The 58,685-nt window shown below is 44.6% G+C and overlaps 3 protein-coding genes across 3 annotated transcripts; 1 reads left to right on the top strand and 2 right to left on the bottom strand.

Moving 5' to 3' along the window:
* Positions 1-12,032: 12,032 nt before the first annotated feature.
* On the bottom strand, positions 12,033-12,215 carry T265_09942 (hypothetical protein; the record flags this gene model as incomplete). The annotated part of the gene is made up of 1 exon (XM_009176170.1): positions 12,033-12,215. One exon carries the CDS (start codon positions 12,213-12,215, stop codon positions 12,033-12,035), a length of 183 nt encoding a protein of 60 aa, XP_009174434.1.
* T265_15006 (hypothetical protein) lies at positions 12,195-51,125 on the top strand (the record flags this gene model as incomplete). Its single annotated transcript, XM_009176168.1, has 12 exons — positions 12,195-12,270; positions 12,303-12,533; positions 12,573-12,698; positions 12,732-12,950; positions 21,341-21,762; positions 23,678-23,884; positions 25,491-25,739; positions 31,520-31,674; positions 32,910-33,151; positions 41,888-42,175; positions 45,860-46,380; positions 50,536-51,125. Coding segments are annotated over 12 exons (3,324 nt in total), but the record flags the coding sequence as incomplete, so codon positions are not given.
* On the bottom strand, positions 34,718-36,383 carry T265_09941 (hypothetical protein; the record flags this gene model as incomplete). The annotated part of the gene is made up of 2 exons (XM_009176169.1): positions 34,718-35,012; positions 36,367-36,383. The coding sequence occupies 2 exons, from the start codon at positions 36,381-36,383 to the stop codon at positions 34,718-34,720; spliced, it is 312 nt and encodes a 103-aa protein (XP_009174433.1).
* Positions 51,126-58,685: the final 7,560 nt, after the last annotated feature.

The following is a 58,685-nucleotide window of genomic DNA, read 5'->3' as shown; positions in this document are numbered from 1 at the left end:
CCCGTGGTGCTTCGTCCGTGGTAGCTGCAATGGGGGAAGAGAGAAAGGGAGGGGCACGTATAAGGTCATATGAGATACGGGCAAACAGATACATTCGAGTTTCAAATGCGTTACACTGCACCTTCACGAGTATGAGCGCTGTCCTCAGTGCTCAGAAGGAGTGTTCGTGCCGGGTGTACTGATCTCAAAAGTATGGCTGACAGGTGGGGGATAGGAGGATGTAGACGGCTGGGTGCCCGGAAGGGGTGAAGGGTAGGGCTTCAACTGATTGTAATGGGCACCCTGTACATCCATATGTGGCTTAGAAGGGTCACGAATGACATAGGTGTTGTTTGGCCTCTTAATAACGATAACATAAAGTCCCCGCCACATGTGATGGAATTTTGCGGGCGCACCCGGTGGTGGTTTCGGCCAATGTAGAAGCACAAAGTCGCCTACTCCGTACAGAGGTCCGCGTGTTTTGCGGTCTTACACAGTTTTCTGGTGTTGCTGTGCGTGTCCGATGTTTTCACTGGCGGTTTGTGGTGCCGCGGATAGGCGTTCTCGGAGTGACCGGGCGTATTCGTTACTGCCAACCAGGTCTGCAGGAACCACAGGCGTGTCTGCATCCGAAGGTAGTCAGAGATCTCAACCGAGTTGTAAAAATGCCGGTGCATAACCTGTCGACTCGTGTGTAGCTGCTCGATAGGCCAGCATACATAGCGGAATGTGTTCGTCCCACCGTTCCCCTTTGTAACGATCCACGAGGGTGGTGAGTATTTTCTTTATGGTTCTGTTGGTGCGTTCCACCAGGCCGTTCCCCTCTGGGTGGCACGGTGTTGTCCTCTTTTTATGGATCCCTAGGAATGCACATATTTCCCGCAGCAATTGACTCTCAAAGGCTGGGCCCTGATCAGAGTGGAGAATGACTGGTACCCCATAGCGTGATACTCACTCAGCTATTATCACTGACGCGATCGTACGGGCATCTTGTTGCTTCACAGGCACAGCTTCACACCATTCAGTTAAGTAGTCGGCCATGACAACAATGAAACGGTTACCTTTTCTGGTCCAATGATATCAACACCCACTCGGTGGTTCGGAGCTTGTGCGGGGACTGGTTGGAGTGGTGCTCGGGGGGTTATAGCGAGGGCATTTGTTGTCGCACACACTGAGCAATGTCGGTAAGACTCCGCAACGTCGTGGTGTAGTAGGAAGCACAAATAACGCCGTTTAATGTCCGCTTCAGTTTTCTTCTGTCCGGCGTGTCCCAAATCTCGGTGGACTGCTGAGATGGTCTGCTGGACGCAACTACGTGGGACAAAAACACGAGGCTGGCCATCCCGACTATCCACAAGGTGGAGCACTCGGGATATAATCCGTAGTTGCTCCCATCGTGACCACAAACTCCGTGCTGCCGATGATCTCGAGGCCATCAGGCGCCCAGAAGGTTTGGAGTTACCCTGCAGCTGGAGGCGGTAAATCTCGCCAATATCTGTGTCCCTCGATTGCTCTTCTTCCCAGTTTATTCGATTAGGCGCCAGCAGTACATTAACAGACTCTAGTTCCTGGACTGGCCTTCGGGATAAGGCGCCGGCGTTCGAATGTCTGGGGGCCGGGCGATGGACGCAAGTGAAATCATACTCTTGAATCGGCTCTTGCCAACGTGCAACTTGATCGTCGGGGTCGCGGAAACTCTGTAACCATTGTAGTGAGTGGCGGTTTGTCCGAACAAGGAAGTGCCTGCCAAGCAAGTGGGGCCGGAAGTGGTGGAGAAAGTACACCAGGGCAAGCATTTCACGTCGGGTGGTGCAGTAAATACGTTCACGTTCATCTAGGACGCGGCTACCATATGCGATAACGACTTCTCGGTCACCAACACGTTGAGACAGTACAGCACCAATTGCCATTTCGCTAGCATCTGTATCTAAAACAAACTTTCCTGCATCAGGTGAAAAATCCGGGTATGCCAAAATAGATGGGGATATTAGTGCTTGCTTAAGACGGCTGAAGGCTTCATCACACACTACGGTCCACAAAAATTTCCTATCCTTTTGGGTAAGCCTGTGAAGTGGTGCACTGACGGCTGCAAATCTTTTGATAAATCTCCGGTAGTATGATGCCAGACCGAGGAAACTACGTAACACACGGACATTTGTCGGTGTCCGCCACTCAGTGATGTGTGTTCTTATTCGGGTCCGTTTGGACCCCATAGGAAGACAAAATATGGCCCAAGAGCAATACTTCACGTTGTAAAAGCTTAAATTTCTCGGTGCGGAGAGTTAGGCCAGCTCCGTTGAGGCGACATAGGACCTCTTGCAGTCGACTGTTGTGTTCGCTCGTTGTCCGTCCGTGGACAATGATGTCGTCCAGGTAGATCAGGCAACATCTAGGGACCAGCCCTGCCAAAACCGTCTCCATAAGCCGCTGAAATGTTGCTGGTGCGTTTGCAAGTCCGAATGGCATTGTTTCGAATTCATAGAGTCCTGATGGAATTATAAAGGCTGTTTTCGGTCGGTCTAGGGGTGCGACTTCTGCTTGCCAGTAACCCGAAGCCAAGTCTAGCTTTGAGAACCACTTTGCCCCTACCACCGCATCGATTGTGTCGTCCACTCGTGGTAGGGGAAAGGAGTCGCGCGTGGTTATATCATTTAGTCCCCTATAGTCAACTCACATGCGTAAACTCCCGTCATTCTTTTTTGCAAGTACAATGGGGGAAGCCCATGGGGATGATGACGGCCGGATGACCCTGTCGTCTAACATCTCATGAATCATGGCGTCCAGTTTGGCGCGGCAGTGAATGGGAATTCTGCGAGGGGTTTGATATATAGGGTGGTGGTGTCCAGTATCGATAGTATGTTGAAGGACATAGGTACTGCCCAGTTTTGACCTGTAGGTGTCAAACGAAGTGGTGAATTCATTTGATAGTTCCATTAGGCCGTGCTTCGCCTCCCGGGGGGGCAGGGCTACAGTCAACTAAGGGCTGCGTCCAAAGATTGCTGTGTTGTACAGACGACAGGAAGGCAGGGTTTGGTTGGCAGGGGTTGTCGAACATGATTTGTCCGCTGCTGAAATCGATAGAAGCCTTGTTCTTCTTTGAAAAGTCCATCCCAAGGATGGCTTCCCATGTCACCGGGGCGCAATGAAACTGGTGGTGCGTGCGCACTTGCCCGATGCCGACAGAAAGTAAAGCTGTTCCCGCTGTTTGGAGCGGTGTACCATTCGCTGTTATTAAATTCGCGCTGACTGACGACTGACGACTACGTGGCCAAAATTTCCGTGCACCGACTACGGAGCACGAAGCGCCCGTGTCCATCAAGAACCGGACTGGGCGTTTGTCTAGGTAACCGGAGATTGTGAGTGGTGACGTAGAACGGGAAATATGAGAGATGATAGGTACCGAATTACAAAAAGTGAGACTCGCCGGTGGGACGGATTGGGGGGTTATGACCGCAACGCTGGGCTCTTTTCCCGAAACGGCGGCAGTAGGGGCAGTTCGTCCGGCTTCCCGGCCGGTTGTCCCCGTTACCAGGTGATAGCTGACGGGGACGGGGAGCGGCGGTTATCTTGACGGCGTGGAGTTGTGGTTCCAACTCTGACGTTGCCTCATAGCTGCGGGCGAGTTGGATTGCACCACGTATATTATCCGGAGAACGACGGATAAGTTGTGCCTTCAGGCCAGGGTGAGTTACCCCCAGGATAAACTGTTGTAGTAACTCAGCCTCGACCCTTGTTCTGTCTTCTAGCGGGTAAATTTTTGTTGAGAGATCCCCAAAAGCTGGTCCACGGACTCGCCAGGTAATTGCTTTCGCTCCCTGAACCTCTCCAACTGGAGCAGAGTTGGCTGCCTGATGTTGAAGAGGTCGTCCAAGGTCGCCCACAGAGTGGCTGGTGGTGCTTCGATTGGGGTACCAGTTGACAGTAGTTGTCGTGCTGCCGAGTCGTCAAGTAGACTGAGCAGATACTGCCCGTACTGGGAAACTGGTACTGCTTTGAGGTAGGAACGGGCTCTAAAAGACCACAGGGTAAAATCATCACCGGGGCGGAAGACATTGGGCGGACGCAGGGTGGGGACGTTTCGGTCGGGAGAAATAGGGGAGATCGATGATTTCTGCGCACGTGGTACGACGGGAGGTTCAAACTCGTCTTTCTGATCCCTTTCTTCTTCTTATTTATTATTTTTGATCCCACCACTGTCACCAGTGTAGCGTGGGACGTCAGGAGGTCAGCGGCATTCAACGCTCGAGAGGATGTGGCGACGGCACACGTCAGTTCTGAAATGTGCATATATACGGACTGGTATTATTGGAACCACACGGTATACACAGCACACATGCACACAGGTCGGGTGGAACAAGGGAGAAGACCGGAGTGTGGTAACGGCACACGCTTATTGAACCGAAACCGAAACCGGAAGCGGGGGTGTACAGGGTCGGGTCAAGGTCAGTTAGGGAGTGTACAAGCGGGATACTCTTCCCTGTCCAGGGCCCGTGGTGCTTCGTCCGTGGTAGCTGCAATGGGGGAAGAGAGAAAGGGAGGGGCACGTATAAGGTCATATGAGATACGGGCAAACAGATACATTCGAGTTTCAAATGCGTTACAGTGTTATTATTCAAATTTCCCAGTTTATGGATTTGTTCAGGTGAGCAAACGTTCAATTTCAGTAATATATTGCCCATAATTGATTACCCAATGCGATGAGAAATCACGAGTTGCGGAAAATGGGGACTCGCTCACAATGGGCGGGACTTTCAGATAGTTTCGAAGCCGGAATAATTCATGGAATATCCCGGAATCTCCATGGCCCTTATGGATGCAAATTATGCGGATGTGCCACTCCTGTAGATAATTATTTCCCACGAGATAAAAGCGCGGAATCCGCATTCATTATTGCCGGAAATGTCGTACAAGCTTTTCTTTAAACAGCTTAATTTTCCACCATAGCTTGCTCACTATTTCAGGTAGACAATGGCGTTGATCACCTAGCCACAGAACCTAGTCGATCATAGTATCTGCCACGATAGAATCCAACAACGTGTCACCTACACAACACATCAGGTCGATACTCCAGGCGGTATTTGTGTATACCCCGAGTGGTAAGGATATTGTTGAATTCATCGGCCAAAAGCAACCGCACTTCACCCAACGTCGTTCCATACTTCAGCAGAGCCCTGCAGGTGCCCAAATTCTCTTCGGTTAGCCATCGACTAACTGGAAGCCGATCGTACCCTATAGTTGTTTCCAAGACTGCTAGGTGATTCATTTGCCTCCTTAAACAAAACCTCACAGAAAGTCGGTGCTTCGCGTACTGTTTGTTATTAAAAAACACGCTCTGCTCACTATCTTCTTGTGATTCCTTGAATTTCCTTTGGTTCTGCAGGTTACCTGCTGAATTCGTAGTGAACCCATTCGTAACGCAAGACAGTGTTGGTGCCTCGACTACTGGATGAACGCACAAATGTCACATAGTTATTTTTTATGTATTGATTTCAGGCCTTCTTAGACTCCGTAAAGAATGAGAAAGACATAGCCTCGAATTTCTCAACAAACGCGTTTAGAACTGCCTCCAAAGCCATAGCACAGCAGATTCAAGGTCGAATGCGCGCCAACAATTTCGAAAGGAACTCTTGTCGAAAGGAATCGTAAAAATGACGGAAGGTTGATGTAATTTTTAGTCTGAGCACATTGGCAAAAGATAGGAAATTTTGGGTAAAAGTACTATTTCACTGGGCAGGGTTTTACAGAAAATAGCACGTGCGTCCAAGGTGCGGCTTAATCCACAGAGCGTCCAGTTACTTCCGAAGGCTACTCACTGGAAGTAATTCAAAATTAATAGAGCCAAAACAGTTGTGTTCTCGAAGTAGCGAATTGTACGAGGGAGATGGTCCAACGCGGGTGCACGTTTAGGAACATGTTTTTGGAAGTTTTTTACCCAACTGAGCAAATTTTAAAGTTCACCAAAAACTGCTGTTTCACACTTGATCACCGGTTCAAGAGACAAGGCGCAGAAACCATCCTTAGTCTATCTTTATGTTTTGCGATGGTCTTCAATTGGGCACTATAATCTACAGCTTCAATTGCACCAAGAAGACTGGTAGAATAACGCGTTATGCGTTATAATCGTCGGACGCAACAGGTTGGATCAGGCGGTTCACAGAACTTCCCTAAAATATTTTTGGAGCCCGTCTTGCGCTCGTTATGATAACAGAAGTAGCCTTGACGCGCCTTGCATTGTCGATAAGAATACGCACTTTTTTGAATTGTCTTTATTCTCTGATACGCATATCGAGTCGAAGGATAATGCGGCGCTTTAAAATATCTGCATCTGAACTACAAGCATCTTGGTGAATACCTCTCGTACCTCATAAAACCCAACGGCGTTGTCGGAAAGCAGGGCCTAACGCGGATTACCATACACCTTTTTTCTTACATCGGCCAATTGTCGTGACGATCAGGCGCACCCCTATGTGCGGCGCTGCTTGAGGCCTCAAACATGGTAGATTAATGCAAGGACCATTGACAGCCCTTCTATATCTTAACTGTATGCGTTGCGGCTTACCTTAGCTACTTGTACATAGTGCACGTACCTATGCACGTAACTTTTTAGAAGGATTCAACTCCTCATGACAGCCCAATCCAGCGGCAAACGACGGTCCTCCATACACATTTGTGATCCAAAGCATCCGACCGTACATCAAAACTTCTACATCTCAGACATACACATCATGTTGAAAGGTGTTCTCTATTTCTCCTGATATTCCCCTAATGTTGGTGAGTGATCGCATATTGTTGGCATGGCTCTGAAAAGCCAGATAGAATGTGTTGGTAATGGACTCCATATGTTCCTTCTGTTCGCCTTCAAGTATTTGGTTGAAAATCGTTTGCAAAATCACCGAAAAATATTTTCTGTGATCGATATGACCACTTTATTCAGATTAATATAACATTGTTAAAGCCGTCCGTCTCTAGCTCGATTCGACTGCTCATTATGTTCCGGCTTTAAAAAATGCTTCTCTGTTGAGAAGGGGGTAGGATCGCCTCTGCTGGCTTTAGGCATATATAAATATGCAGTTGTGTCCGATCGATCGGATGTGGCTGAAGCGTTTGGCTGTCTAGCCAGGTGACAATTTACGACCCCGTTCTGTAACGTTCTGTCATTTCCCGGCACCGAAAGCGGGTAACCGAGACTGATCTGAGCCTACATGTGCTCACGAAAAGCTGTATCTTCGGGGCGGAATACAGTACATCCGCGTTTCAATCCTCTGGAAGTTTTCCTAGTCGGCTAAACTATAATTGTGTTGTGCACCAAAATCCGTCAGCAAGACGAAGATCATTAAAGAACTCCAGCTGTCTCCTGAAATCGTATTCAGCTTCAATGAAGTTGCGGCCTTTGTTAGCGTACAGAGCCTTTCTCCAGAAGACCACAACGTGCTTATGCTTGTTGATTGTATTATTATTATGGCAACACTTATCCGTAGAGCACAGATGTGTGTTCGATTCTCTTCTGTGATTCTTTTTGCAAATAGGAGGATTCTTCATTTAGTTGTACCCTTAATGTGCACCCTCGCATTGTCCTAAACAAAAACCGCCCTTCAAACTTGTGATAGTGCCCCATTCTGGTCGGAACACCCAGCCTTGCTCATCTGCCGCTCCTATAGACAAGCGTCCAATTACTCTAAAAACCCTAGTTTGATCGGAGGAAATATTGACATGATTATTCTAGCATTGGTTGGAAGCCCCAAAGTCTACACAGGTGGCTGCGGTCATGCACCAGTTTGTTTGAGCGTACTCAATGTGTAACTCCATCGCGGAATTTATAGCATCCATGACTTCTGGTTGCCTTGGTTTAGTTCGTAACCAGCAGATGCTATATGTCCGCTCAAATGCAAGAGCATGCAGCTGTTGCGACAGGCACTGTAAAAAGTTTTTATCGTTGCAGCAGCCACACCTCAGGCAACCAAGGGAATTCGAGAGCTGGGAAATCGTGTGGGGGTTAGGTGTCGGAGCAAAAATGCCTTCAGAGAGCTCATTAAACCAGGAAAACTGATGTACAGGTTGAGTTGGGTATCGTTCAAAAAAGATCTAATTAGAACTAATCTGTTCCACGGAAAAACGCGTCTAAAGACCGTTCAGTGTATGAAAACATACACAATGCCGAAATTTCAGGCGGTCCACACTAGACCGTCCCACCTTGGCGTGTGGCTGACTTTCAGTTGGTGGATAGAAGGCGTAAATCGTCGTGCTTTCCAGGTCCAGTGGGGCTCCAGATGGTGTCGGTGAACGCTTGCGTCTTGTAAAGAGCCAAAAATTCAGCTGATGTGGCCCGTAGACAGCCTTCTTGCATCTTTCTTTGGGGCTGGTGCCACAGCCTTGGTGTACGGGGCTTCCGGAATGTCAACCGGTCCTCTTGATCAGTAATGAGCCTGAACTCACAGAGCCCTTCATTACTCAAGCTCAGAGAAACTTTTCTTCGCTGTCTAGCTTTCAAGTACTCCGGAAAGCCAAGGTATCTTAGCCTCGAGACAAACTACTAACTATCCTTTCGAATGCAAAACCGGGTCGAATGAAGTCATTTTCTGGGAAGATGAGGGGGTCTATGGATTGTGTGGTGGAAACTATGATGCCGAGATCCCATCCGCTTAGAGCAGCGCATTATCGACTGACCATCAATTTAAGTGCCACATTGACGTCTCGGCATCAGACCACTTGGGGTGCTTGAACTTCCGGAGACCCTCTACAGACCTAACCGCCGTACACTACCATGGTGCAAGTACGTGCGCTGGCGTGTCGAGGGTTCTGTCCTGGTTATACAGACAGATTGTGTGATCCATCTGGGTGGCAAAACACGAGCAGTGCCTTGGTACCTTGACCAGGTGACTACGTGGTCAAAGGCCACCGTGATTAACTCCCCATTTGCCCTAAGGAAGTGCAACGCCCGAGCTCTATAAACCCTAAGTGCCTTTGTGCAGCACTTTTTTTGTCCAACTGTTGGGTCGCGGCAAAGTCCTTCTTATATTAAAGCAAACCCTGCACCAAGTATGTATTTGAACTACCGTAGAACATACTTTTTGGATGCAGAGTGCCTAACAGCAACTTCTGGAAACAGAAATAGAATGTAATCCCTCCGACTATAGTATAAGTGGACAGGGCTTAGCGTATCACCGTTTAATATACTGAAATTGTAGTAGCAACTGTGTAATGAGACAGCTCAAGTTCTAGGCTGTAATAGACATGGCTTCTGTGGGTTGAAAGTTCTCAGAGTAAGCATCTTTTCGTGGAGCCGCGGAGACCCGTAATGGCTCCGTCATTACTGTTTCACATCAGCTGGACCCTGTTGATTCCCTTTTGTTCAACAGGATGGTGCAAGCGAATGGATTAAAAACTTGTAAACTAAAAACCACCGGTATCGTGTTCACTCAGCTCGTTACCGGTGTGCCAGAGCGAAATCGTCTGAGCCTCGCCGGTCGGAGTGTTGGTTAGCAGCTTGAAGCTGGAGGTACAAAAGAAAAGGGCCAGATTATCACACTTACGTGCCCTATTGGTCTCTCTCGTCCACATTAGTGCCATTTATCAAGGTAAAATGTGCGGGAGTTGAAGAGGCGTATATGTGAGTGATAACTTAAGAACAATTAGAATCACAATTGTCCATTATCGGTTCCCAGCGGGGAATTCAAAGAGCTATTTAAAGTATGTGTGATAGCGTTCCTCCCTATTACTTGATATAATCAACCGCGGACTCAATATATAATTAAAATGAATGAATTTTATGAGCTCGAATGTCGATTCATCCCGTGAAGCAACGGTGGATAGCTGTCATTTCGCTTTTGCGTTCCCACTAGTCGTTAGTAATATGACTTACACCCGTTTATTATGGCGCCATTTTGTTACCTTGCCGCATATTCCCCTCGTTTCGCTTCTACTTAAGGTAGGCTATTCTTTAGTGACTGATATCAATGTTTTGTTGTCCGTCCGTAAATGGTTGCAGATTCTACCTATTTTCGATTGAACCCAGAGCTCCCCGACAGGAAGGCAACATGCTGTTCATCGCACCAAACAGAAAGGGCAATTTTTGTATTACATATATAACCCAACTGCCCGATAGGCGTTGGCGCGATTTGTTTTAGGCGAACCTAACCATGCAATCCTATTTGTTACGTAAAGCGGGCTGCCACATCGCGCCGTCAACCAAAGACAATCCCTTACCTTCTGAACGTTTTGATTGATTTTTGCGCCGTTATCTTTATGTACAGTTAACCCACATTTACACTGTCTGTATTTGTACATTTCTATATCGCTTGGTGCTTACTTGCGTTTGCTCCCACAAATCCCTACTGTTTCGCCGGCTATTTCTGCTCTGGCTGATTGCACCATCATTGATTGTAATTTTGCTTGATTATTGATGCTCACTTACCCGTTTGCATATGGAACCAGTTCCTGACGGTGCTCAATACACCATCTGCTGCCATCGTTCATCTGTTCTTATTGTATGCTGGATACGAACTGCTTATAATGAGAGGGCAGGAAATCGTCCTGTGAGTTCTTTAGCTACCCGGATCGCACACTGAACCTACCTTCATGGTAGATTCAGTTAATTACACCGAAGGCGACTTTGGATGAGGGCTACGTGGCGCACATAGTTTTCACAAACGATGCAATGTTAAGATACTTCAGGGCAGGCAAGTTAGGGTATGGGTCACTGCGGCTGCCAATCCCGCACTTTGTGCCCGCACGATTTTGACTGTATCTCAGGGTGTTCGTATACTTGGCGCTTCCTAATGTCCTTGCTTCCAAATTCAACTTAACTGAAGTCACCTTTACCGTCCTTCGCCACATATAAAGATAATGATCTAGGTATGTCTGTTTACATAAGTCCCAATACCCCGATGTGCCTTCGGCTCTTCGAAAAACGAGATTTTCTAACCATATATTGGAAAGACTACATTCAGCTAAACTGTTTGCGAAATGCTGGACACGCTATTAATTGTGGCAGTTTTGGGTACCCCTTATTAATCCACCATATCTTGGGACAAACTTGTGAAACGTACCCTGGGGCATATCGATCTTACTTGAAACATAATTTGAATATGTATTGTACACTTTTGTTACGGTTTATTTAAGCTAGCTGCGTGGTTTGTTTGGTTTTTGTTTTCAGCACTGCCTCCGACCGCGGCGCGACCGAGCCATCCAGATCTTTCCCTATTATGGAGTGGAACAAGAATCCCCACGTTAATTTTTGTCTTTAAGCTCCCTCATTCCCGCCTCTCCAGAACGACGTTGGATTATATCATTCATCACGCCACGCATGCCTGCCTATAAATCCTGAAGACTATGTGGTCGTCTGTTTTACTTTTGCATAAACCCTCCAAATCACTGCTAATCATCCAACATATCCATCTGGTCCAGTATAACAAGCAACTCAAGAAGTTTGACGAAAAACCGCTAGAAAAACGTGATATTTTTACGGCTTTCTTTGTTCGATCACTGATGTCTTCTGAATATTTCTTCACGGGAGCCACAGTGGCCTCATTAATGGCTTTTCTATACCTGTAGAATTTTCCATCCCATTCTGTTCACCATACAATTAACGGATAACTGCCACGGGCAACCATTTTAATTTTATTTTCATACGTTCATGACGCCGAGGTGAAGTTTTTTATTCTTACGAACTGTATCTTTGTACAAGTGACCCCCAGAATCATAAGTGCCAGCCTCCCGCATAAAACTTACGAGCGCTTAGTTGATAAGGCCAGTCGTGCTCTAACTTGAATCCTCGTGATGTTTTATCCCTCTCTCTTTGTCCCTCCGTAGCAGCTAGCCATGTTCTTCATTAGATTGCTTCCTATTCCTTTGCAGGTTCGAATGCCCATGAATCAAAGCGTACTCCCTTGTAGATTTTTGCTCCCATTACCGTGAGCCTGATGAAATCCTCCTTGAACGGTGGAGATGAACTACTTTATATCAAACTGTTTGCACGAGGTTGATAACCTACGGTACAAACGGACACAAATCTTCGTGTCATGGTCATCCCACTGTTACCCCCCCAACTTAGCCAATTAAACTAATAAGTCTACCGTAATTGGCTCCGGTCGTAGGTCATACACTACCGCGCGAAATGAATCGCCTCGTTTGTCGGCGGGTGGTATCCCTTTGGCATTGTTCGACGTTGTAGATCCAGACTCTTCGTACGCCGCCGTCATATTGAATACATCCGTGAGATGCCAATCAAAAGGGGCCATGTTGCACCACAAAATACGTATATCGTCACCCTAATTCGGAGCTTTGATCCTCAAAGTAGGTTTTGAATCAAGTTGTCTCAGTTCCAGGCAACAATTTCCTGGCGGCAAACGCGATGTTTCCGACAAAGCCAATTATTTATTGCAGCGATGGTCTTTGCCACCTTTTGGGTTTCACGAAGGCGGAGCTTATGCTAAAATCGGCTGTCTTGACCATCCTTCATGGTGTGGAAACCACTACCACTTCCGTTGAGTCTTTGTGTACCGCCCTTCAAGAAACTAATGAAACAGAAATTCCCATTCGCTTATATTCTAAAGCTGGTGAGTCCCACAGCCTGCGGCGAATATTCCCATGACCAGGTTGTCCAATCCCTTGTAGGGTTGCTGTGACGCCCGTCAGAGATGAGACCGGACAATTACCACTGTATATACTCTTCTTTCGCCGTGATGAAGGCGGGGCTCCAACTTTTGACACTTTTACCAAAAGTATGTTGTCAGTTTTTTAACCGCTTACCCCAGGGTCGAGCCTGCGTGCTCGTTTTCAGCTGAAGCCGTTCCGTTCCAACCGTGGTTCAAAGGATCTCCCTAAAAGACCACGCAATACTGGACCGGAGTGTAGGCTCTTTTCTTACTTTACACCTATCACTTCGCAAGGTTCATTGTTAGTGGAGAACTTGTCAGGCCACCAGGGACAATACTGTGGCTCCTCTGGTTACCAAGCCGATCCAGAATCTATCGGTGAGTCTTTTCATATATTCTTGCGTTGCAACTAAGCTGGAGACTGCAGAAGATGCAAATAATGGTCTTTGTCTTTCGCATAAACATTCTGGCATGTTCACGAAAAAGCAAGTTGGTTAATATCATCTGGGATACCGTCCCTAGATTGATATCCATCTGATGGTGTAAACTGCAGGGAAGACAAATGGAAACAAGACTTGAAAAGTAACAGCTATGGACAGATGGTGGCGGGGCAGGTGTTTTATGAATTTGGCCAGCGTAAACGTGTTTAACTGGATGCTGTGTGACTGGATCAGACGACGCAACATGCTTTTGACAGTATGGTGCTTGATATTCGTAGTTGATCTCCGTGTTGTCAAATAACGCCGCTACATCTGTGTTGACAGGTTATGTTGATACGTAGCAGATCACGTGACTGGCATAAGTATTGCGTGCAATGACCAACTACTTGGTCGTTTTATTGCACCTTCCAGTATTCCGGATTGCCCTGTTCTGCGCTCCGCATAGTTTCCTGAAAAACAGTAAGGAAAAGAATGGACAACCATAAAGTCAGAAAGATTTAGGCTAAGCCCGTTCTAATGTGGCAGTTGATCGTAGATCTAGTCATTTTGTCTGCTTGGAGCTCAGTGACCTATTAACAAGATCCTGAAAACGAATACATCCGGAATTTGTTTTTCAGTATACTTGTTTTCCTCCACCATAATGACTGCATTCTTTAACCAGGCAATCATTTGCGATAGTTTATATTCTGTAATTTTGAACCACTTCAGCAGACCCTTACTACATTGTCAAGCTTGGTGGTTACTTAGGATGTACACTGATTCTCCTTATAAGCTCCCCCCATGAGATGCGATTGTCAACCCAGGGCACTTCAGTATGGATTGAATTTGATGTGTTTTGGGATACCATCGTTAGACCTCCATGCCGGGCCCTTCTGGTTGTTCGGGAACTTCGGTGTCCTCTATATGAGGCGAAAAGTCCAAAACCTTTGTAACTTTCCGGCATCGGTTTCATATTGGACCACTCATGTTGCACACATGTGTGCTGCAGAGTCAACTGTGGATCTTAAAACCTGTTAAATAATTGTGCCTGACTAGTGCTCCATTGGAAGACCACTCAAAATATGTTCTAAGTGATCATGTATCCGGAACGTCATCGGTCCACCAGTATGTGCTGTTCACGTAGAAATTTCGTATCATAGGCACTCGAGAAAAGAATCTCTCTGTTTTACGGTCATATCTTAATGAGGGATGAAGACTCATCTGTATGTGACCCCCGTTAGATCGCATACGTTCGATAACTGGGTGTTCGCGAAAAATTTGAAAGTCGAGGTAGTTTTCAATGCTAATCCAAACCATTTTTGGTTATCGTTGAGTAATGTGGAGGTGGTTTTGCTGGCGATGTCACTTACTTTTTTGTCGTTAACACCCTTAATGTTTGTTATAGTCCGGCTCTATATTTCCTTTCTTCTTCTGTTCAGTTACTTTTATCATGAAACTCCAAAGAAGTCCATTTGGCTGTACAAAAGTCATTCGCTAACGCTTTGCATTGGTGTTGGGTGATGATAGTGACACCTGTGTACGAATTCCGGGTTTTACCCCTTAAGCGCCTTTCAGTTGCGATACTTCTTGAAGTTTCCGTGCTATGTTAGATTCCTCAGCGTTAATTGCACATCAGCACCGCTATTTGATTAATCCCGGGACATTAGTAGCCACGATACTAAATGTGTGGTCAGTATCGGGTGGCGGGAATCAGTTAGCATTCGTTCCTCACAGGTGTCGTCTGATGATATGACTAGTGGTCACCCGATCGAACAAGTTAATCATCATCATCATCATCACGATCATGATCATCATCACCATCATCATCGACAGCATGACATCAGTGTTCAACACCTATGCTTCACTGATAAGAGAAGTTGAACAGTTCAGTAATTCGTCACTGTTTTCGCCTTTCACAGAGATTCCTCTGCTAGCATGCACGACGTCTGGATTTTTGACACATTTGTCCTGAAAGTGGTGGCCAAGGTATTCAGTCTGTGGAGCCGGACTTCTTTCAAGGTGTTTTACTGGAGGTAGTTGAGTCAGTTTCGAGGGATGGAACAAAGGTGCATTCACTTTACTGTCCCTACTTTTGCGGAAGTTTCAGTAGCTACTTGTCCAACATGAGGCGCTTTGGTTTTCAGTTTATTCACTTCCAAATAGAGTAATCATCCAGCCTTGGTGAGTCCAAAGCGGATATCCTTATTGATTAGACCAGTCATAATGCTGGTTTATGTTGAGGATGATGACGCTGACTTGGGTAGACTCACTTGCCTTGTGTCTGCGAACAATACACCTGGATTCGAACCATAACTGCATTCTTATATGCAGATGGATGGTTTGTAATGGTATTGTATATCCATGTATATGAGAATATCTGTGCAATTAAGTGCGTCAGTCACAATAAGCAGCTGCCTCCAGGCGTCCTTACGATCCTGCTGCTTCTGCGTGATGTGTTGTACAGTTCTGCGTTGTACAGCCCAACAATATTATTGAGATCAAGGCGATGTTTCTTTTATTAGCTCGCAACTCATCTCCCACACAAATACCAGTTTTGGAGGTTCATTCCGGTTACACTAAGAATGGTGCTTCTTATAATTTGGTGTAGAGACTTTTGTGCAGGTAGATAGTTTCTACATTGCAAGTGTCATAAGCCAGGTCTAGAATAATACGTCATTAGCTTCGGCGATTTATTGTGTTTTTAACCTGTCATTTAAATTGAAGCACTAGTATTCGGCCGTACTACCGTCAACAGGGTCCGCTCAAGGGCTCAGGACAGCTCAGCGAATATGACACGAGACCAGTGACCGGAAAGTTCGTGGTTCGAACCAAATCCGGGATTCCCAATTACTGCTGTCTGGGCTTGAAAAACCAGACGGAAGTTGTCATTATGTTTCCTTTTGATAGCTCGGTATCTATGCACCAAAATGGTGCGACAGCTGAACCACTACTCTAATTACACCTTCAAGACTAAGCAGCCCCCAGCCCAGATCGTTGGGGCCGTTCTTCTTGGGCTGCTGTAATTTTTAGGCTTTGGGGTGGAGTCTCTCAGCTTAGACCACTTGACCCTGGTACATCTACACATCAATGGTGGCTTTAACTTGGGTTCTGAAGTTGAGGTATTTTCGATTCTCATTCTCTTGTTATTCAGCTATGGCCGTTCATGTGAGAATATGACGTCCGTCTTAGCCTGTCTACGTATATGCCATCGGGCTGTATTCATTTTATGCTCATTTATTAGTTTGCATTGCTCAGGATCCACCTTCTGCTTGTACAAGGGTATTCCAGACTAGAACTGAGTGGAGCAGTGGCAATTATTAAGGTGTAATCTATAGCTGTTGAGCCCACTGTCTCGTCTTCAGAGTGAAACCCCGCCGACGACCTCATTAACAGCATAAGCTGTCGAGGCAGTCCAAGTCAAGTAAAGGTTTATTTACCATAAGGTGAATTTTCAGTCTACTAATTTGCAACAGTATCGCGGCGAAGAAGCATAAGGGTTTCGAACAAAAGGTGGTGATGAATATTACGTTTATTTGTTTGTTTCTTTCAGTTGTAGCACGCTTTCGGTGCCTAGCTACCTTGCCACCCGATGGAGGCACGATGACCGAGGGGTTGCGGAAACCAACCAAGGAGCATCTGAAATGCAGAGGTTGGGTTCGAACCACGGGCCTTCCGGTTACTAAGTTGGTCCCCTTAAGCATGATCTGGGAACTTTCGGTCCTAGCTACCTTGCCACCCGATGGAGGCACGATGACCGAGGGGTTGCGGAAACCTACAAAGGAGCATCTGAAATGCAGAGGTTGGGTTCGAACCACGGGCCTTCCGGTTACTAAGTTGGTCCCCTTAAGCATGATCTGGGAATCGATGTAACAAAACCCCAATTCAGTTAAGCTGTAAGCAATAAGCTTTCGAGTTGGAAAGTATGCCTACCTTAAAAGTCCCACAAATGTATTGCGTAAAAAACAGATCAAATGGACACAACGCCTCCCAACTGAACGTGATAAATGCCAGGTTTTACTGAGGACAAGGCCGTGACTTTTCGGTATCTCACTGTGCTTTCCTATGGCAGTCAGTTATCCTTACGTTAACGTCTTATGGTCTGGTAAGCAGATGTTTTAAATGTTAGCAAAGGGTTGGTTATCAGTTATTTCAAGTGCCCATTACCATCTGGATTCAATTTTCCGCGAACGGCCTACAAACATTTAATTTTCCTCATGTATAAGCAAGGTAGCTTTTCACGGTTTTTCGCCTTTTACAACCTGGGGTTGTTCTGAAGATATCCCGATGGAAAACTAAGAATATCTTTTAATAATTCTCAGTATACATCGGCAAGGGTGGTCTGAAGGTATCCTAGTGTTGAGTTAATGTTTACCAACAGGGCGTCCGGACATTGAATTCAAACTTCCATTTCATTTCGATATACTTATAAGCAGATTAATGATTCCCAGCGAAATGGTTTGGAATTACTATCATGACACCTTCAGTACTGTATAGGATGACACAGAAAAGGCAGCGTGCTATCGGACAAATTAAACGGGAAAATGTTATGCAGTTCAAAGTGAGACAGAATGCTCAACAGCAAACCCGGAAATGAATGTAAATAAATCGAGTCGTAAAAACAGATAACATAGAAAAACAGTTAATATAGAGTAGATTTTGTATAAAATAGGATAGTTCAATCTTGAAACTTGAACAGTCACCGGAAGGGTAATGAATTAATCTGGGGAGTAGGGGGACATGAATAACTACGTCATGTAGTTAACAATGTGGATGTCCTAACATAAGAAGGGCTAGTATTTATGTCCCCACTGAAGAGTGTGGTGGAAATTACTCTGAAGCGGGCTTTTCATCATTAATTGTCTTCTACTCATCATCATCATCAAAGACGGCAACATCAGTGTTGGCACTGATGCATCACTGCTGTACAACCATAAGGTTCGTCTAGTTATATATATATATATAATGTTTGGTGATAAATAGAACCATCATAACTGCTCTGCTTTTCCACGTCATTAGAGCCGAAAACAAAAACTTATGTACTAGCTTGTCTGATGTTTTTGTGACCAACTGGCTGATTCTTTTCACTGAAGGCGAATTTGTAACCCCATAACTGTTAGCCGAACACCCCATGTACATGATAACAATTTCCGTGGTCTCACAAAATTAACCGTGTTCTGCAGTCGCTTGCGCTCAAATTTATTCGTTTTGATTTTCTTTGATCTGTTACCGTACCAAAAGATTTTCCTCATAAGCGGAAACATTTGTTTTGGGATGGAGTCAGTCTTTTAATGTGCCCCATAGACCCCAATAAAAAATGAGGTTAGTCGATGTCTGCAAACGTAAAATATGGGTGAACAATGAATGCTTGTGATGAAAGCACTTTTGCCGACAGAAAACAGGTGTACAATGATGCCCTTTGGTAGAACAGTTGTGGCTCAACTGTTACTTCCTGGTCTTTTCACCAGATTCCCGCTTGATGTTGGATTGTGTGGATTGTTAAAGGCGTGTTTGCGTTGAAGTTACTTGAGTGGAACTACATGTAGACATTTTTTCTGAATGCATTATGCGAAATGGGGCGGATGCTTTTGGTGTTAGGTAACGACCGCCTTATACTCAGATGTTTGCAGGGAGTTGGGCGTTCAGGGCGTTGAAAAAGTGTTATGAAATTAAGCGTTTGATTCTAACGTTGTGTTTTGGCCCACAAAAGCGACAAAAAGTTGCATGAAGTTACAACGCTGGCATTTAGCTAGTTTGTAGTCTGTGGCGGTGAATGGTCCGGCGAATCGATGTGCCAGTTCGCCAGCAGGTTGACAACTGCTGGCTGTATGAAACCGGTCAACAGTGGTCAACAGTCGGGAAATATAAACCATGGGATCACCTGCAAGATCTGTGTACACCTTTTTCATAAAGGAAACTACTCACAAGGTTGCTGAAAACTCTTCGACAGCTCACAACCGGTTTCGCCCTTCTTGGGGCTCATCAGGTAGGCGCAGTCCCCGAGTTTCCGTCAACCTTATGTTCTACTTGAACCCAAATTGGGCTGTTTTCGAGAAATACACTCATTTGCAAATCAATTTGATTTTCACGAGAGACTTAACTGAATCTCTCGTTTATGATATTAGTAGTTTCCTTCATGAAAATATCTGCGATATCTCGAATGTTGTGCCAACTGAATCATGAGGCGGGCTGTGTGCAGCACATTCAGTTGTAGAATATCATAAACGAGAGATTCAGTTGAGTCTCTCGTGAAAACGAAATTGATTTGCAAATGAGTGTATCTCTGTACGCCCATTTTATGAGTCCCACTAATAGCGAAAGGTCTGTCGTGACAGTTCCGCGGTAACCGACAATTTGTACACACTAAGATTCACAACATTTGACAGAAGTTTCATGGACCAGCTAAAATTGTTTCATCTGATTGGATCGTCCTTCTGTGTGGCACAACTGCATTTTTTCACCTTTCAGAACCGCTTAGAATCTCTGCTTCGATGTTGATTGTTTTTGCTGCTGATGCTCGACAAAACGCTATTTACGGAGTTGGTTTGTGGTTTCGCATGCGTAAATTTCCCAGACATGCCATTTGAGAGCCTCTTTATTGGTATCCGTATCACACTTCCTTACTCTAAATTAATGTTCTCCTCTTAATGCATACGGACGAAAAGTCACTGGTTTATTTTTACGTTAGTCGAGCTGTATGCTTCATTTTGGGTTAGGTATTGCAATTTCTATCCCTCTGCCTTAACAGAATATGACAGGGCTGCTTGCATATGGAATGGAGGATATGCTACATTGTACTGAAACGTACTGAAAACACAAAACCAGTGGCATTGCACATTCTGGGAGCATGCCAACCAACCGCATACCGCATCCTAATTTTTAGGTGAATGCAAACATCAGCATTTCTAGGGCAGTTTGAAACTATTCAACTGAGCGACTGGGAACACTACAGAGCTGCCAATTTTTGAACAGCTCATCCCCATAATATATACCATTCTAACAGCCAGGTGGTCCTACCTTTTTGAAGGTTAAAGGAAGCAGCCATCTTTCGTTACTTTCGCGCAAGAGAAACCTGATTGACAGTCATCTCACCTGAACAACCGATTGAATTAGTGTTCGTAAGTGGTGTATCCACATCGGACGTCTTAGCGCGTGGTTCATCCGTCACCAGCTGTTATGCTAATCCAGAACATATATGGTTACTGCTAATCGACTGGTGAGTGCGTTCTCTTGTGGACGGAGGGACGTCCCAAATCATGGCTACCAGGCATGGCCCTTTCGGCCAACAAAATGTTCAGGTATTTATGGTCACATCGTAATCTTGAGGAAAAAACATCATAGAGATGGGAATTTTGGCCTCATTGGACATACATAAAACTGTCGAATTCCCTAGAGCGGGTTCACTCACTTTTTATGGACTGATAAGCAAAGAAACGAATATTTTGGACAGTATGTAGCAGCCCAAAACGATACTTCAGGTGAGGGCAGAATGAGGCTTATAAACTAGTGTTTCTTTAGAATGTTTCCCATGGGAATCTTTTTAACCGTGTGTTGTGTGCGGAGATAGGATTTTGTAGCTAGTTTTTTGGTATCACAGCTGAATGAACTGCTGTGGAAAGAAAATAAAGTGGAAAAAACAAAATTGATTCTGTACGTTCTTCCACCCTCCAGAGAGAGCGTGAGCACTTACGGAAAAAGACCATTTTTAGCGTTTCTCCAAGGAAGAAAATGCTATAAGGACTCACTGCTTAACTGTTTTTGATTCCGCATCGTTGGTGCGGATCCGCGAGGGCATGCTACAACATTCATTGTAGTCTTAATTTTTTGCTCAACAACTGGAGTTGATTGATTTGCCATTCTCTCGATGCATATTGGTGAGATTCCTGTCTAGTTCATGAGTTTGGATCAATTCACAGAGGTTCATTTCGCTGAAGTAAGTCTATCAACAATTCACCTCGTGGTCACCTGATCCGATTCACTGTTCCCACATCAGCTCATTGTCTGGTCTCCGCTTTTGACAAAAAAAACAGCAGACGCTGCCTTAGACAGTCTAACAGGCGTCATTGGTGGGATAGCCCACCGTCTGCGGAAAAAAATCCGTGGCTTTCTAGCTGCTGATATTAACGTCTTTAAGAGGCTTTGCAATTTTCTTCCCACGACTGGTTGTATACTAGCTTCAGCAGACGCGCCTTAGACAGTCTAACAGGCGTCATTGGTGGGATAGCCCACCGTCTGCGGAAAAAAATCCGTGGCTTTCTAGCTGCTGATATTAACGTCTTTAAGAGGCTTTGCAATTTTCTTCCCACGACTGGTTGTATACTAGCTTACTGCTATTGATCATCTGGGTTGCAGAAGTGTCCGATAATCTGGCTGATGTACCATCCAGTTCAGTCGAAGGAAGTTCCACAGATAGTTCCGGAGAAAAACCTGCTCCACAACACGATGCGAAATCAGGCGTTCTACGACAGGCTACAAAGCGCCCACTTTCTCTACTTACCTCACATAAACCGAAGGCTCCGGACTCGAGATCAGAGCATGATATCTCTCCACGCCAGGCCACACAAACGGGAGACTGTTCACCAACAAGACGTCGACCAGCGACCTGGTATCATTCCCGAGCCGGCAGTGCAGACTCTCTGGTTATAAACCACTCGTCGGGCGCTCAGAAACGCACTGGGGCTTATGGAAATTTGGCCGAATCAGAAGCATTGCGTCTGGTATTAAGTAGTCATCCTGAACCTACCAAGGCATCTGTGACCGAAAAATTTGCACAGGTAAGTCTCCACCTTATTCTGGATAAATGGGACTGAAAGATACATACGTGGAGTTTTAGACAGTTTTTTCTGCGCCATGAATCGTTTTTCAGTTTCCATGTGCAATAATTCATGAGTTGAGTAATCCTCAGTCTGCACAGAACGAGCGTTCAGCTGTCTGAACTGGTACCTTGATCGCTTCATTCATGCATGTGGCCACATAACCCAAGTAAATCCATTCCTGCCGGTTGGTGATAATATTTCCGTGGAATGGCAGCAGAATTGCCCGTCCCAGCGAGTTCGAGATATCTTGGCAGTTAAGACGCAAAACCACGACGCGAAGGATCCGTAGTTCGGACTCAACCCTTGCTTTTCGATTCCTCCTGTCTGGACTTTCGCAACGGGGTAGTATTTTAGCATGTGTGCATCCTTCGAGTTGCCCGGCAGCTGCGAGTTGGAAGGATGCCATTGCTCAGTGATCACTATTATTTATTTCCCAGCGAATATTATGCAGTCATACAGTAATTACATCTGTCCTTTCCTAGAAGGGATATTCCACATAATATGGGGAACGGCTGGTACCACCATTATCGACAGCGCAGCATCAGTGTTCAGCACTGGTGGCTCTGCCTTATCGTGAATGAAAGAATAAAATTGGATGGGGAAGGGAATTAGTACTGGGATACCAAAATCACTCCGAGGTGCCTACACCTTCAGAAACTCATTCAAACAGTCTGGATAGAGACTGGCAAGGCCATTGATAACGTTATCAGCTATGTCTCTAGTCATACACAGAAGGGATCTTGCTGACCCGGTCTGTCCAATGTGCACAGTCAGATAGAAGCATAGATGAAAATCAGTCAATCAGTCCTTTTCGTTTGCATCAATAACCATCCAGTGACCGTATTTCCAGCAAGTATTGTGTTCATCTGCATCCGGGGTTTCCGGATTAGCCCTAGGATGTTGTTTGGAGTATTTAAGTGATATACAGTGCAGTCGCCCTTTCTAACTGTAACTTTTTAATATCCTTCCCTTCTCTCTGCGGTTGTTGTGCCTCAGCTGGGTACGCGCAACTCCTCGCCCGAGAGAGACGTCTCTTTAGCAATCGATGAGGAAAGCGCGTTGTTTTTATCGTTCAGTTGCGTGTTCAGGCAGGAAATAAAAACGAAAACGGTAGCGATATGCTGAGTTTCCATTCATATTGTGAACATAGTCCCATGAGGTTTCTCGTAAATGATTCTGACATAAATACTGAATGAAAACAGCTGATTTTTCGAAGGTAACGGAGATGTGCTCGTTGGTTTCTTTTACTGGGAAACTCTAAGGAATTAGCCGTCTCCGACGACACAAAACTCCTAAAAAATTTGACTGGGTTGTTTCTAGTCATTTGAAACACCGAAATCTTGCACTTATCAATCAGGTGTGCTTTTTGGAAGAACTCAAGCCTCAGGGGACCTATAAATTTGGTAATGTGGTGAAATATTGGTAGCTCGGGTGAGTTTGTTTATTATAGGTCGTTGATCAGATGGCTGTTGATCTGTTCGCCGAGCCTGGCAATTGGCTTGCAAACGTTTCGTCACCATACGAGGAGACATCATCAGTGCGCAGTTGGTGATGTGCGCGCTGATGATGTCTCCTCGTATGGTGACGAAACGTTTGCAAGCCAATTGCCAGGCTCGGCGAACAGATCAACAGCCATCTGATCAACGACCTATAAACTTATTGAAACATAGCATCCGGGGTCTGTATCCACGAAACTGTCTTAGCGTCATACGGGTGGTACGAATATTGCGTCTAACGTTTCTTTTTTTTAATGTCCATCACCAACTGAACTCGTTTGGTGAGCAATCGACCGATTTGAGTGATTATTCAAAAGATGGCTCCTTATTTCTTCGTTTATTTTACATGCTGATCTACTTCGCTTTTCTGCTTTCAGTTTCTATCCATGGATGAAGACTTGCACGTGGAACACCGGTTTCAATCTCCCCATATGCATAAGTTCACTCTGAAGCACTATAGCATGTTCAAAGCTATCTGGGATTGGATAATACTGGTTATGATCATCTATACAGCGATAGCCACCCCGTTTGTAACAGTTTTTCTGACGAACAAGTACTCGAACAAGTATTCACAAATCACATCGGTAGGTAGTGTTGTGTTATCATTCCCACCAGTTTGTCAGACTTGTTTACATCAACTCTATCGGACCTCATGCGCTTTATTTTTCTGACGGTGGTTTTTATGTATATGTGTGTAGTTCTCTTCTCATTGTGTAGAGGTTAGGACATCCTCAACTCCATTTTTCTGGACCAAACAACATTTGCTGCACCTCAGTGAAACGGTTAACTCTGCTTTAGGTTTTGATGGCCAGTGGACAGATGAATAAAAGGAAAATGTGCCGATATGCACTCTTCCTACCATAAAAGGCAGGCAACTCTATAATTGATTTCCATGGGTAGTATGAACAGACTTCTAGAGAATTCTCCGGGCATTGTAAAATCTCTACGGGTAGACGAGGACGTGAACTCTGGTGCTTGGCGCTTGAATCCTGTGCAAAATATGGCTTCAAGTCTGTGGTTTTTAAGTAGCCTTGTCCTAATTTACAGTTCTTTCCCTGTTCCACTATGCGATCAGTTAAGATTGATGATGATGCCAATGATGATAATAATGTTCACACGAAATTTTTTCGGACTGTGATTATTTTTCACTTATTACTGAAGAAACTAGGTAAACCATATAGGGCTATGGGTTTTGTACTGTTAGTGATCAGAACACTCGGACAGGCGGTTTTCCCTTTTATCGAGGTTTGTGTGACGCAAGTTCAGTTACTGTGCAGCTGTAACTGCACAGCTGTTTCAGTGTGTACGAATGAGGCGGAAAGTGGTCATTTGTAGTCAGTTGGTGCGTTTGTGTTTTCTAACATTGCCTAGGCATCAGCATGTAGTGTCGGTCTCTCCGCACGTTGCTTTTATGATCCAATTAAGGCAAACCAGCTGTTCACCTTGTTGATTTGCATCGAATGGTGAATGTTCACCGAACAATGGCTTCATTGTGAGACTTTTCTGCGAAGATACCCGCAATATGGTGATAATTTCGAAGGATGAGATGAGTGGCGGTTTTTTAAGTACGTGTTACGATGCTTCTCCATTACACCTCAAACAGTGTTTTGTCGTCTGCACACGGATTTTGGATCATAATAAAGTTGGATTTCAAGTAGCTTCGTGGTTGTACGATATTTTTTACCAATCATCATCATTGTCAGCTGTAATAATCGCGTACTTGTCGTATGGTGGTTGTGACTGTCACAGTTTCGTTCACCGATGATTCGGGGAGGTGGGATAGGTAGCTGCGCATTGGATGCGGGAGCTGTGTTGGAAGGTTTTTCGTTCCTTCGCATTTTTTCCCAAATGAGCAATTTCCAAGTCTGATGAACAATTTTCGTTCGACGCCGACAAAAATCTGTTGGGGTTACGTGTGCACTTTATGCCATTGACTTGTCGGAACGAACTGAAGTGCATTCGTTTTGAGGAACGAATATGTGCAAGTTAACCCCTGAAGTAAAGGTGTTCTTATTAGATTATTATTCCCACCTCCTAACTGTTAGTTAGATGTGAGAAAATTCCGGTGTTTGACCGCAACGACCTGGCTGCAATCAAGTATTTTCGTTTTACTAGAGCAGCTAGACTCCCTTAACTCTGATGTGTAGGTCTGCTTTGCTGTATTAGATATGCCTTTCGTACATTTTTCAGTCTCGAATGAATCAGACGACAGAAAAGACTGATGCGGACAATTTCCACCTGCTTGGAATTGAAATCCTGGTGGACATTATGTTCCTTGTGGATATTCTGATCAATTTCCGTACAACCTATGTGAACAAAAACGACGAGGTTGTGTCCCATCCCAGACGCATTGCTACGCATTATTTGAAGGGTTGGTTCTTCGTTGATTTGGTCGCGGCTATACCATTCGATCTGGTATTCATCAATCTCAAGGATAAAGTAAGTGCGTTTGGTTGCCCCCTTGGTGTTTTGGTAATTGACTTCTTTTTTTCTGTCGACTAGTTTCCGAATCTACGGTTGTGAGGTATTTCTAATCGGTGGTTCCTGCTGTTTTCGTCTGCGAACCATTGCAGAAGAATTCGCCTGTTCCTCCCGAATGCTCACTCTCGGAACAAGTCGAATGCAATGCCCTTGTCCTATTTTTTGCACAATGGGGGGAACGCGATTCATTAAGTAGAAGAGACGAATATTAAAAAAAAGCGAGTTTGTCCCGGCCCTCTAGTGTTTACTGCTAGGGGTAGGGATACTGCAAGATCAGATCGAGAAATAGGAATGTTCGACACATTTGTGTTGACGCCAGTTCAACTCGGCTGTGAGAAGTGGCATAGTTCCCCGCAGTCTTGAGAAAGTTACGAGACTGTGTAGGTGGTTTCACTAGAATGTAAATCATTAGCTGGCCCCACGCAATGGCGGCAGTAATTGGACGTAATCAGACAGTCAGGGGTGCTCGTGTGTACAGTCAACACCTACGCATTACCTACTCACACTTATGTCTTAGTGTTCGGTAGTTCGGGGAATCGATTTTTCGCTTCCAAATAAGTACAGCGGGCGTTTCCGCAAAGATCACCCCAACACACCTTCCATCTGCTTTTGGGTGCGTGCGTGCGGTACCGCAAGGTCATTATTAACTGATCAATAAGTCCATACGTCAAGATTCCGTGACTTTCTCCTACTGTTTCTGGCAGATCGGTTTAACTTAGCCACATTGTGACCTGATTTTATTGGCTTAGCACACCAGCCATAGGGGATGTTAAAGATATGTTGGTCAGCTTTTACGAGTAAATTCTTACAAACAATTGACTCAGCTGCACATTAATCCTCAGTTGTTCATTGGAACAACCCTTGGGAATGTGAACTATGGCTTGAATGGAATTGTGGCTGACTAACCAGCCCAAAGTCTCATCACGTTCACATTATGGTATACTCACTGGAGGTTGAACTTCATTGGAATATCAGTTATCTCTGTTGTCCCTATGTTGCCTGCTTGTCACATCCATATTATAAAATAATGTAATGTTTTGTTTTTGTTACCCTATATGTGAATTCAAAAAAGTAAATGTGCAAGTAAAACCTTCAGTTCGAAACGATCTGGTTAAAATGTACCCTAGCGAGGTTTTTCGATATGCGAATTTGGAATGTGGAGCATTACTGTGTGGTATAACCGCCTGAATTTGATATTTTTTGTTTTCATTCTTTCCTGACTAATTCTGGACTGCCGTTGCTCCGAACTTGCGTGCTGAAGATTATTGATAGTTTCATACTGAACGTCAATCACGCAAAATGTAAATACGACTGTAATCCTGTTTTAGGATGACTTCTATGTTTTTCTATACATAACTCGCTGTCCACATTCTGGATTTGTACATTATTTTCTGATGGTTTTTTTATCCTCTGAGCGGAGCCAAAAGGCACAGTTCAGCTGTTTCGTCCAGCTAATGCTCGTGGCCCAACGGTTGATTTTTCAAACGTCTAGCTGGGAGTTCGAGTCTCCCTAGAGTTTCATTAAGTTCCTTCCGTTGGGTGCTTCCTAATAAGGATGAAACAACCGTGTAATGCCCTCGGCTTTTCAGTGAATTTCAGCGTGTTTACAAAGGTGCGAATCGCCAAGGGCCTCAAACTAGAATTGGTAGCTGATCCGAGACATGAATGAACAAGTGCCAGCCAACACGTTGTCCGTTCACTTTGCGAGACTATAACGGATCAGTTAATGAAGATATTCAGGGAGTGTAGTCAAAGGAATCATCATTAGAATCTCCCGTACCCATTTTTAAGTACTTGGTTTATTCATACAAATGGTAGTGTCGTTGATGTTGGTCACTTGCTCAAGAGAATCATTCTTTTGCATCCAGTAGTGTGAAGAACATTCTGGTTGTAAATTTCGTCGACGTTTTATACTATCTTCCTGTGGAAAGCTGTCGGTCAGAACACCAGTCACGGCACCCCAAATGGTAAAGCTCATCAGCTTCAAGGAGGTTTGCTTGTAGCTCTCAACATTCACAACGAGTTATCGTATCGGTGACATATATCTCCATTATTCGACCATATCATTTTTTTGATCTCTTAAGTTTTGACAACATTCTTTAAAACTGACTTCAATACGTTAATAAGAGCTTCTGGGGACGCGGTCGGTGGTATTCTACGCGCGCACCTTTAAGCAGCCTATTCCCTCCATAATGCAGCAATACCAGCGCCGCTGTTTGATCGGCGGTTTCAGCCACGTTTGAGATAAAATTTCTCACGCGTTTCCGTATGGGAATTCAAAGCGCATTCTGTGAGTGTCGCCGCATTCTCTTCCTCAGCGGAACATTTTCGAACTCGGACCACAAAATGAAGTGACTTCAAACCAATCAATGATATCAGTCTCGGTGCTCATTCAGGTCNAGCTCCGATCTAATTCAAGTTTCTTCCGATTGTTCCTCCCTACTTTGATGGTTTGCGATATCATTTAAATTGGGAGTTGAAAACAATAAGACGTTCATATCCGAAATATGTAAACCTGTTTCCGAAAAGCCTGGGGAGGGTCAGGATGAGACCAGATCACCACAGACTCTTATTCAGCCCCAAACTGTGGGTAATCCAGGAAACGAAGGTGCACACCGTGAACCGATTGCGAGTTAGGTTCATATTGTTTTTCGTCTACAGGTCATGTGAAAATGCCCCGTCCCTAAGATAAGTGTATCCTGCTGATCCGAGAATCTCGTGAATCTGTCGGTTTCAACCCCGTCAACCTATATCCTCCGCATGTTACTTTAAATAGCTAATGCTTTTGCGGACAGAACGTTTCAACTGATCATGCTCAATGTGTCAATCGGCTTTCAACACTGATCAGTTCACTCCTACTGAGACAAAGGGTCACACGATTCGGGTTTAACAGTCGGATAAGCGTAAGAATCGGACGTCAAAATGAGAAACAGAACGACTGAGGGGTCCATAACCGGACTGAAAAACCATGGAGTGCTCTGGAATCTGCGGAGTTGAAAACAATAAGACGTTCATATCCGAAATATGTAAACCTGTTTCCGAAAAGCCTGGGGAGGGTCAGGATGAGACTAGATCACCTGCGTATGCTCTCCTCCGTTGAGTAGCTGGTTTTTCATGAACCTTTCATTTAGACTGACTTTATATGTTGATAAAAAAGCGCTTACACAAACCTTCCAACCAAACGGGCCTGACCGAATTCATTGTCCACGCCACCAAGATATGGTTTCAGTTTCTTGCGAGTGGATTTATCTGAGGTCAAGTTTCGTACATTTTCGTTTCATTCTAAATGCTTTGCGCTTCGTTAGTCATGAAGTGACACCTTTACGTCCATTTCACGTAAAAGCAACCGAGACTGCTACAAATAACAATAAGCGACTGGGTCTGTTTCCGAAATCGATAATCTAGTCATTCAGTCCTCTACGTTACCCAAGCAACAGATGACCCGAGAAGTCATCGTGTGATAATTAACAGATGTCGAATGCAGCCACTGTTCACACATCAAAGCGGACTAACTTAGCTTGTTAGCTGGCGATCGTAAGGTGTCCAGCGATTGTTATAGAAATTCACTCCTTTATCACTCGACTTTCATGAACCAAGTATTTTTAGTGAAAACCCAAGGTCTCGGTGAATACATCTGGCCTGGCACTTCAACTGCTAAATGCGCCCATTGCTTGTCGGCTTCTGGACAGAGTTCTGCTCTGCTTCCATTATAATACAACAGTGTCCATCTCAGCTGACCTCAATGGTGTGGGTGGGCGTTTGCGTACAGCATAAGCGTTATTGTGTGACTAATTGGATTTCGCAATTAACTCTGCCGTTTTCTATGACTGTCAAACAACACTAGTGATTAGTTTACGTTGGACGACTTTTTAGCCGATCGCTGTATACTTTTCTGATAGAAGTGATCGCAGCCATACTTCGCCGAAGCTGCATACACGCAACCCTCTCACCCGTGCTATGCATACACACACAGTGAAGTGAATTGTTTGCCGAATTACCTGTTTATTTAATTCATGCTGTACGTATGGCCTGAGAAATGAGAACTGGAAAGCAATAGTGAACTGCCGAGTGGACAAACGGTAAACAACTAATGACATTAGGCTTTGAATACATCTGCCTGATTGCTTTCTCGTGTATTTAGCAATTGTAGCAAGTTGCTTTTCACACTGAGTGTGATTCTCATCTATCGTGCTTCAATAGGCTTTAGTAAAAAAAATTCGATGTTTAGTGGTGATTCTTCTCTGCATTACTATTAATCCTTGTCCATATCCGAGAAATGTGACGTATTTAATGTAAAAGAGGTTTTTCAGTCGATAAAAAGAGAAACCGCTGTGAGTTATGTAAAAGTTGCTTGCGCCTGAATAAAATACACTCGTATCACTCTAGGGACCCAAAAAATGTTATCTATTCTAGCAGAGACTTCGACAATCAAGTCCACTGCAGTGGAAGCGTCCTCTTCAGAAAGTTGATCTCACTCTGGGGAAACGCGATAACGGGTCAGCAGTGTTTCATGTGATTCCAATGACCCTTAAAAAAGGAAAAAGTGCACTTATTGTTCCACTTGGAGTACCAAATACTTTACGGCGTATAACTGCTGGAGTCGAGTGAGTCGCATCCCTCCGTGCGCCATGGTCTAATCCTACTTCCAACGGCGGATACCATGAGTTTTTGGAACTTCTAAACGATGGACACCTGATCTTGTCGTAATGAGACAAATTTTTAGCCGGTCCTCAGAACTCTTGTGCCAGTTCGTTCAGGTGATGGGATATAGAGCCGTTTTCACTAGTTCGTCTTCCTGTTTGCCAATGACAGTTCTCACGGACCATTGTGGTTTGAGCTGTTTGGGTTACATGGATTTGCGCCATCTCGAAGCATCGTTGACGAACATCGCAGCCGATCACGTCAGCATGCCTAAATTTCCTTAAACACTTCGAATCCCGCTTGTGTTCGTACTTTATTCAAAGCTACAGCTATCCGGTCTTTAATCAGGTTCGACGATCTTGGTGTCTTGTAATACCGCGCACTGATGACGCTTCTCCGACCTTTGAAGAAGCGTTTGTAAGCTACTTACCAAGCTTGGCGAGTGGAGTATCAGTACCTGATTAAGAACACTTGAATGTGCCCGGGCTACCAATATTTCGACACATTGTCCATAACTACCTACACACTTTCATGAGAGTGACTCTCCCATCTCTTAGAATCTCGGGCTACAGTGATAGGTACGGATGGAGAATTAGGGCAACGACCACGCATGGCGCCTTGTCAGCACATATCAGCCGTTTCTTACACCTTACTGACGACAGCGATATCAAAGTACAACCTGGTCCCGTAAAACCAGTTGGTCATTGGGCCAGGATTAGGAGCGGTAAACCGTACACATACTACCTGTCTTCACCATAGGAAGATGGGTGTAATTTGTACTACTCGTTTTGTAATGTAAAACTGTTTTACTCTCATCGTATTACTGTGCAGAACCGCGTTTGCTTTAGACGCAACCTCGTGTCGTATCAGTATTCACCGGTTTAAGCGTGACAGTACTTGTAGGACCTGAACTAAAACTACACCGTGATCGGTTGGCCCCCATTTGCTGTGCATCAACGTCGAAAGATGCCCCTCAGAAGCACTAACCCTTACTAGCCGAGTAGATTATTTCCGCACAGTTTCTGTTTCTCTTGTCTAGCCTTGATAGTCCCTGTCCCCGATTCACACTGGCTCACTCATGTCTTCAATTTTTCTAGCCAACTCAGGTAACGACTCTGCTCAAATCTGCACGTTTGCTGCGGCTTTTCGGAATTGTGAGAAAGTTGGATCGATACTCGGAATACGGGGCTTCCATTCTCTTGTTGCTCACAGCACTTTTCGCGCTAATTGCTCACTGGTTGGCTTGCATATGGTAGGTTACATTAGGAAGATTGACAAATAAAGATGTTATTCAGTTTGCAATCGTGGTAGGCTTTTAGGGAACTTTTTAAGTGGATTGGCCAAGTGTCTTTCAAAGCTTTATCATAGTTCTGCACGGGGACCTATTAGGCTCTGCCACAGGGATCTCATGCGATAACCCGAAGTTACTTGGCATCTCGTTTGGAACTCTTACTGTACCAATTTCCTCAGGTAATACCCGTTCGAATTTACTGGTGTGTAACACCATTCTTGGTGACCCTTTTTCTTGTCTTCTGCGGAAAATATCCGTTATCTTTCCACTAAGGTCATTCAAGTAGGACAACCTAAGGAACGGTTTTCCACGGTCACTTCAGATGTCACTGACCTCGATCTGTCCGTCTCTGGTAGCCATTTTTAAACCGAAGACTGGCTCCCCATTTGTACGGATTATGCCACAGATCTTCAGAAATAGGAAGCATGAATACATGACATGGTGATGGCTAATTCTCCCACAGGAACCGGGTACAATCAGATGTTCAAGTTTCTAACCAGAGACGGTCTTTGAAGACTGATTTGTTGGACAAAGTGGTTACCTCTCCTCAATAATCGGGATGCAGATGAAGTTTACGAACGAAGTAAGCTGATAAGTATATGGAGCCCATCGTACACGCCCCATTTTGATTTGGACAATTTCGTGTTTGAATGAACCAACCAACGAATAGATATAAAAAAACTGAAATACAAACCGGTTAGGGCACGATTTGTGTGGAATCAACTTGCAAGTAGAAGCGATGGTAAGGCATTTGTTCTTTTATGCCAGATCTGTGGTTTTGTGAAATCAGCTGGCTACCGGACCACAAATCGGACGTGAGGGTCAGCGTTGTGGTAGACATCAAAGCCGGACAAGTGTCAGCCAGGGGAACCCCACCGTCTTCAACTTATTCTGAATAAGTCAGGCTCGAAAGTTACCAATGTGGTTCTCATATCGGCTGGTTTTCACGTCCACCCTAGCCCAGAAGACTTGTTTACCAGCCTCTGAAGGTTGTTTAGGTTGCCGTACTTAAAGCATTCATAGCAAACAAGACACTGCTGCCGTTGTGATCGTGATTGGTTTAGTGGCTGAATTGTTTTTTTTGTGAGCTTTATCACCTTTCTGTTATCTCCTTCGACTCGTTTATTATACTTCACTAAAGTTCTATTCCTTTCGATTCCGTCTATTTTGTTCCCCTCCATTCTTTTCTCTGGTAGGTATGCCATTGGTAAAGAAGAGCATCGAGGTGAGGGACCAAAAATAGGATGGCTTAACACACTGGCAATGCAGACTGAGCAGCACTACACGGAAGATCCAAGTTCTGGACCAGATATACAGACAAAGTACATAACTGCTCTGTATTTCACCTTTTCAAGTCTTACCTCAATCGGCTTTGGAAATGTCAGTCCCAATACCAACGCGGAGAAGGTGTTCTCCATCGTTGTCATGCTTGTTGGATGTGAGTTGTCGAACACTGCTGGTATATTTGTATCGTACTCTCATTCCCAGTTGGGCTCATGAGTGCCATGCACCCGCTGAGCAGTCGCAGGTCGAAAATCACGGAAGAATGAGCTGGATTGAACTTCATCAGCATACGGATTGAGGACGTCATTTCGAAAGCTTGAGCTCTGATTATATTACTGTTCAATCAGCTCTAGAGCAACGATAAACTTTTGGTTGAGTTCAATGTTTTGCTTTTCTAGCAAGTACTTGTACTGCCGGATTTCGTACCAAGGCTATTTCAGCGTAAAGTCACATCGCTTGGCCCACGCAAACTCAGCTTATGTGATTGTGCTAGACTTATTTCAACTATGAACTCAAATAGTTTAACAGGAGCTTGTGGTTGTTACTTCAGTTTGATTGACTTATCTGATGGTCAGGTTATTACCAGAAGCTTGGGCGAAGGTGAAAAGCAACTGTGCATAGTGGGCTCGATCGAGCGAATCTCAAGGGAATTTCGCACAGAACTCTCAATAGACTAGACGATATTTGGTCATAAAATTAGCGCCGGTTTCATACTCCATCCATTTGAGAGTACATTAGTGAAATATAAAAGTGTTTCACATCGTTCGTTTTCAATCCAGAACATTATATCTCTCTCATCCACCTCTATCTACCACTGATGTATGTTATGTTCTGGAATTCTTCCAAGCAGCTCATATATCTGAAAGGAATTAGCATTTCGCCACACTCCTTTATCCCCATCCACAGCTCATCGTAAATCAGGCCGTTGAAATAAAAGAAAATTTCGTCAGCTGTTCCGAAACTGGATTCCACTGTCGTTAAACACTGGTAGACTCAGACCATAGTGGCTGAGGTATAGCAGAGCCTATCCGAAGTCATGGAAAATATTTTCTAAAATCACTTATAACTCCAGTGACTGACTCTCAGTTTCAGTCTAACTGGACGATCGGCGACCAACTGACTTGACGGTACATCGCCGTATATCATTAAGGTGCCTGTGTGTACGGCTGTCAAGAGAAATTATGCCGCTTTTGATCTCAGTGCCGACCATTGTGACAAATTCCCTTATCACCAGGTGGCTATATGGTTGTCGGTCAGACTTGTTACCGGTTATTGAGAATCGTACACAAGTAACAATATAGTTTCACCCTCCACAGCTTTGTTCATCGGTGACTAATGGGTTGGAAGCGGATACCAGGGAATCCGGGATGCCTGATCGGAGCACTGAAAAGTTAACTCGGCGATGGGGAATAGGTGACTGTCACGTCTAATGCCAACGTAATCAACTTCATGTGTATTCGGAGGGGCACTGTTTGTCAGCGTTTCTAAGCACCACTGTGGCCTGACTCAGAATCTCCGTCCCAGAAGATGACGTTTATTAGCAACACTAAGTTTGCTGGATACGATTTAGTACTCGCAGGGTATCGCTACATGTGTCAACAAGTATGTACGGTTACGAAACATGACAGAAATTATCAGTTGGTACTCTTTGTTCTCCCTCCATCGCTGGTACTGGTCCTTCAAGGTAGGCCTTCTGTTCCTCTTAATATGGATTATCCCGTTAGATTATCCGCACTCTTTTTCGGACAGAGGCCCATCTTGACTTCACTGCCGTCGGAATGTGTCGGCTCCCACGAATTGTTAAAGAGCGGGGGAAAGTGGGCTCAAGTGGTTTGAACCCGACCTCTGCCTCTCGACTTTTCTTGTCTAGGTTTGGGCAACCTGGCAGTATCTCAGCTCTCGTGCTTGCTTCGGGTGGCATGGCAGCTAGGGACCGGAAGGGTGTTACAGCTGGCCGGTTGTTAAAGAACAGCTTCACATGTGGCACGAACTTTATCCATTTAAGTAGGAAGTTACTGTATGAGTACCTAGCGAACAAATAGGCACCTTGACTCCCTGGGTCTGAAGCTGCATCCTTTTGATTTCCTTACATTCTGGACTTCCCAAAATGTTTTCAGTTGTCATCTTCAAGCTGTCGATAGCTCATCCCAAGTTTTGTCCATGAGCTGTGTCAGCATTCCCACAATATATATATATATATATATATGTATAGAGGAAAATGTTGGTAGCTCAGGTATCGTAGATGGTGGTCGTTGGCTTGTTCGAGCACTCAAAATAGCTTTGCTGGGAAATTTTACAAAATGGGGCAAAAACTTCCCAAAATTGTTCAGAGTTAGCAAAATCGTTCAGTTCTGTGTTAATTGTTCAATACATTTCAAAATATTTTCTGAATTTTAATTTTAATCGAAAACATCGTACTCGTATTGATCAGCAGGATATCTGGGAAACACTCGGCTTAACCATTCTCCACATACCCCAAAAGGGTCGAACAGGAACGCAACAGCTGTCCATCAACTAACCATGGCCTCACTGCGATCTTCCCACCAGGCGTGTCATTAGGCTAATCAGCTGCGTCTAGGAGCGTGGATTCTTCTCGTTTCCGTGATCCGTGTTAATTGGCGTTGAATGAATGATGCACCCATCGATACCCACTCGAGGTTCCTCGTATGACCTCGGATCGGGGACAACTCACAAGCATTGGCGAGAGCGTTCAGTATCAGTTGCCATGCTGCGTATTCTTGAGTTGAAATAGCATTCTGTGGTCCCAAACGCACAAGTCAAACCAAAGGACAAAAGATTTTGATATCCAAAGAGCACATAGATGAAATACTAGCTTAGGTCTCAGGTAACCAGACTATGACGTCGGAAGAAATTCGGACTCGCAAAACCTGCCGTTTATTGCGCTGCCATTACTTCGACTGCCTTTCCACAACTAACAAGATCCTTTCACTTACACACGTAATCCACGATCTGCTTTTCACTGTGCAGGGCTGTATGCAAATAAAGCCTATCTGTAATGCCAGATGAGCCCATCTGCGGATGCTGGCAGGTCAAATAGTTGTAGTGTATGTCAATGAAACACGTCAGTCCAGACTTAAACGTTTACTTCCGGATGATGCACACGAGGGCACCACGATATTTAGAGTTGGTCCCCGTTCACTTTGCACACGTGTGATGGTTTTCCTTGAGCAGAATCGTTATAACCCTGATGGGTGATTCGTGTAGGAACGCGTCAGATCCTGAGCGTCGCGTGCAACGGCTTTTTACTATGGCAGTGGCAGCATTATCGTTATTTGCCGCGAACATTTGATTCAGCATGTGCGGGTAAATTTCTCAGATCGTTTAAATTGAAAAGATCATTCTACGCACCTGCCTTTGTGTTCCATTTAGTTCGGTTCGGCAAGTCTTCCAACGCAGCTGGACTGGCCTTGTATTTTTAGCTCGAATGAGGCGCAAGACCTTTTGAGTAGCTTAACCGTCTTTCCGCCCCATGATGAACTCACAAAGAACGACAGCAGACAGGTGGTTATCTTAATGCACAGGTTATATGATAATGCATTTATTCCACTCGGTTTTATACCCGAAACCATATATAGTGCAGCCCAATGGCGCAGTACGTTGGGTGCAGTCGACAGATGTTTCAGCTATCTACCACTCAGCCGATCGTTGAAGGGTCTGTACAATTTCCGTATGCTCCGTCAGACCATGTTTCGTTCAAATTCTCTCGTATGTGCACCTTAAGTCGTTCGCGAACGGGAGTGGAATGGAAACCTAGGTCTTTTTATTAGATCGTGATTGGAGTTTTCGGGAAATTTATCCCAGCTATCTCAATCTGGCAAGCATTATATCTCCCCCTATCTGGAATCACCTAGCGCTTGTTTTTGCTCAAGAAACATCTATGGTGAAAAATCTGGAGAAGTTTGAGGCTTTCGGAGTGGAGCGGTCAAGCTTTACTGTCATGAATTAGGACTAATCTCACAGTTATTTTGTGGATGTGACCCTTTCGCTTCAGTGGAATGTGTTTCAGCGACAAGTGCTACGTAGCTTGAAGAATATTACACGTGCCTTGAGTATGCGTACGTTGAATTTATCACCCTACATTCACAGCTTATGTAGCCACCCAGTTATGCAAACGGATGAACGAACCCAAGATCCTCATTCGGAAGTCTTATGCTAGATACGAGGTACTTGGAAATTCTGTGGTATTTCTAAGCCACAGAACACCCGCCGAAATAATGGGCCTTTCTATTTACTTGATTGCCAGATAACGAAAGCACATCAAGCGATGAATCAAAGTCCACTTTTCTTTCTTCAATTGTGGCTGCGATACCCTCTGATGAACCTCGCTATCTGTGAGGGAACTTTTGGATAACTAACTGTGGAATTTACCTTGACCAATATACGAGTCTGTGGCTGCCACTCCTGTTCCGCCAGGTATATGTAGAAGAACGAGTACTCACTCACAATCAGATACTCAGATAACCCACCGGGTCCCTGTTGTGCAATTCACTCTGCCAATCAAAATCGACAGTTTCTGGAAAACAATGAGACGCTGGACAGACGATTCATCAGAAACGCATATCCTACGAATTATAGGAGTGTTCGGACCTGTAACCTTTCGATTTCCCGGGATTTTATAATCGCTTCGCTGAAAAACCCACTACACTCGTCTGTGGCTCTAATATCCTACCATCCTTGCTGCTACCTAAGGTGATACCCCCACCCCCGAAGAGTGGACTTTCTTGAAGAGAGCATTCTATTCACTCAGATTGAAGGGCATCCTCCATGTATCTGGCACTTAAATTGACGACCTTCGATGCTCGAGTACGGTGATAATAAAGCCTATCTGTAATGTAACATGGTCAATGCCGTCGAATCAAAGCAAGGGTACACTTTGTAGAATCTCTCACCTCTGTAAGACCCCTGTACATGTATAAAAGTGCATGAAGGCATGGCCGATATAAGTTCTCTGGTCAAGCCCAGTACTTTACGCATCTTAGGTTGATTCATAGTCAAGAAACCTGAATTGAATCGTATCAAACCTACCTTTCGGTTCAAGCGATTTAAGCTCGGGCTACATGAGACTTATTTATTCGAGATTATGATGCATGCTAAGTATAACATTCGAGCAAGATAGGTGAGACAAGCTCAAAGTCATCCTCGTTCTCCCATCCACTTATGTGATGTAGGTAATCGTTTGTTTCGCTAGAATTACGTGTTCACCCTTCTGGATTTCTGGGATGGCTCATCAAAACTGTCGACGTGCAACGGCTGCACTTACGATTTCCCAACTAAGTGGAACTGATATTCTTCCCCACGTAAGACCACTTGTCTGGAGACAAGTGAGTCTATGCTTGCCCGCGTGTGAAGAGAAAAGAGCAGCGGATCGTAAAAGTTAAAACCAACCAGGCGAGAGCGTACACTGCGAATGTTCCTCCCTTTTTTATTCCCTGAGTGTTTGGTTTCGTTTGACAAGATCCGAATTTGAGCATCGGTAGATCCGTTCAATGAACCAACTGATGAGACATGCGGTAGGTTGTTTCTTCGGCTGCTTTTCTGGCTTGTCAGTTTGAGTCTACCTCGAGTGAACTGAACATTCGTGCGTACTTACAGCTCAATGAGTGTACCCCGTTCTCAGCAGGCTAGGACTGAGATAACACTTCTAAAATGAGTGCCCGTTGATCGGACTAGAAGGAATAGTTCTAACCATTGTTAATCGACTTATTAACAAGCATTTTTCGATGCTTTCAATCCGACTTGTTTTATAAGGCCGTGTGACCTATCTGGTGTATACTCCGGATTACCGAAAAACGGTTTCGCTTGCACAACTTTCCAGAAGGTGCTCTGTGGAAGATGAAACTGAAAGACTGACGCAATGTAATTGCATAACTACCCCTATTTTTGACCTCAGACTAGCTACTCATTTGCAGAAAATGACTACTATTCATGTGGGGATCACATCCAGTCATTTGATAATGGATTGGAAATCACAAAGATGGGGGTTCCTCTCATTTATTTAAAATGAGCGCAGCGAAAACAAGTTCAGTCGTATGTGCATTTCATTCGGGTCACCATCGTTCACCGCCCTTGTTGGCGCGTTCATCACTGGCAAGACAACAGCTAAAAGGAGCGAGCGCCTTGTGCCTTATTCATTCAAAGGGTTTGCGAATGAAACCAAATGACACAGGTTAAAAAATATCAACAGTTTGTTGGATAAGTGACATTGAGGGAGATAGAAGAGTTTGGGCTCTGTGGTTTGTAGGTTTGCAATGGAAGTGGTATTGATAGCCCACAGGATTTATTGAACGGGACTGTCCGATGTTTCCTTGAATTAATTTGGTGCGCAATCCCCAGCATTTTCAATAAGTTGGTTACTCAAAAGATTCTTCAGGTACTATTCGGATGCAGTAATATCTTGTGTGCAAGGTGACACTGTTTAATTTTGCCAATAATCTTCGTTCTCAAGGCTTATGAGGAAGCGTTGGCCACTCTGCCACCCGATTTCCGCATCCCCGAACAGGTGTCTGGGAGCTACATTATAATGCGTCTTTTAGGTGACCTTTGAACTCTCCTTGACATCGGGTACTTGTTTCCAGACTGACTGAATCAGTCGGTCTGTTTCTACCTCCCGCTGATAGTACGATGTTCGCTTGAACTCTTTACTTGTCAGCTTGCTGCTTCTACAATATGCGAGTGCTGCAATTGGTGATTTACCACGCTACTCGTGAGTAGGTAAAGTGCGTTAGGAATCGGCAACTCCTGGTGGGTTGGAACCCCCAGACTTTGTGTACCTTTTTAAAAACAATTCCATCGTGATTTTCACGTCCGTGGCTCTATGGCTCTCGGGTACCTGCGAGTAGTAGAGGCACTTCTTTTAAATGTCATCCAATTTCTTCCTTGTTTCTTCTGGTCATGTAATCTATAAACCTAGTTGTCATGGTTCGTTCCTCAGGACATTAGGAATAGCTTGCTTTCTCAGTCTCCTTGTGGTGATTCTGCGGAATAAACGTTTCATACAACTACCTGTTCATTTTGTGGCTGGAGACAAAACTTTTTGGGGGGAGTGAAACCACTCAGTGATACGCAGTTGTACAGGGGGCACTTCATCTGTGTTCCTTCTCGCCGCTATGCACACGGATACACAACAGCGATCAATGCGTTCAACTTGGACTTTCTTGATGTGATAAAGTTTACAGAAATAACTTATGGATCTTGGCATAGTAAAAGGGCGACGTTCGTTTTTTTATTATAGATTTTTGGACGTTTAATGTGGAGACTAGCTCAGTAGCTTCATTCAGTTTCGAAGTTGCTTTTCTGGATAGCCAATCCATCTTTCTACATAAGACCTGCTTCTAAGGTTAGTCAGGAAATCATATTGGTTCTCTCTGTGTTGTACGTATCAGCAGCCACTTCTCCTTTCTCATGGTGTTAGATGTTTTTCGCCTCACCGCGTAACATTGACTGCAGACGTCATAACGGGATTCGAACTAGTGGTTGCATCAATAGATCCCGGGTAACCTGTCCCAACGTGAGAGAAATTGTGCTGCTTTTTACATAGGACTAAGAGGGGACTTCTGTGGATATCCCTATTTAGTTTTCCGTTTTCTCTCACGGACTGCAAACCACATAGTATTTTGCAGGACTTCAGAGTTCCTGAAGCGCATATGTTTTCCGTCTTCAACAACATGATACTGATCTCATAGTTAGTGACTCACAGCTGATTCACAATTCTTCTTTGTTAATAAACCATTTTTTCATTCAAATATTTTCACCCAGTGGGAGGACATGTGTCTATCTGGGTTTCGCTCCTCTCAGTCCTTTGCCAACCTGACGACTGATCAAGTTACGAATGTTGGGGATTTCATCTATCACTACCCATAAGAATGACTACGCATTGGCTGGTTTTTATTGTGCTGTGAATGCCCCAACATAAACTCATCTTTGAAACTTTGGGTCTGGAGAAGTTCTCAGTGACCAACTTCGGAGGCACATCTCACACGTTGGTTCTGATCACTAAAACACACAAACGTAATTGAACTGGTAATCCGTCACTTCAAAAAACCTTGATGTGATCACTAGATCAAATTGGCTTGAGATAAATTTTGTTGGTTCAAATTGAGACAAGCGTACACTCGGTGGTTTCTTTTCAAGGTTGGTGCCAAACACAACAATTCACCGGCACATCCCACCCAGATACTCACGAGGCGGATGGGGAATGATTGGATTTCGTCTCGTCCGACTCTGATTACCTTTCTTCGGCTCTCTGGGGTGTCTTTAATTTTATGGGAGTTTATCAGTAAACGCATGATATTAAAAAGGTCTTTTGTTGAGACGTTTGGCTTTACCCACACCGAGTAGGTCCAAGTCTGGCGATCAACTCAGTCATATGGCGGGTGAGTTGTGATCCTCTAGAGGTTCGCCCACATAGTGCATGACACGTTGCGTGCATTTTCAGCAATACCCCTCTGCAAAGTTATTTTTCCTACTTGCCAGGTAGAAAAGTTTGGAAACTAACAGCATTGACTTGGTTTCCACCCGCTGGCACGCCTTTCAATCAGTTACGATGATCTTCTCAGAACCGAGAGGGAATTTCTTTGTAAGGAACACAACGCTAGTTCGGGTCTTCGGAACATTTTCGCTGAATACAAAATTTCTCTGATGTAACTATTCCGACTATGTTCTATCCTACTGTGTTGTATATTGGTTATATAAACAGCATAGACGTATTCAGACGGACCGCTGCACCTTCAGTCAGATCCAGATTTTTCGTGGTATTCTATACTAAACATTTGACAGATTGCTCCTTTGTCTTTATAAATGATCGTTACCTCGATCATTCTTATCATTATGAACGCAGTATTTCTGTACTAATGCCCTGACCTCGTTTCAGCTCTCATGTATGCTAGCATTTTTGGAAACGTTGGCGCCCTTATCCAACGTTTGTACAGCGGAACCGCTCGCTATCATGCTCAGATGCTTCGAATCAAAGAATTTATCCGGTTTCACCAAATTCCCAGCCCATTGCGTCAACGTCTAGAGGAATATTCGACCCAGGTCTGGGAACACACCAACGGAATCGACATGACCATGGTGCAGTACAGTTTTCCGGAGTCACTCCAATCCGATATCTGTTTATACGTATATCGGGATTTCCTCGGTGGATCTTCTGCATTTAGGTGTAAGTGGCAATTTTCTTGTTCTTGTTTTTTCTGTTCCTTTTTCACCTCCGCATTGTTAGTCAGATTCCTCATTTTCGGACTACTCCTTAAAGTGACGAATTTGCGGTTGCAGTTGAGTTTGACGAAGTGGCCACGTGATCAAAGAAAAATTATCGAAATCTTTTAGTGGTGGAATTGGCTGAGGCTTCTCGTGTTAGCTTCGACCGTCGACATGCTGACTAGTGTTTGTGGACACTTTGATATCGAGTTCGAAACCACACCAACGTCGGCTAGCCATTAACGCCGATAAGTGAATGATGCTGACTTATAATAATGAAAATTCTTACTTGGGAAAACTTATTGGACCACTATTTGTCTTATGTTGATTCAAATTTAAGGGACTGATTAGGAATGTACCCATTTGTTGCGAGGTTGTTTGGTAATTGTATTATCGCATGCAAATGTCGGTTGTGTTTGACGATAGCCACAGAGCGTACAACTGTTTGAAGACACGCTAATCAGCAGCTGTGCATTTTGTGGTAGGGTGGGGGTGAGATAGCCCAAGTGGTTTGAGCGCGAATTCACTGACCGGAAGGTCCGTGCTTCGAACCCGACCTCTGCCACTCGACTTCCCCTGTTTAGGCCTGGGCGACCTGGCAGTATCCCATCCCTCTTGCTTTTTCCGGATGGCATGGCAGCTAGGCACAGGAGGGTTGTTACAACTGAACGATTATTATTATTATTATTGTGTTAGGGGACGCTTGTGATTTTTTCGGTTCGTGCGTGATGTTCCAACCACTACTTACCCACTGGGGCTTTCACACATGCAACTGTGCATGAAGTAAAATAGCCTATGTTTGTGTATATTTCAAATTAACGCTCGACTGATCATTTACTCAAGTGATGGCTGGCTGTCAGTTTCAAGACGACCATGGGGAAACAGAATTCAAGTTGTCCAAATACATGGCCGGGGCCATGACGGGAATCTAATTGAAACGGGAGTTCAGCGTAGGAACGTATCCTAAGGAAGGGTGGAATAGTGGCTGATAGGTCACCGTCAACATCTTGTTTTAATCGTGTTCGAAAGTGCCGTTGAAAATGCATCCACACAACCTCAGCTGCCTTGTTATTCAACCGGAGTCGACAAGCTGGCCGCTGGTAACACCCACGCACCTTTAAATGGTATGGGACACAAATCAAGTTTATTGCATTCGTTTCCAAGCTATGAAGCGGTAAGTCTGTGCAGTTGTAACGGACCCCTTTCCTATCCTGGTATTTAGACATGGAATCTTGAAGAATACGTAAGTATACAGCCGTTGTTCATCAACTCTTCCCGAAACCTCATTCTGTTATAAAGACCGACAAACAAGGTTTCTCTGATGCCTTGCCGGTGGATAACAGACATGCAAATAGAGAAATAGGGCGGAAATAGATAAATCTGTTTGACCTCTGCCACTGCTGTGAGTGGTTTTGCGATAAATTTTATGCTTCAACAAGATGTAGCGTGTACTACTCGGTGCTTTTGTTCTAACCCATAAAACAGGAAGAGTGCTTTTTTGTAGAAAAACAAACAAGAACTTCATTATCGGTTAGTGGGCTATATCCGCGCGTATTCGCATATTTTTTACTCATAGCCAACGACGGCTGTACGTCCCCTCTTATGCGGCATTTTGCCTTTAAGAGCTCTCTTTGCACAATCAGTTTTCGCCACCTGGAAACCATTTCGGTCACAAACCTGCGCGACCAAACACTCATTCGAAACCGTAAAAAAACAGGTTGAGTTGCCTGAAACAGTTGTTCCACTCCACACACGGATAAAGCAGATCTTTGCGTGTCCGAGGCATTCTTGCTACTGCCTTCGGCCGACTTCGTCTCCACCTTATTCCCAGCTATCAGTTTCGACAGGGAAACAAGTTAGTGAGTTCGGGATGAGCCGATGACCACCTGATATCTCTTAAGTTCCCAGTAATACGATTTGGTGTTTTAGCAAAACGGATCACCCACATAAGATGAGTCTCCGTTTGAAGTTTGGACAGTGGATATGAGGTTTGGTCGTCCACAATTATTCGGATGACGGGAACTAGTCATCGTTTCGTGACGAGGCGTCCGTGTTGATGCACAAGTGTGCGAACGTGTAGGAAATACCAGTGAACTCCTAAAAAATGCATACGGGTTACGCTCTGGACGCCCACATGCAACCCAATTCTTTTTAGTCGGTTACTAAAAGGTTGATTGCTATCATATTCTCGGAGGAAGCACCCACTGCATCTTGAAGCCAAAAGACTTATGCTAGAAAGGAGGAGATTTCGGAGGCTATAATGGCATAGCTTAGAGTTTTTTTAGTACGGGTTAATTACGATTATGTTGGGTAGCAGATAGCCGTTATCCGGTTGATCCTTTTGTTTCTGCCTGTTGTTAGCATCGCACGCTTTGGCGAATTTTGGCCCAGATCTAATGTTTGCTCAAGGTCTTAAATATTGTGGATCAGATGCATAGCTATACCATATTTCAGTCGGGTACAGTGCCTGTATCGAGTAGGCGGCAGTCAACAATTTGGAGTGGTCTGAACGTAATTCGTGGTTTGTCCAGTCGATAATCTCTCACCTCCGCATGTGTACAGAAGTGCTCAGTGCTTCAAGTGCCAAACTGAAAACGCTGTAGCATTCATTCATTCACTTGGAAATCACTCCAAGTCAGCTTAACTCTTTAGCACGTTAAACATTTGTGGAAAACCAGAAAATATTTTGCGAGCCCTTTATGTTGGTATGCTTTTGACGTTGTCTTGCGCAAACCTGGCGCACTTAAGCATCTTCCATCATCTGAAATGTCATTTTGTCTATTTTTTCGGAAAAAAACGAACATCTTCGAGAAATACACTCATTTGCAAATCAATTTGGTTTCCACGAGAAACTCAACTGAGTCTCTCGTTTATGATATTCTACAACGGAATATGCTGCACACCGGCCGCCTCATGATTCATTTGGCACGATATTCGAGATATCGCAGTACATTTTCATGAAGGAAACTACTCACAAGGTTGCTGAAAACTCTTCGGCAGCCCACAACCGGTTTCGCCCTTCTTGGGGCTCATCAGGTAGGCGCAGTCCCTGAGTTTCAGCAACCTTGTGAGTAGTTTCCTTCATGAAAACAAATATCTGTTTCAATTTTTACACACGACCCATCGAATATTAGCTAAGTGTGGTCGACTATGCCATGTATCTAATGGTTTGTTTCCAAAAGTTCGTCAACAACTTCTTATTACCACAGTGCAACGGTTAGTTCAATAACTGAAAGATTCTGAGAGTTGACTCCGTTGTCAATGTCATGGTAACCCGGTGACGACTATTGTACTCCCCGTGCTTTACATGGCGACTATTCATCCAAAGGATGCTACGATTAAGTAGTTTATTTTAGCTCTCGACTAGATTCTTGGGCCTTTCTGTAATAAGTCCTAAACAGAGGCTACCGCGGCAATTTTTGGTATTAGACTCGGTAACTATGTTGGGACAAATTAGGGGTATTGTCGCGCTCACTGTTCTGTAGTGCTTTCTCTTTGCATTGTCCTTTAAGCGGACTTCAGCACCGGTTTTTCGTCCAGAAAACCTATTTCCATGATTTTGTTCCAATAGGTCTTCTTTTTATGAGTTTTTATAGCTTATCTCACACCATGGGCTCCTAATCGATGATATTTTATCACTCTTTAGCGCTAAACGATGGCTGTCTTCGCAACATATCTCTGCGTATTCGGGCAGCGCATATGCCTCCAAGCGACACACTCATCCATACCGGTGATCTGTTGACTGCCGTTTATTTCGTGGTCAAGGGCAGTCTGGAGGTCGTTACGACGGATGATTTGATATTAGGCGTTCTCAACCCAGGTGATTTTTTCGGCGGATTACCAACCTTGGTTGGGCGAAGTTCGATAAAAGCCAAGCATCACTGTCCGTACGGGTGTCAGCCAACTATGTGTCATTTCAGCTCACACCTACCGGCTCCTTTTGGATCGGTATCATCAGTAACCGCCGTAGCTACACTCGGTATGGCCCCACCCCCAAAGTCACGTTTCGCCGTGCGAGCTCTCACCTATGCGGATGTACAGTTTATTGATCGCCATGATTTGACTGACCTGTGTCACGTCTATCCAGAATTGGCGCATCGCTTGTTAGAGCGATTTGAACTTACTATACCCTTGGTATCACCTAATTTGAACTTACCCCAACCTCTGGTGAGTTCACATCATTGCAATACGTTCATTCTATGTTCTTAAGCTTGCTACGTACTACATTTTTACTTCGACTTTCGCTTTGTGGGAACAGACAGATTACCGCGCCAGTCATTCTATGATAACTGATCTAGCCCATCAATGCGTTTTCCCCACGAAATATGAACATCTGCAGACGGCAACTGATAAACTGAATAAATATCTTTTTATTCTCCCTTATTTTCCACCAGATATCCGGTAATTTTGCACTTTGTACCAAACCCGTTTTGCTGAAACAGAACATCCCACTTCATGCGAAGGGTTTGGCATTTTTGTTTGAATCCAGGCATGATCTGTTGTGAAATTCAGTAGTTCATGTGATACAAGCAAGCAGTAAGTCAGTAAGCGCATGCTTGGACCGGTCAAAATCATGCCTTGCTCGCAAATGCTCTCGTTTAAGTCAGGTTTCTAGCGGTCTGTTTGTTGTATTTTTCCGCATAGCTCAGTTTGACACTAAATAAACTGGGGGAAGAAACACTTTAGGGTTGTCATACTAAAAGTAAAGCTGGGTATGTTCACCCTGGGAGTAACAATAGAATTCTGGCATCGATGGTATGATCGAATACATTTCACCATACGTACATTTGATTCCTAATGGGAAGGCAGCATGATAGCGAGGCGAGCAAGTGCACTATTCAGAACCACTTCAACATGGACGTTTGTTTACTTGACTGTAAATTCTAGGCCGAGTTGCTTTCTGCTTTTTCCACGGACTGGTCCAGTTTCACCTTGCTTTATGCGGACGAATCTCTTCTTCGTCTGAAGCACGTGTTTGGAAGATATTCTGTAACATGCTGAAGCTTGTCCGTACTTTAAAGATGGCCTTGGCACCCGTTTCCTTACTTGCCTCTACTTATATTGTGCCTTTCAAAGGAATATTATGCAGTGCTGCGTGAGACCGAGTCTCAAGATTGCTTGAGCCAAAGCATACTTGAACACAGTTTAATTCGATTTGATTTTTCGTACGTCTGACACGTACGTGTGTTACTTTGGTCCATAAACTGAAGTAATTCCGATACTACTCTGTTTGCCTAAGCGTCTTTGGATGGGTGATTTATACCCCCCAGCGGTTGCGCCTTAGAATTTCCACTCCAAAGTTCACTTGGCTTAGTTGAACAAGAAAATAACAGACGCTGATTTTCATGTCTTCAGATTCCCCCGTCAAGACGTGATTTTGGCCATCATTTATTCTGTGCACAAAGAAAAATTTTCATCTTGCATCACCGTCTCACTCTTTTCGTGGAGCTAGCAATCTACCAAGTAGGCGACCCCGTTATGTCTTTCGGATCCGGATCGGATCATTTCGTTCTCCTATAAGTAATTTTCTTTCTGAGGCGATGTCTAGGGAGAGGATTATGTGTTCTGACATAAGTCTTCTGGATCGATAGCTCAAGGTGACCAGTCAGTACTACTTATTGTGGAAATCTGTTTTCTTGATCTTTCTTCTTACTAATTGCCCCTCAGAGATGCCTGCGGTGCGAAGCCTTTGAACGCAAGGGGGTTGTAGGCCGACGAAGAATATGCAATACTATTTCCTCGACGGACTAATCCAGAGATTTGCCTCTCAAAACCACAGAATGATCTTGGGGTTGGATGCGTGTCTCGTTTAACAAACAGGTACAACTTCCCAAAAACGTTAGTTTTACAGCAGCAAACGTCAGATTCAGAGAGCTGCTCCTTCTAAAGGTACTTTTCACACCAACTACAAGGCGAGAAAATGTGTGCTTGCGATCAAGCTCGTTTTCTATTGTTTGGTTTGTCACGTCAAGTTGAAAAGCCGAGACCTACCGTGCAGCTGATTGATTGACAATCCAAATCTAACCCTCCCTGTTCTAGCAGGGAATGCACAATTTCCCGTAGTGTCAAGCTGACGGTGATTGGTTAGTTGTGCAGTGAGAAGTTCGGCGCCAGCTTGAATTGATTTACTGTCACGCAATGCGGTATAACTCCGAAACTAAACATTTATCTAATGATAACGAATTTTACGCACTCAATTTCACCTTGGCCATGTCTCATCGAATTGTGGTGAAACGTTTGCAAGCCAACTGTCAAGCTCCGCAAACAGATCAACCGCCACCTGACCAACCGATCTGTTTATTTCTTCGTGTCCTTACTTTATCCATTCGTTTCTACTGGGTAACATTTGCGAGTGGAGGTAGGTGTTGTGGACACCCGTTGTTGTTGACACCTATTCTTGTCCAACAAAGTTCACTTTTTCTGATTACCCCAAGCAATTATCTGACAATCAGGTTCGGTAAACAGACATCTCTCCCCGTTTAGCCTGTCGTAACAACGGGATTGTAGGTCGCACACATGCACACGCACCTGCGTCTCCAGCCGTTTGGAACTGGGCCAGGTTGAGATTATCGATTAGCTTATGTCGAACCCAGCGCAAATCGATATTTCAACCTAGAGGAATCTGGGCTGTTTGTGTGTGTGTGTGCCAACTTGTGTTTGTCGTGAGCGAGGACAGTGGACGTTGTTTTGAAAACAAGAGCTTTTTGACACATCTATCCATCACTGCGTTCTTCGTGAGGTTTTGTATTAGTGGGTACATTCGCTACGATTCCTAATTTCTTCTCCCATTGCAAACCAGAAAACAGCTGAGTTTTCTTAAGTAAATCGAATTGAATAGCATTCACTGCTAGACATAATCAGTCAATCTTATCTTCGTTGAACTGTTAACTCGCTAGTGTGATCAAGCTGAGTTTAACGGTGCTCAGTTTGCACACATAATCCACCTTGGATTTCATCCTCCCTTCAACGAACCTCCTTGTAAGACGCACTCTCTAGTGAGACATGTTTTGGGTCCCAATTGATCTTTAGTCCTTTACCTGCAACTTATATCCATCTTTAAACTCTGTGAGGGCCGCTATTTCTTTTTCGGGCTAAGTCAACCAACATTCACGGTACGGTTGGGTTTTTCATTCAGATTACTGCAACCAATCAAATGCTAGGGAACACAGCCGGACGACTAAGATACAAGCTAAGGAGATAAAGATAAACGATCACAGATAAAAAGATAACAGGAGTGCACACTTGTGTGTGATAAATTGCTTTCTCCCAAGTGCTTTTGACTCGGTTAGGTTGGAGTTCATGTTGCAAAGCTTTTGAGTGATAGTGTGTTGAAAACTCTAAAATTAATTTCGTGTTTTTACACCAGTAATCAACTCAAACCAGCTTGCCCTATATCATATGATTGTATTGAGCGCGGAATTATTGCAGAGAATTTCCTTTCAAAAGAATCACTACAGTTTTTACTAACTTCCCCGGTCGGGTACTCAGTCAGAAACTTCAAATACTGGTTAGATGCCTTACCTTTGATTCCCCAAGAAGTGAGATAGACCTCGGAAGCTCTGCGCTTTTCTGCTTCATTTGGTTTACCGTAGCACGCGACACTCTCCTTTAATGAGCTATTTCATTATCCCAGTTGGTCGAGAACTTAATTTATGCACCATTGACACTTGTAGCTTCATATCTGCTGAGTGAGCGCTACATTTGTCCAACTATCACTCACCGAGGGAAATCATGTTTTACATTCCAAATCTTTGTTGAGGGAAGGTTTGTGCAAGACAAGGCACGATAACAGCGTAAGGAAACGGTCACTGTCAGGCTGCTTGCATCGGGGTCTTCACACTTCCACGGCTGGTGTCCATAATTTTAAACTTTTGCTAGATGACATGAAGCTGATCCCATTGGGATTATCACTTCTTAGTGAAACTGCCTAGCTACAGTCTGCCGGCTGCTTGCTGTGTTTGTTTACGGGAGACCGTAGTTCGATCCCACCGGTGTCCCACATCAACGTCATGCTCAGAGTTGTATATTCCAACGCTGTTTGGAGGCCTGGATACTTTCAAGCCATAGTGTCGTCGAACTTTCTACAGTAAGTCCACCCCTGTCCCATCGATTTTCACCTTTAAGTAGGTCCTTCTTACTCCAAGATTGCATGGTAGTTAAGCATCAGTGTTTAATATGGGCTAATACTGTCCATGTCCATAGTAGTTCGTAAAACGGCATCTCCGGTAGCATACTGATGCTTTCACACCAATCTTTTGCGAAACTTCCACAACTAAATAGGAGTGTTCAGCCTGAACTACCAACATTTCATTCTTTTCACAGAAATCGGTGTCCCCTTGGTTCGGGTACAAGTCAAATGTGGAAAGGTTTCTAAAAGCAAACTCGGTTTGGAACCCTGTGTCGAAAGAAATCTTGCCTACCCTCGTCACTTTGATAAACCAGCGCCGTAGGCCCAGTATACCAGTGCACACTGATGATCTCTTCAATTCTGCTCGACCCGCTTGGGAACTTGAACGACTCCAACGTCTATTCGATCATGGAACTCTGTGTACAAACGCCACGGAAGATTCTACAGCACCTGATGCACAACCTACACTATCCACTTTCATGCGTTCACCAACCCGTCCGTTTCCTTCGGTAAATGCCGCTGAAATCACTCCCTCAGATAAACGCTACCCGGCGAATATTTCCACGCGTCCCTTCCCGATACCCCCTATCGCGAGTTCGGTGCGGCCCCATAGGAGTCGTTCACCTGCTTCCGATCGCTCTCACTATATTAATTCTCTGCCTACATCAATAGAAGAGGGATCTCCTGACTTTGAACGACCACTGTCAGACAGCACTACATCGGATCGCTTAAGTGATATTCAGTTAGCCTGTCGTCTGTTGGATAGATTCTCCCGTGTTGAAAGGTATGTAGATCTAGCTGTCTTGATTGAAATGTTCCATTTTGTGAATGTACATTAAAGTGCAGTTGAAGCATAGTTATCCGTTTTCTTATACATGCACGACGAAAGCGGCTCATATATGCAAACAGATTGGATAAAAGAACGGGACATTTCAAAACCTACTGTTACTGATAACTACCACGCTAGGATCAGGATATCAGATACTGTGATAGAGCAAAAGAAGAGAAATCGCAATAGGATGATGAACTTTCAGGGTTTGTTTGCCTTGTTTGAATACTCGTAGTTTTGCGTTTTCCTTAGTTTTCACGCGTTATCTTAAAAAAAGCATTCTGAATTTGACTCCTGATCATAATCCCACCCAATGTACCCAGTTACCGTCGCTCGCTATCCTTGGGCCCCAACTGAAGAAGAGGACTTCATCGGCAGTTACTAGGTCTGCCGTGAATTTCTTCATACGGCTACACCCGGTCATCGATTGTTCACCTTCTCCTCCAATAAGTACCAGAACTACTGGGCAGGCATTGCAACCACATGCTCGGGTCATGGAATACTGTTGTTCACCTGTGTGCTAGAAGTATTTAATCCCAGATGACCCGTACGTGCCACGCTAACGAGGTGCTGCTAGCGATGTTGCGGAAGCAATGCTTGTCGAAAGTGGTCGGTCTCAGAACACACTCGACGGGGAATGACCAGATACCTCAGCCAGTTAACGACACAGCTCGAAGTGTAGATCACCTTACAGAAATAGCTGGATGCCCCACTGACGCCTTAGGTGCTTTACGTTGGTCAAATTCGTCGTTACTATTGGAACCCTTGGTGATATGTGTTCTTCAGTGTCGTCACCAGCTGTCCAATTGTAAATTAAGGAAAACGGTGAATAGGCTAACTGCCTCAATCTGCTAAAGATGGCTAAGGCTTTCCGTGGATCTCAGCTATTCTCGTGGTTGGGCCTTCAGGATGGAAATTACCAATGAGGCCGCCAAAGGTCGCTCTGATATCCAGGGACGTCACATCCATAATCCTATGGTATGACGGCGTTCTATTGTTTGGCGCAGGGTGATATCACCCCTGTGCCCGCATCCAGGACAAAACCTGGCCTGTTCTCTTTGCATTCTTAAGTGGCGCCATATGGGTGGTCTTTACGAAAGGATAAAGTCCTTGAACCCTCAATGATCGGCAAACGCTTCTTTGAAATGGCAATGATTGTATGGTAGAGAAACTTGATGTTTGGTAGCATCTTTCAGGTCTTCTCTTGTGCGGCTGGGGTGAAATTAGTCAGGGAGCTCGAGGAGACTGAACCTTATCGTGTGTGTAGGGTAATGCTCTTCTGGGTTTGTCAACGTGGTACTCGTAGAGTCTCATACAAAGTTGGTCAGTAGAGGAAGATGCCAGGTTAACACGGTATGATAATTCTCCAAGTCAGGTTTTGGCACGTGTTTGGTAGAACTTTTGGCTGCTTTGGCAGCCTTACACCAACATCTGCCTTGCGATAAGGCTTTGTAGTCGAAGACTTTGGTTGAGGGTTCTAATCGTCCTCTTATTTAGGTCTGCGCGTCGTTGCACTATCTCATCCTATATACAGACTTGAGCTGTACAACTACCACTAACTTCATTGTGTGATACAGTCAGCCTTGTCGACTCAGTGCTTATAGCGTGGCAGGTGGTACTACCTCTTTTGTGTTCCATTTGACGATCGCTCTTCCGCATATATCAGCTAAATGCATGTCGCACTTTCATCCCAGGAAAGGATGTGGCTTCGCATGTCTCATTTTTTTGTTTTTGTCATGTACGGACAATCGGTCAACGGGCTGCCTCAGCGCGCACTCTCAGTGCTTTAACGACGAGCAATTACTGCGTTTCCGAGACCAGACACTGTTACCTACCAACTTCGGGCTGCTGGTGATGATGATGCTCTCAACTTCCAAGCTGGGGCTTCCTTATCTGATTAGTTCCCCGTGAAAAGCTCTTGCTTTGCTATTTCTTCATCAACTCTCATATGAATTCGCACTAGGCGAAATAATTCCACCATCTGTTTATAGTTTCTGTGCATGCATCAAATGATTGTAGATCTGGTTCGATGAAAGATATCTTAATCGAGAACTGACTACTCTCCTATCTATCATAAGAAATTCAGCTATATTACTGGTCGCACGCAGCCTCCGTGCACAAGTAGGACGCTTTGGTTTATCAGTAGTCCGTCTCGGTGGTTGATTCTCAGCTCCGGTCCGGAACGACTGCTTCGACCTTAATTTGGTCATAACGACTTCAGGAGTACTGGACGCTTGGTATCATCAAGTGAGACGCAAGTCCGAAAACATCATGAAGCAATTAGGCCAATTAGGGACTACATCTTCACTTGAGGCTAACTGTTTGAGCAACTGCATGATCTTCGCTGAATTACAGTGGTGGTTTTCCGAGATTTCGAAACAGCCTTCCACTCTCTGGAGGAATTTATTGTGTTTCTTGGCCGTTAGGTAGTGTCCTTGAACTCTGGGACTACTCTTTATTTGTTCCCACACTTCTGATTGTGTTAGGGCTTACAATCAGCTATCCTTTATTTCCAGAAAATTGGTGGGGTTCTTCTGAGTTACCCCATGATTCATTTTTGTCCTGACGTAAACAGTATCGCACTCCTAAGCATCGACATCACACCTGGAGTGAGATTTGAGCCCTCACAGACTGCTCTAGGTAGTGTATTGGAAGTGGTCCCTGATTTCGGAATGTGCTTTTCATCTTCAAAGTGCGAGTTCCTACCTAAGGATTTCTAATTCCCTTGTACCTCCTAAGACACAAATTAATGGCCTATTGATCATATAATTCGTGAGTGTTTTTTGACTTGAACTCAATGCATGCGTCCTCAAGGTACGAATAGCATTCGGCAACTTGTCGGAAAAGGATAACACTGAGTTCAAAGGAGCGTGTCTACAAAACGACCGCGATGGGTATCCTGCTCTATGCCTGTGAAACCTGATCTTTTTGATGTGAAGGCGTCAAACGCCTTCGAATATCTCATCACCGATGGCTTCGCAACATGGTTATGTTCACAATGAATTGGGCATCAAGTCAGTATCATCTAATTGTCGGATTCGCTAGAGCAACAGGCAGTGCTTGTCACTTTAGTGTAATTGGGGCCCTCAATACGCATTTCCGATCATCGTCTATCAATAAATTTATTTTCCACCGCAAACCCTTGTTGACGAATGGTTTGCGGAGTACAGACCGGGATGTGGCAATGTGAATTGAAATTTTCCGCCGTTAACTTCAGTGCTGGATGCGCCTCAGGTGATTCATCTTGCACATGGTTTGAAAACCTACAGGATGTGGTGCATAGCCGATCCAAGTTGCTAACTGACTGTCACTACCTAACCGAACTAGCCAAAGTTCCTCTGTCGCTTTGTATATAGTTCTCAAAGGATGCTGGGCCAACCGTTCTGATAGTTTCTTGCTCCAATATGATACTCGGATGTTTTTCAATGGTCCTGGAAGGTGTATAGGCGTTTAATCATTTTCTGTGGGAACATAGGACTTTTCCCAACAAATCCTTACCCCTTTCTTTTCCTTATTTATTGGTGACTTCACCATGCTTGTATGGCAGCTAAGCACCAATTTTCGTGACACCCTAATATTATGATTCAGGGACTCAAACCAAATGAGTAGCTGGAGAGGTTGACACTTGACAAATTGGACTACGACTAGAAGTAGTCATCCTGTCTTCCAAACAATGCTGGTTGCTGCAAATCTGAGCGCTATCTGCTTGGCAGAATCATCTGGCGCCGGCAGCACGCATGAAATGAAATATCTTACTTGAGTCCCCGAAGGGGGGTTGGTTCCGTTTTGACAGCGCATTCAGCCCACCATATTTTGTAAGCTGGTCGACGACCAGTCATAAACCCAAGCTCCATGAAAGGCACACTCATGTGAGCGGTTAGCGAGAATCCAAAGTCCGAACTGAGGTTGTCATTGTCCAGTAGGTTGCTGAAAACAACCGAGTGTAAAGCACATTATCCGATGTAAGAAGCATTTGAGATTATCAAGTTAGCTAGCCTGTTCCTCTTGATAACACTTGCGAATACTTGGTCCTATCACTTTTTATCCAGCGGTCCGTCGTTTGCTTGGTGGGATTTCAAGAGACGGAGTGGTAGCCCTACAGGCTAATGGATGGTCAGAATCAAGACAGCTAGCTAAATGAATAGGAGCGACAGTCTGGTACTTCCTAGCCAACGACTGGGTCCCCGACCGCCTAGCACCTGCACCAAATTAACCTCCTAAATTTGCATTATTTGAGAGGAGACAGCCAGCCCTCCAACTCAGATCTTCAGCTGGCGGCACTACTTGTCTTTGGGGTTTATCTACCATGTGTTCATTCACTGAAAAAAGCTTCCTTTGCAGCAGTTTGTTCGTGCATGTGTATACAACAAATGGGTCACGGTCCTCCTCCCCAGTTTCTTTATTTTACAGAAAATGACCATGATGTCCACCGTAAGTGGGGAAGCAACTTGGTGACGCTGTTTCAGTTCAGTTAAGACCGTTATCGGCACCTGCTTGTCTCACTGCAAATGATTACAGATCTATAGAAAAGACGCATGGTGTGTTTTGTTGGAGCGAGATGGGGGAGTTGACCGCCTAAATTCGCGTCTCCTGCAGTCAACATATAGCTGTGACTATGATGTCTTTCCTAAACGCACGAACGTTAAATATGGCCATTTTGAAGATTTGGGTATTGAGCAGTTTGCATACTCAGTGACATCTATGGGTAGCACTGAGGCAGTAGGATCTCAGCTTGTTCCAGAGTAATGATAAAATTTGTAGAATGGAGCAGTGAACTCGGAGGTATTTGAAAGTCGGTTTTGGGGGTGTTTAGTTTGATGTAGTCTAGCTCAATTAGACCATTCCTGTTAGGACAAAAACGGTTGATTGGTTCCGTGGTGTGTTTTTGAGACGTACGCCACCGGGCTAGTAGTTTGTTCGGCCACGAGCGACTGATTAGGAGTATAATTAACGCACTTGGACGGGACATAGCACTGCTCATCCTTCAATCACGGAATCCATATCAAGTGTTGACTGGCCTCGAGTAGCGACTTCTTTGGTTGAAGTCGCACCCTTCTGTGCATTTATTCCTTCTCTGAACCATTCAGGTTATTGTATTTAGTTTCTGTGCGTAGATGATGATTAGTATGAGGAACTAGACCACACTCCCGCCTCAGTACGTTCCTTTTGTCGCCCGTGGATACACAGGATTTCTACCGTAACAAGAGTCCGCTTATATACAGCCACACCTGGTGAATGTATTTCCCCCCCCCTTGAATCATGTTGGCAGAGACAAAGCATATGTAACACTAGGCGGAGAGGATCGTGTTTCTTGAGCTTGGAACGATACGATCCCAACAGAGCAATTTTATCAACTAGGTGTAACTGTGAGCTTTGAGTCTCCTTCTGATTCTTGTGAGTGAACCAAAGTAATCTCTTTTCAGCGGGAGCGCTGTTTGACCGAGGACGACTTCGATGCTCCACATATGGTACTTCGTTAATGAACCATGTGATTCCCGCCAGTCGCTTCTTTCTCGCTTGAGTTGGTCTCAATTTTTCCTGAGAATCATGATATGCTAATGCAGTTAACGCAATCGGAACATGGGTTTCCAGTTTATTTAGACCTAGTGGTGTTTCATTTCCTCGACCAAGTAATTTATCCTTTTCTTAAAGCCATTATAACTTGCCGTAGTGTACGATTTGAACGTTCCGATTGCAGACTACCAAAGGTAGTTGACAGATTTACGATGGTTAGCTGAAGAAGCCAAGTAATGATGAATGCGCGCTGTCACTCATGAATTATTGTCGAACTCAAATATCTGAACACATCTGAACATACTTATTCATTTCGGTGGTCGGTCACGTTCCAGACCACGTGTACCATGTTGCGCATATAGATTCCCGTTTTTTTCCCGTTTTAGGCAAATTTGTCATTTAGACAACCGAATCTCAGACACATTGGAATCCATCATCAGCCAGGCACGAATGAACGCGAGTGCTCGGAATGCCCCATCGAGCAGCTGATTAGTTTGTGCATTTTACCCAATAGTTCTCTACTCACTGCCATCAGCCGCTCTGTTTCACATGTTTCTATAATATTACACAGTTAACAAAATCCCTGCTGTTCGCCATCCTTTCTCTTATCCCACCCTGTTGCTGTGATATGCAAGCTATTTTCTTCTTCCTACAACGGAATTCCGTTCATATTCTGAAACGGCAAGAAGGGAAGTGTATTTGACCAAATAGCCCCGTTTGGCCATTGTACTCTAGCAATTCCCCGCACCCATGACTGCCCCCCGTCGTTTGTGTATTGTAATAGATTTCTTATTGTACTTTTCCGTACTCTATACACTTTTTCAGCATAATGTTGACCATGGAATCCAAGTATCCATGTGCAGTCCGGGGCCAATATGCAGAAGTACCAGTAGCTACTTTGGACTTGTGTTGTATTTCTTTTTTTCTCGGTATCTTCCTGCTCACCGGCTTTTGTTTTATAATTCTGGTTTGTAAACCTACCAATCCCAAAATCCACACACACTCGTCTTTCAGTAGTGTAGCTCCCTATGACAACAGTTTTGCTTTTAACACTTTACTCTTTGTTTTTGGCACGCGACCAACCATACATTGGGTGTTCCATTGCCTTTCGGTGCCTGTACACAATCCTCAAGATATGGCTCCTCTTTCACATCGGAATCTTGTTATTAGCAGGACATTTGATAGCTTCTCAAGGAAGATGAGTTGTTTTCGCTTTTTCCACACATCTGCATTTTGAGCCGATCTGGTCTACCCCCATTGATTTCATTGATTTCTATTCCACATTCTTGTGTGTTCCGGCATTCTAGTCAGCATTTGTAGCATGTTTTTAATGACCACTTTGTCGGTCACATGTCATCACGTTACTTGACCTGCACGGCGTTATTCTTCGTTTCACATGATGCCTAGTCATCATCACCTCTAGGGACAGCAAAATCAGTGTTGACACTGATGCATCATTGCCATAAAAGGGTCAAAATTACGCATGAGCCATCTTCATGAATACATGTTGCCCCTTTAAGAAAAGCTCGGAGTTAGTAGTATGGTGCATTCGGTCTCCCATTAACGACTTAGCTTCTACACCGGAAATGAAACACGGATATTCTGCGTGGGGGAAAGTCAGCACTCAATAGCTAGTAATAGATTAGGAGCTGTATTTTTCACGGAACCCAGTTGAGACCAAAGCACCGGTTATTCCAACGCGTCGTAGCTAGCGTTTGAGTTGCAAAGCGCACACAAGGTATACTGAGTGGGTGGTTCATTAGTGTTGTACCCAGTAATAAGACTTTCGGACAAAAGCGAAAATATCGTCGCAGGTCTCTGCAGTGAAGCGAGAATAGGGAAGCATCAATCAAAGAGATCCATGAAGACGTAGGCGAAACGGCCGGAATACTCCGCTGTTGACGTTACGCTTGAGTGGTTTTATAGTCTTGTCGCCAGCCAAACTACCTGGAAGTTCAGATTCCTGAAAGCAACCCAGAACTCTCGGAACCTACTGAGACC

This window comes from Opisthorchis viverrini (genome assembly GCF_000715545.1).
Source record: "Opisthorchis viverrini unplaced genomic scaffold opera_v5_319, whole genome shotgun sequence".
In the NCBI taxonomy this organism is placed as follows: domain Eukaryota; kingdom Metazoa; phylum Platyhelminthes; class Trematoda; order Opisthorchiida; family Opisthorchiidae; genus Opisthorchis; species Opisthorchis viverrini.
Note: the sequence above shows the minus strand (reverse complement) of the source record. Positions and strands in the feature narration are given on the sequence as shown.